At 37.9% G+C, this 72,089-nt stretch overlaps 3 protein-coding genes and 1 long non-coding RNA gene across 8 annotated transcripts; 2 read left to right on the top strand and 2 right to left on the bottom strand.

Annotated features, from left to right (window-relative positions):
* Nucleotides 1-29,766: 29,766 nt before the first annotated feature.
* LOC126610132 (phospholipase D alpha 4-like) lies at nt 29,767-32,990 on the bottom strand. Its single transcript, XM_050278114.1, has 4 exons — nt 32,817-32,990; nt 31,949-32,509; nt 30,674-31,871; nt 29,767-30,330 (listed from the first exon to the last, which is right to left on the bottom strand). Exons 1-4 carry the CDS (start codon nt 32,907-32,909, stop codon nt 29,885-29,887), a joined length of 2,298 nt encoding a protein of 765 aa, XP_050134071.1. The 5' UTR covers nt 32,910-32,990; the 3' UTR covers nt 29,767-29,884.
* Nucleotides 32,991-43,810: 10,820 nt separating this feature from the next.
* Nucleotides 43,811-44,647, top strand: LOC126610136 (PRA1 family protein F3-like). Its single transcript, XM_050278124.1, has one exon. It carries the CDS (start codon nt 43,940-43,942, stop codon nt 44,498-44,500), a length of 561 nt encoding a protein of 186 aa, XP_050134081.1. The 5' UTR covers nt 43,811-43,939; the 3' UTR covers nt 44,501-44,647.
* A 5,557-nt stretch (nt 44,648-50,204) lies between these two features.
* On the bottom strand, nt 50,205-55,611 carry LOC126610133 (inactive protein kinase SELMODRAFT_444075-like). 5 transcript variants are annotated; one of them, XM_050278117.1, is made up of 10 exons: nt 55,506-55,611; nt 53,877-54,255; nt 53,226-53,380; nt 53,044-53,138; nt 51,860-52,899; nt 51,527-51,687; nt 51,347-51,423; nt 51,098-51,245; nt 50,861-51,010; nt 50,205-50,731 (listed from the first exon to the last, which is right to left on the bottom strand). In XM_050278117.1, exons 2-10 carry the CDS (start codon nt 54,055-54,057, stop codon nt 50,459-50,461), a joined length of 2,280 nt encoding a protein of 759 aa, XP_050134074.1. In that variant the 5' UTR covers nt 54,058-54,255; nt 55,506-55,611; the 3' UTR covers nt 50,205-50,458. The 5 variants fall into 5 exon arrangements, with proteins under 5 accessions (XP_050134074.1, XP_050134075.1, XP_050134076.1 ...); XM_050278118.1 differs by having other exon boundaries at nt 55,444-55,567; XM_050278119.1 differs by having other exon boundaries at nt 55,538-55,559.
* A 2,679-nt stretch (nt 55,612-58,290) lies between these two features.
* On the top strand, nt 58,291-61,393 carry LOC126609862 (uncharacterized). Its single transcript, XR_007618308.1, has 3 exons — nt 58,291-58,378; nt 59,078-59,136; nt 60,137-61,393. It is a non-coding gene; the product is annotated as an uncharacterized LOC126609862 (long non-coding RNA).
* Nucleotides 61,394-72,089: the final 10,696 nt, after the last annotated feature.

Genomic DNA, 72,089 nt, shown 5'->3' with positions numbered 1-72,089 from the left:
ACACTAAGTTAGTGATGCGAAAATTACTTAACACACAAATTAAACCCTCTTGTATCAATTGTAGTAAAGAATGTAAGTAGGGATCGTTCTGGACCGAGGATTAGGAGAACTTGCTAATAACCTCTAAACTAACTTAAAAACATAAAATTAAGTTTAAAACACCAAAACTAGACTCAAAAGATGCAATACAAACTAAAAAGACTCAAAACTAGTTTAAAAGACTCAAAACAGCTTAAAACAATGAATTGGACTCTAAACTGACTCTAGGGATGGTTTTGGACGAAATTAGGTTCTAACTTGACTCAAGACACTTAAAAACACAAATCAAACAGATTTTGACTAATAAAACACTTTAAAGTAAAGGGGGATTTGATTTTGACGAATTTGAAAACAAAACAAACAGATTGTAAACTAAAACAGATTTTGGACGAATTTGGGTAAACTATGGATGATGGGCTAGCTAGAGGGTTCTTCTCCACACATGACACACTTGCACATAAACCAATTTTCAGTTGTTCTTTCGATAAATCATGAAACTCAACACCCTAGGTTAATTAAGTCCGCTTAAATTAACCTTCAAGTTCTCCTTAAGTTATTGAATTGGATGGGAAAACGCATACAACAATTCAAGCATTCTTCAAAAGTCATTTTCGTGAACAGCACAATAAAGATACAATCAAAGATCATTAAGCATTATGAAAACTATAAGTATTGACGAGGCATTCGTTACTATGATGAGCATGAAACTCCTGCCAAGAATTCATTTAATGCGATCGTTTATAAGCGACCTCCACTACTTGTGAATATAAGTTTGTAATTATTAGGTGAAACTCCCTTATACTCTAGCATCATATTCATGCATGCAAACTAAGTGTGCGCTCTTAATAAACATACACGAATAAGTTATCAATCAAGCAGTTAAACAAATTGAATTCATAACTTATGAAATCACAATTGAAGGTAATCAATTCATATTGCAAGTATGTTCATGGCTTTGAATTCCCCCCTAGCTAAGGGGGGTTTAGTTTCTCATACTCACAAAGCAAAGATAAACAAATTTAGACATTGAAAACAAAAGAATGAAAACACCTAAAAATGCTCTAACAATCCAACTTGAATGGCAAGCACATCCAAGGGTCCTCCTTCTTCTCTTTGTTGCGGCACAAGGTGTGGTTTGATGGATGCATATGGATATATGGAAGGGAATGGCTGAATGTGTTTATGTTAGATGGAGGTCACATCAAGGAAAGGGAAATGAAGGTGCATGGAATTGTGTTTTTGTTGTGGGAATGTGTAGAATGGTTAAGAAGAAAAGACTCTGCCTTGCGGCAGAATGTGTCTTCCTCCCTTCTCCCTAAACTATCCCCCATGGATGTGTCTTTGGATGGATATATTCATAGGCTAGGGAGAGGATGTAGTGGGTGGTGGTAATGAGTGGATGTAGTGGTAGGTGAATGTGTTGGGTGGTTGTAATGAGTGAATGTGTTGGGTGAAATGGGTGGATGTAGTGTAGGTGAATGTGTTGGGTGGTTGTAATGAGTGGATGTGTTGGGTGAAATGAGTGGATGTAGTGGTAGGTGAATGGATGTGTTGGGTGAAATGAGTGGATATAGTGGTAGGTGAATGTGTTGGGTGGTTGTAATGAGTGGATGTGTTGGGTGAAATGAGTGTGCTAAAATGGTTATTTATAGGGAGAGGATGATGCACAAACTTCAAATTTTGTCCATTCCTTTTGCTCCAAGCATATGTTATCCATTCCATGCCCAAAAATGCTCCAAAATGCACTTCTTTGCCACATTAACCCTTTGGACCTACAAACACACGAAAATAGCTTAAAATACTAAAATAACTACGAACTAACAACATAAATGCCAAGAAACAAGCTAACTAAGTCGCATAAATATGCTCCTATCAAATTCCCCCACACTTAGCTTTTGCTAGTCCTCAAGCAAAACAAAACAAACAAAACAAAACAAAACAAAACACAACCTAGACCTTCCAACAATTGCCTCAGGGATTTTTAATGAAACATGACGTGTTAAAAATCATCATTCCCACAGATTTTGGTCATCCTTACACTTGAGCACATACTTAATCACAGTCACTACTTACTAGTTCACAATTAACCAATTAAAACGATGTTTTGAATTTAGTAATATGCCTTAGAGAATTTGCTCAATTCCTTACAAGATACTCTCTATTTTCACACACAGTTTCTGACCACACACACTACACTAGTATATGTGAGAAGATTGATGTAAACACGAATGACTATGACTCACATATGTTACAACAAAGAAAGCAATTTTTTGGAGTTATTAAGCATGTTTAGATATGATCTCATGAATGGAATTCTACTACTTAGATGCGAGAACCAGTGACACCATATGCTCATACCAATTTCGAACTTCACAAATTGAAACACACAACACTCAAGATTGAAGTCAAGGGTTGTAACAGGGCTTGGGGGTAATTGCTAACAAAGAAAGGATAGGGATAACAAACGTTCTTAAAGCGATAGCAAGCAAAGCAATGAAATAGACACTTGGAAATTACTTTAGAATGCAGAATCAACTTTTAATTACAAAGGGAAGATTTATGCAACACTTAAGGCCGAATTCAATGTTTTGAACCCTTTCTTTATTTAACAAACAACACTTTAGAGCTCTTTTTCATACTTTTTTTTTTACAATTCTTTTTTTTTTCTTTTCTACCCGTGCCTTATTAAGGACTTTGGCACACACACACACACAAGAATCACTTCCCCCACACTTGCTTTCTACAATACATTGATAAAAAAGGAGTTCATTTTAAGTCATGCTTTACTATGCTTCAAGAACAAGGGTATGCATGGTCCTCACACTAGGCTAGGTAAGGATAGTATGGGTTAACAAAGAACATAGGCTTAACAAGGCTCAACGAGGTTAAACTTAAACACATAATGAAATAGGGGCACGGCAATTTGGCTTTGGTGGTCACTACACAACTTCATCTTGAATATGTGTTATGCAAATCAATAGCATGCTTTGAATGAAATAGGCATGAGTTCTAGCATTTGGAACTAAATGATGAAACGTCTTCTAAGTAGCAACCAAGCAAAGAATAATGAGATCATGAAATGACTTTAGAAAACAATGATGCACAGATTATTAACTCTCCAAATAAACGTTTAGGCTCAAGTCTCACAAGGTTGTAGCGTTCATTTGAGTTCCTTCTTTCAAGCATGTCACAAAAACTGATTTTTCCCTTATGATTGCATGTGAATTCAAAATATAACCACAACCAAGCATACACCAAAGAGTAAATCAAATTTTCATCTATGTTTATAACTCTCTTTAACAGTCATGTAATTAAAAACCAAATCCTCATCATTGTGTTGGAAGGTACCCTAAGACACAAACAAACACACAAAAACAACTCTTTTTGGGTTTTTCAAAACAATTTTTCAAAGTTTTATGAGATTTTCGGATTTTTATGTCAAAACACACTAAAACACTCCAAAACAACATAAAAACACTTAAAAACAGCAAGGAACAACACTAGAAGTAATGGGTGATAAACTCCCACGAATTTCATGCAAAACAACTTGGTTACCCCCCCCCCCACACACTTAAATCGAACATTGTCCTCAATGTTTCAAGCATAAACTCACACAAACACAAGCAAACAATCAAACAAACAACGAATAAACATGACAAGTATGGCAAAGTAAAAACCAGACAGAGTAGAGTTTAAGAACGCAAATCTGGTTTTGGAGATAGATGATCTTGTTGTCTTTCCACAGCTTTGATCTCGAACTGGTTCGGAATTCTGAGCGAGAGTTCCTTGGTTTCAAATCAGACTCTTTCTGCTTGGTTGATTTGATTGTGCAGTCTGCATTCTTCTCTGCTTGTTTCTTCTGCACGGCAGGCAGGCATGAGGTAGAGGTGATGGTCTGTTTCTTTCTTCAATATTTCCAAGTGCCCACCTCTTGCTTTCTTTCTCCTTGTCCCTAGCTGAGGATGAATTAGCACATTGTCTCCACATGCTTTGAGGTATCATTTTCACTTCCCTTATCTGTTCCCCAGGCAGATGTGGTAGACGAAGAGGAAGCATAAGATGTTGAAGATGAGTACTCGAGAGCAGGGCTAGGTAAGCAATCAGGAAGGGGTTCCAGGCAGTCGGTTCCAGATTGGAAGATTGATATCAGGTGCTGGCTGATTGCTCTCTTTCTCCTTGTCCCGCAGATGAAAACAACGACAAGGAGAAGGACAGGGAGAAAGCATGATATGAGATACTCTTGCTTTCAACCTTCATGATATGAAATACTTTTGCTTTGGATGAGTTGTTTGCAGAGGTACCCCAAGGAATAAGGAACACCGAGTGACTCGAGAGGCTTCGTTGGGAAGGCATTCTCGAAGATGACGGAAGGTTATGTATGTCTACCTTGCTATGGAAGGTGAAGGTCGACATTTATAGGAAATAATAACCGGTACTATTCTTTCACTCTTGTCTGCAACCGTTGGATGATTGAACAATAAACTTCACATGCTGTCTACTTCACCAGAAATCTTCGACAGATTGCCCGTAATTTCCGCAAGGCTGAGTGTGTATGTGACAAATGCTGACACATTTGGATAAAGCTGATGCCTCTTCGATATCTGGAATCGACGCTTCGACAAATTGCCCGTGATTTCCGCAAAGCTGAGTGTGTATGTGACAGGCGCTGACACGCCTGGAAAAGCAGATGCCTCTCCAATTTCTGAGCTTGCCTCTTCGAGTTCTGAGCTCCCCTCTTCGAGTTCTGAGTTACGTCGAGTGCAGAGGTTGCATGTGACAAGTGCGGACAAATCTGGAAAAGAAAATTGGCCTGTGGTTTCTAAGCAAGCCCAGCTTTTGAGAAAGCTAGCACCTCTTCGATTTTTGAATTGGCCTCTTCGATTTCTGAGCTCGCCTATTCGATCTCTGAAATCCCGTCAAGTGCTGATTTTTATAGAGGTTCGCAGTACGTTTCAAAGCACACTTGAATTTCTACCTGTAGAAACTCCCTTCTTGCACTTCTACGATCTTGACTTGTCCGACCTCTTCTTTCTTCAACACCTTTGAAAATGTCTGGCCCCTCCGACCATCGTTTTGACTTGAACCTTGGTGAAGAGGCAGCCATGCCTTCTCCAGACAACATATGGCGCCCATCCTTCATATCCCGTACTGGTCGTCTTACCATTGGGGATTCGGTGATGAAGAATGATATGACCGTTGCGGTGGTGGCCCGGAACCTTGTCACTCCCAAAGATAACAGACTGCTTTCCAAATGGTCTGATGAGTTGGCTGTTAAGGATTCTCTGGCTCTCAGTGTACAGTGTGCAGGTTCTGTGTCTAATATGGCCCAGCGCCTATTTGCTCAAACCCGTCAAGTTGAATCATTGGCGGCTTAAGTGATGAGTCTCAAATAGGAGATTAGAGGGCTTAAGCATGAGAATAAACAGTTGCACAAGCTCGCACATAACTATGCTACAAACATGAAGAGGAAGATTAACCAGATGCAAGAATCTGATGGTCAGATTATACTTGATCATCAGAGGTTTACGGGTTTGTTCCAATAGCATTTGCCTTCGTCTTCTGGGGCTGTACCGCGTAATGAAGCTCCAAATGATCAACCTCCGATGCCTCATCCTTCTGGGGCTCTGCCGACTACTGAGACTTCTCCTAAGCAGCCTTTGTGAAGGCTTCATTTTGTATTTTCTGCTTAATGTTCTTCTTTTTTTTCATGAAAATGAATGTAAAAATACCTTCCATATCTGTCAATGTTTCAAAAATAAACCCACACCAAAAACAATTAAACAGGCAACAAATAAATATGACAATCATGGCAAAATAAAACTGCAGAAAAGGGAAGGTTTTTAGAAATGCAAAACTGATTGTGGAGCGATTCAAAAATTTTCCTCATTTGAATACATGGGTTGCCTCCCAAGAAGCGCTTGCTTTAACGTCTTCCAACCAGACGAAACTTCCTTCTAAACTTAGATAGGGCCCATAGCATGGAATTGATCATTGAATAGAAGGTGATACTTGACGTGATCCGGCAATTGTTTAAATTCTAGTGTAGGTGCCTGAATCATCAAAATCAGCAAGTTAGTATATAATAAAATTGAAGTTGGAGAAGATGGCTTACTTACTTGGTCCAACACAAACTCAATTACGAACACCACATCAGGGATATGGGACTTGGCCAGATTTGGTGTTTTGAGAGTTATGACTTTTCCTGTGTCATAAAATCCAACTTCTTTGGGAATTTTCGTCTCAAGTGTATCTTTTTTTATGAATTCTAGACATTCCACATCCACTTCTTGCTCTTGATTCTTTGGAAAGGTTTTGAAGATGCCTTTCTCACCCTCTTCTTCCTTGGATTGCATGATCCTGCAAGGAATAAGGACATTTGGTGAAACGGGGTCAGGACAAATTGAATTTAAGCTTACCTTGGTTGTAGTGGATGGCATAGAGGGCATATGGGGCTGCGGCAAGGGTGGTTCTTCCCTTGCCGTGGCCTTGTTATTCTCCTCTTCTTCTTGCAGCAGCTGTTCATCCATGTTTTGGCTTGGTTTGGATGTCTTGGGTTCACCTCCAACCTCCATAGCACTTCCCAAAGTGATAGCATCATGGATTTCAAAATCTTCCTTCAAATTTTCAATAGTTGAGTTGGAGAGTTCACGAATTTGTGCCATGAACTTCATAATCTGCCCAATTTGCTTCTCCAATTCACCCGTCTTCTTGGCTTGATTTTACATCTCTTTGTTTCGATTTTCTACTTCCTAGTTCAAAGAGGTGAGTAACTTATTAAACATATCATTAACCAAAGACGTACCTGAATTGAATTGGGCAGATTGTTGTGGTGGCTGTGATAGTTCATATGGCCAGTGATAGAACTCATCCGATGGTGGCAAATATTCTTCTTGTTATGAGCCCTACGTCAACAAGGTTAGTACATCAAGAATTTCATCATAACTCATAGGCATACTTGAATTTGATTGGAATTGTTGTGGAGGAGATTGTGGTGGCTGCATAGGTCTTGAATAGAACTCCTCTTCTTGCTGCCAATATCCATCTTGTTGGAATTGTTGAGGTTCTCCCCACATGTAATCTGAATAATCTTTCCAATCCGAATTGTAAGCGTTGGAAAACATGTTGTCCCATGATTGGCTATAGCCTTGATAACCCCAAGCATCTTCATTCGCAGCGAATTGAGAACATTGATGAGTTGGATATCCTTGCCCATAGGACACACCATATGTAGGGACACTTTGCATTGTGGTCCTTTCGAGATATTGTGACAATTGAGAAGTAAGTTTCGCCAATTGAGCTTGAATGGTAGCAAAATCCATGTCTTACTTCTCTAGTACCTGAAATCAAGGAAACAAAACTAAATCAAATATCAAAAGTAAAACAAAAAAACACAAACAGAAACAAAGTCAATAACTAAAAACAAAAGACATGAAAAAAGTTGCTAATCCCCAGCAACGGCGCCAAAAATTTGATGCGAAAATTACTTAACACACAAATTAAACCCTCTTGTATCAATTGTAGTAAAGAATGTAAGTAGGGATCGTTCTGGACCGGGGATTAGGAGGACTTGCTAATGACCTCTAAACTAACTTAAAAACATAAAATTAAGTTTAAAACACCAAACTAGACTCAAAAGATGCAATACAAACTAAAAAGACTCAAAACTAGTTTAAAAGACTCAAAACAGCTTAAAACAATGAATTAGACTCTAAATTGACTCTAGGCATGGTTTTGGATGAAATTAGGTTCTAACTTGACTCAAGACACTTAAAAACACAAATCAAAACAGATTTGACTAATAAAACACTTTAAAGTAAAGGGGGATTTGATTTTGACGAATTTGAAAACAAAACAAACAGATTGTAAACTAAAACAGATTTTGGACGAATTTAGGTAAACTATGGATGATGGGCTAGCTAAAGGGTTCTTCTCCACACATGACACACTTGCACATAAACTAATTTTCAGTTGTTCTTTCGATAAATCATGAAACTCAACACCCTAGGTTAATTAAGTCCGCTTAAATTAACCTTCAAGTTCTCCTTAAGTTATTGAATTGGATGGGAAAATGCATACAACAATTCAAGCATTCTTCAAAAGTCCTTTTCGTGAATAGCACAATAAAGATACAATCAAAGATCATTAAGCATTATGAAAACTATAAGTATTGACGAGGCATTCGTTACTATGATGAGCATGAAACGCCTGCCAAGAATTCATTTAACGCGATCGTTTATAAGCGACCTCCACTACTTGTGAATATAAGTTTGTAACTATTAGGTGAAACTCCCTTATACTCTAGCATCATATTCATGCATGCAAACTAAGTGTGCACTCTTAATAAACATACACGAATAAGTTATCAATCAAGCAGTTAAACAAATTGAATTCACAACTTATGAAATCACAACTGAAGGTAATCAATTCATATTGCACGTATGTTCATGGCTTTGAATTCCCCCCTAGCTAAGGGGGGTTTAGTTCCTCATACTCACAAAGCAAAGATAAACAAATTTAGACATTGAAAACAAAAGAATGAAAACACCTAAAAATGCTCCAACAATCCAACTTGAATGGCAAGCACGTCCAAGAGTCCTCCTTCTTCTCTTTGTTGCGGCACAAGGTGTGGTTTGATGGATGCATATGGATATATGGAAGGGAATGGCTGAATGTGTTTAGGTTGGATGGAGGTCACAGCAAGGAAAGGGAAATGAAGGTGCATGGAATTGTGTTTTTGTTGTGGGAATGTGTAGAATGGTTAAGAAGAAAAGACTCTGCCTTGCGGTAAAATGTGTCTTCCTCCCTTCTCCCTAAACTATCCCCCATGGATGTGTCTTTGGATGGATATATTCATAGGCTAGGGAGAGGATGTAGTGGGTGGTGGTAATGAGTGGATGTAGTGGTAGGTGAATGTGTTGGGTGGTTGTAATGAGTGGATGTGTTGGGTGAAATGAGTGGATGTAGTGGTAGGTGAATGGATGTGTTGGGTGAAATGAGTGGATATAGTGGTAGGTGAATGTGTTGGGTGGTTGTAATGAGTGGATGTGTTGGGTGGAATAAGTGTGCTAAAATGGTTATTTATAGGGAGAGGATGATGCACAAACTTCAAATTTCGTCCATTCCTTTTGCTCCAAGCATATGCTATCCATTCCAAGCCCAAAAATGCTCCAAAATGCACTTCTTTGCCACATTAACCCTTTGGACCTACAAACACACAAAAATAGCTTAAAATACTAAAATAACTACGAACTAACAACATAAATGCCAAGAAACAAGCTAACTAAGTCGCATAAATATGCTCCTATCAGTTAGACTCAAAGAATGCAAAACTAAACTATAAAACACTAAAACAACTCAAAAGAATCAAAACAGCACAAAGAAAGCTAAAAGACTCAAATCTGCCACTAAGAGTGAAATTGGATGAAAATAGGTTTTAACTTGGTTCAAAACACTTAAAAACACAAACGAAATCACTTTCTAACTAATGTGACTCAACAAAGTAAAGAGGGATTTGGTTTTGACGAATTTGAAAACAAAACAAGTAAAGTAAAGAACTAGTAAAATCTGGACAAATTTGAGTAAAGTGAATGGATAAAAGGCTAGCTAGGAGGTTCTTCTCCACACATGTCGCACTTCTATACAAAACGATTTCCAATTGCTTTTCAATAAACCATGAATTCCCAATGCCCCAGATTAACCATGAATTGCACTAATTAACCCTCAGATTTTCCTAAAGTTATTGAATTGGATGATTGCATACGACAACCCAAAGTATTCCCCACAAGTTCCCCATATGAATTGCATAATAGAGATACAAGCAAAGATCATTAAGTTCTATGAAAATCATAAGCATTGACAAGGCACTTGGTACTATGAAATGCATGAAACTTATGCCAAGAATTTACTTAACGCGGTTGTGACAAGCAACCTTTACTACTTGTGAATGCAAGTTCATAACGATTAGGTGAAACTCCCTTATATCCTCGCATCAGATTTATGCATGAAAATTAAGCGTGCACTCTCAACCAACATACACAAATCAGTTTTAATTCAAATGGATAAGTAAATTGAATTCACAACTTATGAATCACAACTGAAGGTAATCAAATCATATTGCAAGCATGAACATGGTTTCGAATTCCCCATCCCCCCCCCCAGCTAAGGGGGGTTTAGTTCCTCATACTTACAAAGCAACGATAAACAAATTTAGACATTGAAAACAAAAGAAAGAAGACACCTAAATGCTCCAACGATCCAAGTTGGACAGCATGCACGTCCAAGCACTTTCCTTCCCTTCCTTTGCTATGGCACAAGGTGTTGGTAAGTGTTTGAAGGTTTAGTTGTATGGAGGAATGGATGTGAAGATGAATGGATGTGTTTGGATGAAAGTTGTATTGGAATGGGGATGAATTCTCAAGCAAAAACTGAATGTAATGGCTGCCACACACACTTCCTTTTATAGAGGAAGTGCATGGCATGGAGGGATGGATGGTGGTGTGAGCAATGATTCAAAGGTGAAAGTGAAGTAATGATGCAAAGCATGGGGGTGAAATGGAGTGGTGTTGCAGCTATGAATGCAAGTGGGGAACATGAATGATTGTGCACATGGTAGATAAAGGAAAGGGAGGTGGAATGGTGCAGAAATGAGTCATAGGTGCAGATGGATTCATGATGCACGGCATGGGTAAGGAAAGTGAAGAAGTGGTGCATTAATGAGTGCATGTAGTGGAGGTGAAAGTGAATGAAATCTGATGGGTGAAGGGGACAAAGGATGTGCACCACTTGAGTGCAATGATTAAATGTAATGGTGCATGAAAACAGAAATAATAAAGGGGACAAGGGTGAGTGTTGTGGTAATGAGTGGATGTAATGGGTGTAGTGGGTGAGTGTTGTGGTAATAAGTGAATGTAATGGTGCATTTTCTGCCCATGCCGTGCATTCCTCCTTGTTTTCATGTGTGTTTGCTGTTATCTAATCATCATTTCCACATGTACAAGTTGTTACACTTGCACACACACATGCTCTTCCTCATTTCAACCACAAATCAATACCTTTACTGCCCATGCCGTGCCTTTCTTTCCCGTGTGAGTGTTGTCCATGTACTCATCATTTCCACATGTACAAGTTGTTACACTTGCACACACACATGCTGATTTCTAGCCTTCTAATCTTCAAAAACGTCCATCCTCATGTCTCCATGCTTGCATTATCCAATCTTGGTCCAAAAATGCTCCAAAATGCTCCAAATAGCACTTTGTTGCCAACTTTGTTATTTGAACCTACAAACAAAACACAACTAAGTAAATGCCAAGAAACAAGTTAACTAAGTTGCATAAATATGCTCCTATCAAATTCCCCCACACTTAGCTTTTGCTAGTCCTCGAGCAAAACAAAAGAAACAACACGAAACAAAACAAACAAAATGAAACAAAACAAACAAAACACAACATAGACCTTCCAACATTTGCCTCAGGGATTTTGAATGAAACATGACATGTTAAAAATCATCATTCCCATAGATTTTAGTCATCTTTACCCTTGAGCACATACTTAATCACAGTCACCACTTACTAGTTCACAATTAACCAATTAAAACAATGTTTTGAATGTACTAACATGCCTTAGAGAATTTGCTAAATTTCTTACAAGATACTATCTATTTTCACACACAATGTTTCTGACTACACACCCTACACTAGTATATGTGAGAAGATTAATGTAAGCACGAAAGACTAGGACTCACGTATGTTATAACAAAGAAAGCAATTTTCTGGAGTTATTAAGCATGTTTAGATTTGATCTCATGAATGGAATGCTACTACTTAGATGCGAGAACCAGTGACACCATATGCTCATACCCATTTCGAACTCCACAAATTGAAACACACAACACTCAAGATTGAAGTCAAGGGTTGTAACAGGGCTTGGGGTAATGGCTAATAAAGAAAGGGTAGGAATAACAAACGTTCTTAAAGCAATAGCAAGCAAAGCAATGAAATAGACACTTAGAATTCACTTTAGAATGCAAAATCAATTGTTAAATACAGAGGGAAGATTCATGCAACACTTAGGGCTGAATTCAATGTTTTGGACCATTTTTTAACAAACAACACTTTAGAGCTCTTTTTCAAACTCTTTTCAATTCTTTTTCTTTTCACTCTTTTTTTTTTTTTCTTTTCTACCCGTGCCTTATTAAGGACTTTGGCACACACACACACAAGAATCACTTCCCCCACACTTGCTTTCTGCAATACATTGATAAAAAAGGAGTTCATTTTAAGTCATGCTTTACTATGCTTCAAGAATAAGGGTATGGATGGTCCTAAAACTAGGCTAGGTAAGGATAGTGTGGGTTAACAAAGAACATAGGCTTAACAAGGTTCAACGAGGTTAAACTTAAACACATAATGAAATAGGGGCACGGCAATTTGGCTTTGGTGGTCACTACACAACTTCATCTTGAATATGTGTTATGCAAATCAATAAGTTCCTTGAATGAAATAGGCATGAGTTCTAGCATTTGGAACTAAATGATGAAACGCCTTCTAAGTAGCAACCAAGCAAAGAATAATGAGATCATGCAACGACTTTAGAACACAATGGTGCACAGATTATTAACTCTCCAAATAAATGTTTTAGGCTCAAGTCTCACAAGGTTGTAGCGTTCATTTGAGTTCCTTCCTTCAAGCATGTTACAAAAACTGAATTTCCCTTTATGATTGCAGGTGAATTTAAAAATTATAAACACAACCAAGCATACACCAAAAGTAAATCAAATTTTCATCTATGTTTATAACTCTTTTTAACAGTCATGTACTTAAAAATCAAATCCTCATCATTGTGTTGTTAGGTACCCTAAGACACAAATAAACACACAAAAACAACTCTTTTGGGTTTTTCAAAACAAATTTTCAAATTTTTATGAGATTTTCGGATTTTTATGTCAAAACACATTAAAACACTCCAAAACAGCTTAAAAACACTTAAAAACAACAAGGAACAACACTAGAAGTAATGGGTGATAAACTCCTACGAATTTCATGCAAAACAACTTGGTTACCCCCCCCCCCCACACTTAAATCAAACATTGTCCTCAATGTTTCAAGCATAAAATCACACAAAAACAAGCAAACAAACAAACAACGAATAATCATGACAAGTATGGTAAAGTAAAAACCAGACATAGTAGAGTTTAAGAACGCAAATCTGGTTTTGGAGATAGATGATCTTCGCGACTTTCCACAGCTTTGATCTCGAACTGGTTTGGAATTCTGAGCAAGGAATATCAGAGTTCCTTGGTTTCAAATCAGACTCCTTCTGCTAGGTTAAATTGATTGTGCAGTCTACATTCTTCTCTGCTTGTTTCTTTTGCACGGCAAGCAGGCACGAGGTAGAGGTGATGGTCTGTTTCTTTCTTCAATCTTTCCAAGTGCCCATCTCTTGCTTTCTTTCTCCTTGTCCCTAGCCGATGATGAATTAGCACATTGTCTCCACATGCTTCGAGGTATCATTTTTACTTCCTTTATCTGTTCCCTAAGCAGATGTGGTAGACGAAGATGAAGCATAAGATATTGAAGATGAGTACTCGAGAGCAGGGTTAGGTAAGCAATCAGGAAAGGGTTCTAGGCAGTCGGTTCCAGATTGAAAGATTAATACCAAGTGCTGGCTGATTGCTCTTTTTCTTCTTGTCCCGTAGATGAAAACAACGACAAAGAGAAGGACAGGGAGAAAGCATGATATGAGATACTCTTGCTTTCAGCCTTCATGATATGAAATACTTTTGTTTTGGATGAGTTGTTTGCAGAGGTACCCCAAGGAATAAGGAACACCGAGTGACTCGAGAGGCTTCGTTGGGAAGGCATTCTCGAAGATGAAGAAAGGTTATGTATGTCTACCTTGCAATGGAGGGTGAAGGTTGACATTTCTAGGAATTAATAACCGGTACTATTCTTTCACTCTTGTCGGCAACCGTTGGATGATTTAACAGTAAACTTTACGTGCTTTCTACTTCCCAAGAGATCTTCGACAGATTGCCCGTAATTTTCACAAGGCTGAGTGTGCATGTGACATGTGCTGACACGTCTGGAAAAGCAAGTGCCTCTTCGATATCTGGAATCGACGCTTCGACAAACTGCCCATGATTTCCGCAAGCTGAGTGTGTATGTGACAAATGCTGACACGTCTGGAAAAAAAGATGCCTCCCCGATTTCTGAGCTTGCCTCTTTGAGTTCTGGGCTCCGTCGAGTGCAGAGGTTGCATGTGACAAGTGCGGACAAATCTGGAAAAGAAGATTGGCCTGTGGTTTCTGAGCAAGGCCAGCTTTTGAGAAAGCTAGCGCTTCTTCGAATTTTGAATTGGCCCCTTCGATTTCTGAGCTCGCCTTTTCGATCTCTAAAATCCCGTCGAGTGCTGATTTTTATGAAGGCACGTGGTACGTTTCAAAGCACACTTGAATTTCTGCCTGTAGAAACTCCCTTCTTACACTTCTACGATCTTGACTTGTCTAACCTCTTCTTTCTTCAACACCCTTGAAAATTTCTAGCCCCTCCGACCGTCATTTTGATTTGAACCTTGGTGAAGAGGCAGCCACGCCTTCTCCAGACAACATATGGCGCCCATCCTTCATATCCCCTACTGGTCATCTTACCGTTAGGGATTCGGTGATGAAGAATAATATAACCGCTGTGGTGGTGGCCCGGAACCTTATCACTCCTAAAGATAACATATTGTTTTCCAAACGGTCTGATGAGTTGGCTGTTAAGGATTCTCTGGCTCTCAGTATGCAGTGTGCAGGTTCTGTGTCTAATATGGCCCAACGCCTATTTGCTCGAACCCATCAAGTTGAATCATTGGCGGCTAAAATGATGAGTCTCAAGCAGGAAATTAAAAGGCTTAAGCATGAGAATAAACAGTTGCACAGGCTCGCACATAACTATGCTACAAACATGAAGAGGAAGATTGACCAGATGCAAGAATCTGATGGTCAGATTTTACTTGATCATCAAAGGTTTGTGGGTTTGTTCCAACAGCATTTGCCTTCGTCTTCTGGGGTTGTACCGTGTAGTGAAGCTCCAAATGATCAACCTCTGATACCTCCTCCTTCTGTGGCTCCGCCAACTGCTGAGGCTTCGCCGACTACTGAAACCTCTCCCAAACAGCCTTTGTGAAGGCTCCCTCTTGTATTTTTCTGTCTCTTGTTTATTTTCCACTAATTTTAATGTGAAAATACCTTGCACATCTGTCAATGTCTCAAAAGTAAATCCAAACCCAAAAATAATTAAATAAGCAACAAACAAATATATTTAAAAAAAATGACAATCATGGCAAAATAAAAATGCAGAAAAGGGAAGGTTTTTAGAAACAAAAAACTGCTTGTAGAGAGATTCAAAAATCTTCCTTATTTGAATGCATGGGTTGCCTCCCAAGAAGCGCTTGCTTTAACGTCTTCCAGTCGGATGATACCTCCATTTAAGCTTGAACAGGGCCCACAGCATGGAGGGGTACATTCTTCATGACATGTTTCTCAAAGGCCTCATAATAGGGCTTCAAACGATGCCCATTTACCTTGAATTCTTGTTGCGTCTTCAAACTTTGTATTTGGACTGCACCATAAGGAAAAACATTAGTAACCACAGAAGGACCAATCCATTTGGAACGCAACTTACCAAGAAACAAACGAAGGCGGGAATTAAAGAGTAACATTTTCTGCCCAATGGAGAATGAATTGCCTCGAATCATCTTGTCATGGAAAGCCTTCGTCTTCTCCTTGTAAATTTTGGCGTTTTCATAAGCCTCATGCCTAATCTCTTCAAGTTCATTTAATTGGAGCTTTCTATGAATTCTAGCGGCATCAAGGTCCATGTTGAATGTTTTGACGGCCCAATGCGCCTTGTGCTCCAATTCTACGTGAATATGGCATGGTTTGCCATAGATGAGCCGAAATGGGGACATGCCAATGGGTGTTTTATATGTCGTGCGATATGCCCACAACGTATCCTCCAAATGCAAGCTCCAATCCTTCCTTGTTGGCCCAATGGTCTTTTCTAGAATCTGTTCGATCTCCCTATTAGACACCTCGGCTTGCCCATTGGTATGAGGATGATAAGGTGTTGAAACCTTATGTTTGACATTGTACTTTCTCAATAGCGCCTCAATGGTTCGATTGCAAAAGTGAGAACCTCCATCACTTATGATTACTCCTGACATTCCAAACCTTGCAAATAGGTTAGTTCTAATGAAATCTGCAACCACTCGAGAATCATTAGTTCGGGTGGCTTTTGCTTCCACCCATTTCGACACATAATCCACAGCAAGTAAGATATAAAGGAAGCCATGTGAAGAAGTGAAAGGACCCATAAAATCAATACCCCAAACGTCAAAAATTTCAACATTGAGGATGGAAACCTGCGGCATTTGATCCCTTGCACTTATATTTCCTGTTCTTTGGCATTTATCACATGTTAAGCAAAAAATTCTAGCATCATTAAAGATACTAGGTCAATAGAACCCACATTCTAACACCTTAAGTGCTGTTCTTTATGTGCCAAAGTGACCACCACATGCATATGTATGACAAAAGCTTAAAATGGAATGAAACTCAGAATCATGCACACATCAACGAATAATCTGATCCGAGCAATATTTCCACAAATATGGATCATCCCACACATAAAACCGTGCGTCATTTCTAAGCTTATCACGTTGGTGTCTAGTGAGAGTGCTTGGAATTTGTTTAGACACCCAAAATTTTACCAAATCAGCATACCAAGGTTCACTTACCTTAATGGACATCAATTGTTCATCAAGAAATGTTTCAGCAATGGGTAGGGACTCCTCATTATGCATCATACGGCTTAGGTGGTCAACCACCACTTTTTCACTTCCCTTTTTGTCTCGAATCTCAATATCGAACTCTTGAAGAAGTAATATCTATCGAATTAGCCTTGGCTTGGCTTCCTTCTTGGAGAGCAAGTTCTTTAGAGCTGCATGATCAGTGAAAACAATTACTTTAGTACCAATTAAATATGATCGAAATTTGTCTAAAACAAAGACAACAGCAAGAAGTTCTTTTTTCTATTGTGGAATAGTTTAATTGGGCAACATTCAACGTCCGTGATGCATAGTAGATGACATGCGGCCTCTTATCCTTCCTTTGTCTTAAAACAGCCCCTAAAGCATAGTCGGATGCGTCACACATGAGCTCAAAAGGAAGGCTTCAATCCGGTGGAACAATAATGGGAGCCGAGGTCAGCAACTCCTTGAGTTGTTAGAAGGATGCAGTGCACTCCTTATTGAAGTCAAACGCCACATCTTTTTTAAGGAGACGGCAAAGAGGTTGGGAAACCTTTGAGAAATCTTTGATAAATCTTCGATAGAAACCTGCATGTCCAAGAAAAGAACTAACCTCTCTAACCAAAGTATGAGAGGGTAAGTGACGTACAAGATCGATCTTTGATTTATCAACCTCCATTCCTTTTTCAGAGATGATATGTCCTAAAACTATGCCTTGTTTAACCATGAAATGACATTTTTCCCAATTGAGAACAAGGTTAGTTTCAACACATCGTTTTAAGATTAAACTGAGATTATGCAAACAACCATCAAATGAATCACCAAAAACGCTGAAATCTTCCATAAAAACTTCAATAATTTTCTCAACATAATCAGAAAATATGCTCATCATGCATCTTTGAAATGTGGCAGGTGCATTACATAAACCAAATGGCATGCAACGATAAGCAAATGTACCAAAGGGGCATGTGAAAGTGGATTTTTCTTGGTCCTCGGGTGTTATGACAATTTGATTATAACCAGAATAACCATCAAGAAAACAATAGAAAGCATAACCTGCTAACCTCTCAAGCATTTGATCAATGAATGGCAAAGGGAAGTGGTCCTTCCTAGTGGTAGCGTTGAGCTTCCTATAATCGATACACACACTCCAACCTGTTTGGATTCAAGTAGGCACAAGCTCATTTTCAGCATTTGTCACCACAGTTACTCCGGATTTCTTTGGAACACATTGAACGGGCGAAACCCAACGACTATCAGAAATAGGATAGATCACTCCACAATCTAAAAGCTTGATTATTTCCTTCTTCACAACTTCCATCATCGGAAGGTTGAGTCGGCGTTGAGCCTCTCGAGATGTTTTAGACCCCTTCTCCAAAAGTATGTGATGCATGCAAGTGGTGGGATTGATTCCTTTTATGTCGGCCAATGTCCACCCAATTGCTGTTTTGTATTCCCTTAACACCCTTACCAACTTGTCCTCCTCTTGTGCCGTGAGTATGCTTGAGATGATGATAGGCAATGTCTCATCATCGCCCAAGAAAACGTACTTGAAATGGCTTGGCAATGGCTTAAGTTCAAGTGTATGTGGTTGCACAACTAAGGGAAGTAACTTATTAGCCGAAAATGAAATGGAAATTGGGTCCAAAAACTTACCAGATTATAGTGGCAATGATTCGAGGGCAGTCACCATCTCAATCACGTCTTCATTAGGGGGCACGGCAAAGGAAAAATCATTCGTGCCGTGGGGATGCATGGTTACTGCTTCATTGTTTTGAATGTCCATTCCTCGTGCAAAGACCAATTCAAGTGCATCGTCATTCAATTGTTCAAAATGGTCCTGCGCCAAAGAAGCAAATACATCAATAAAAAAGCATGAGTGATCCTCACTAGGATACTTGATAAAATCAGAAAGATTGAAATTGATAACTTCCCCATCAAATTCCATCGTCAAAGTTCCATTAAACACATCAATCTTAGTACGGGCAATTTTCATGAATAGCCGTCCAAGGAGGATGGGTAATGTAAGGGAGTGGTCCAACTCGTCCATTTCAAGCACGTAGAAATCCGCCGGAAAGATTAAGTGATTGACCTGCACTAAAACATCTTCCAAAACTCCCTTTGGATAGGCATTAGATCTATCGGCCAATTGTATAATCACACCATCCTTTTTCAATTCGCCTAAGTGCATAGATGCATAGATTGAATAAGGCATGACATTTATAGATGCACCTAAGTGTAACATTGCAAATTCAAAACGAGTATTCCCAATTACACAAGGAATGGTAAAACTACCCGTATCCTTGCATTTAGTGGGCAGTTTACGCTGTAAAACAGCAGAGACATTTTCACTTACCTTGACAACCTCCTTGCTCGAAATTCTCTTCCTAGTTGTGCAAAGTTCTTTCAAAAACTTGGCATACCTTGGAACTTGCTTAATTGCATCCAAAAGTGGTATATTGACTTGAACTTTTCTAAACGTTTCCAAAATATCCTTTTCAGCCTCCTCCTTCTTTGATTGCATAAACCTACGAGGAAAGGGTACATTTGGAGGAACAACGTTAGAATTAATCAAAATTGGAACTTCATTACCTTTTTTGGCCGAATTGGATGGTTTATGAGCTTTTGGGGCCTGCGGCAAAGATGTTTCCACCCTTGCCGTGGGGGTACTTTGCTCCTCCTCTTCAATTATCAACTCTTCAACCTCGTTGGAACGTGAATTGGATGGTTGGGGATCAAATCCAACTTGTTTTCCACTTCGCAAACTCATGGCTTTTTCAGATTCGAATCCTCCCTTCGGGTTGACAACAGTCGAACTAGGCAACTTACCTTGCTCTCTAAATTATCCTACAAACTCCGCAATCTGCCCAATTTGCTTCTCCATTTGGTCCACCCTTTTGTCTTGGTTTTGCATTGCTTTAACTTGATTTTCGGAGACAAATTGGTGAGTAACTTAAGAAGTGTGTCATTATCTAAAGATGTACCTGAGGTGTTTTAGGCAGGTTGTTGTGGGGCTTGTGTTGGTGCGTATTGCTTGGTATAGAAGCCCGGAGGTTGCTGCCTAAAGCCTCCTTGTTGGGTTGGTTGGGGCTCCGTCCACTTGAAATTCGGATGGTTTCTCCAACCTGGATTGTACGTATTAGAATATAGATCGTTCCTTGGCTGGTTGTGGCCTTGAAATTCAATTGCATTGGCGCTTTCCCATCCACCATTTTCAATCAATTGAGGGCACTTTTCAGAGGCATGTCCTTAGATAGAACACACACCACATACACTTGGTTCTTTCATCCTCATTCCTTCGGCCATCTGAGACACAATGGAAGTAAGATTAGCTAACTGCGATTGAATGTTGGATGTGGAACTTACCTCATTCACTTGCTGTCGTGGGGTGTCTTTTTGACCAACATCTTCATATTGTTGAGCATTCAATGCTCGGTTAGCAATTAAGGTCTTAGCAGCCATGGGTGTTTTATCCACCAAAGCTCATCCCGCCGAGGCATCTAGCATTTGGCATTCAATTGGTAGAAGCCCTTCGTAGAAATATTGAAGAAGAAGCTCCTCCTTCATCTGTTGTTGTGGACATGAAGCAACAAGGGTTTTAAAACGCTCATAGTAAGTGGGAAAGGATTCACCTTGGTTTTACTGAATGCCACTAATCCTTTTGTGTAGTAGAATGACTTGAGAAGTTGGAAAAAACTTCTGCCCGTTTCATACTCTCCTATGATGTGATAGTTCCGGGGGCTAGCTCATACAACCAATCTTTAGCCTTTTCTAAGAGAGAAAAGGGAAAAGCCTTCATTTTCAGAATGCTCCCATCAACATTCACAGGGGTCATGCTCGAACAAACAACCTCGAACTCCTTCAAATGCTTATTAGGATCTTCCATGGACATCCCGTGGAACTTAGGAATGTGATGCAACAAACTTGATTTCAATTTGAACTCGTCCGTCTTCCCTAGGGCAGCCAGAGGGTATTGGATGCATAGGGGAGCGGCATTGTCCAATCCCGAAGCGGAAAGCTCCTTGATTGTTCGATTATCCGCTGCTATGTTGGGATCTTCCTCTTCTTCTTCAAGTGGATGTTCTTCAAACTCAGGTTCAGGAATAGGTGGGCTACGATCTTGCTGATTCCTATTCCTTCTCAAAGTCCTCTCAAAATTGTCGTCAAAGTCCAAGATATGCTCACGAATCGGATGAGAACTCCGAGTCATAAACTAGTACCTAAAACAAGAAAACAAACAAGGTCAGTAACTAACATAAAAACACACGAAAATAAACAAAAAAGAAATAAAAAGGGATTAGCAATTGCTAATCCCCGGCAACGGCCCCAAAAATTTGGTGCGAAAATTAACTTAACACATAAATTAAACCCTCTTGTATCAATTGTAGTAAAGAATGTAAGTAGGGATCGTTCTGGACCGGGGATTATGAGGGCTTGCTAATAACCTCTAAACTGACACAAAAATGTAAAACAAAGTTTAAAACACTAAGTTAGACTCAAAGAATGCAAAACTAAACTATAAAACACTAAAACAACTCAAAAGAATCAAAACAACACAAAACAAGCTAAAAGACTCAAATCTGCCACTAAGAGTGAAATTGGATGAAAATAGGTTTTAACTTGGTTCAAAACACTTAAAAACACAAACGAAATCACTTTCTAACTAATGTGACTAAACAAAGTAAAGGGGGATTTGGTTTTGATGAATTTGAAAACAAAACAAGTAAAGTAAAGAACTAGTAAAATCTTGACGAATTTGAGTAAAGTGAATGGATAAAAGGCTAGCTAGGAGGTTCTTCTCCACACATGTCACACTTGCATACAAAACGATTTCCAATTGCTTTTCAATAAACCATGAATTCCCAATACCCCAGATTAACCGTGAATTGCACTAATTAACCCTCAGATTTTCCTAAAGTCATTGAATTGGATGATTGCATACAACAACCCAAAGTATTCCCCACAAGTTCCCCATATGAATTGCATAATAGAGATACAAGCAAAGATCATTAAGTTCTATGAAAATCATAAGCATTGACAAGGCACTTGTTACTATGAATTGCATGAAACTTATGCCAAGAATTTACTTAACGCGGTTGTGATAAGCAACCTTTACTACTTGTGAATATAAGTTCATAACGATTAGGTGAAACTCCCTTATATCCTCACATCAGATTTATGCATGAAAATTAAGCGTGCACTCTCAACCAACATACACAAATCAGTTTTAATTCAAATGGATAAGTAAATTGAATTCACAACTTATGAATCACAACTGAAGGTAATCAAATCATATTGCAAGCATGGACATGGTTTCGAATTCCCCCCCCCCCCAACTAAAGGGGGTTTAGTTCCTCATACTTACAAAGCAACGATAAACAAATTTAGACATTGAAAACAAAAGAAAGAAGACACATAAACGCTCCAACGATCCAAGTTGGACAGCATGCACGTCTAAGCACTTTCCTTCCCTTCCTTTGCTACGGCACAAGGTGTTGGTGAGTGTTTGAAGGTTTGGTTGTATGGAGGAATGGATGTGAAGATGAATGGATGTGTTTGGATGAAAGTTGTATTGGAATGGGGATGAATTCTCAAGCAAAAACTGAATGTAATGGCTGCCACACACACTTCCTTTTATAGAGGAAGTGCACGGCATAGAGGGATGGATGGTGGTGTGAGCAATGATTCAAAGGTGAAAGTGAAGTAATGATGCAAAGCATGAGGGGTGAAATTGAGTGGTGTTGCAGCTATGAATGCAAGTGGGGAACATGAATGATTGTGCACATGGTAGATAAAGGAAAGGGAGGTGGAATGGTGCAGAAATGAGTCATAGGTACAGGTGGATTCATGATGCACGGCATGGGTAAGGAAAGTGAAGGAGTGGTGCATCAATGAGTGCATGTAGTGGAGGTGAAAGTGAATGAAATCTGATGGGTGAAGGGGACAAAGGATGTGCACCACTTGAGTGCAATGATTAAATGTAATGGTGCATGAAAACAAAAATAATGAAGGGGACAAGGGTGAGTGATGTGGTAATGAGTGGATGTAATGGGTGTAGTGGGTGAGTGTTATGGTAATGAGTGAATGTAATGGTGCATTTTCTGCCCATGCCGTGCACTCCTTGTTTTCATGTGTGTTTGCTGTCATCTAATCATCATTTCCACATGTACAAGCTGTTACACTTGCACACACACATGCTCTTCCTCATTTCAACCACAAATCAACACATTTACTGCCCATGCCGTGCCTTTCTTTCCCATGTGAGTGTTGTCCATGTACTCATCATTTCCACATGTACAAGTTGTTACACTTGCACACACACATGCTGATTTCTAGCCTTATAATCTTCAAAAACGTTCATCCTCATGTCTCCATGCTTGCACTATCCAATCTTGGTCCAAAAATGCTCCAAAATGCTCCAAATAGCACTTTGTTGCCAACTTTGTTATTTAAACCTATAAACACACGAAAATAGATTAAAGTACTAAAATAACTAGAATTAAACTAAGTAAATGCCAAGAAACAAGCTAACTAAGTTGCATAAATATGCTCCTATCAGCTCAATATCATCACTTAATATGATTTCAGTGGCTACTGCGAATGTGAACATATCGTCGATGATTATTTCATTTTGATCCCACAATTCATTAGTACATGCATAATTTATAGAGATTTCTTTGCTCTCATGTACTGCTATCTCTTGAGGGACATGTGTCTCATCAAGGACATTTTCTTTTTCTGGAAGTCCAGAATCATGAATTGTAGATTTGTCATTCATTCTCTTTTCCTGAATGATTTCATTTGAATTCAGCTATGCCCTTATCTTTTTCTTTCGAAGGGCTGAATCTTTTGAACCCGGGGGTCTACCACGCTTCAGGCGTGCACCAGATGAATCAGTCGCTGCCACTTAATTTTATCCAACAAGGACATCAATCCTTACAGGTGCATTTACAGCTGGTATATGCGATTTTGTCACTTTCATAGCATCATTAAATGCATCTGGCATTTGATTAGCAATGCTTTGAAAATGAACAATCCTTTTCACTTCATTTTCAAATTGAGTGCTACATGGATCAAAATGAGACAATGTGGGAACAACCCATGTCAGTTCTTTTCGTTCTTCTGGAAAGGTCTTTTCTCCCCCTGACGACGGCAAGACTATCTGATCAAAGTGACAATCAACAAAATGAGTTGTAAACATATCACCTGTCAAGGGTTCCAAATATCTGATGATAGATGGTGAATCAAAACCTACAAAAAATCTCAATCTACGATGAGGTCCCATTTTAGTGTGTTGCGGGGGTGCAATAAGCACATAAACAGCACAACTAAAAACTCGTAAATGTGAAATGTTTGGCTAATGTCCAAGCACAAGTTGTACTGAGGAGTATTGGTGGTTGGCTATAGGTCTCAATCGAACCAATGATGCAGCATGTAAGATGGCATATGCAGAAACTGGCAATTTTGTTTTCATGAGCAGAGTGTGGGCTATTAACTGAAGCCGCTTGATCAATGCTTCTGCTAGACCATTTTGAGTATGGACATGAGGAACAGGGTGTTCAACATCAATGCCTAATGTCATGCAGTAATCATCAAAGGTTTGAGACGTAAATTCACCAACATTATCAAGTCGGATTGACTTAATAGGATAATCTGGGAACTGTGCTCGTAACTTAATTATCTGAGAAACAAGTCTCGCATAAGCTACATTTCAAGTAGATAAGAGACAAACATGTGACCATCTGATAGATGCATCAACCAAAACCATAAAATATCGAAATGGTCCATAGGATGGTTGAATAGGTCCACAAATATCACCTTGAATTCTTTGCAGAAATGATGGGGTATCCATTTAAACGTATGTCTTTAAAACTCAACAAATTTTAAGTAAATCGAGTAGCGTACAATGCATTCTATATGGACAATATTGCTCCATTTGGAAACATAATATGGGATTTCCTTGAGCCTTCAATTACATCTGAAGGTCTTGATATTGTTGTTACCCTTACTTTTGTAAGCATCAATCTTGAGAAATACTTTCGATCTCAAATGATTGTATGCGTAGTTGCGCAGTCTGCAAGACAAATATCTTCGCCAATTCTCATGTTTTTAGAATGACCATAGTTTTTATCCATGCTCTCTGAGTAAGGGAATCAGAGTTAAAAGAAAGTTATAACAGGAAATTTACATGCCACTTTTATTGAATCTGAAATGCTAGTTTTAAACTACAAGTTCAGCATAATAAAAGTACATCAAACATAAACGATTCAATCGAACCAGTATACTTCATTTCCTTTTTCCACAACAAAGTCTGAAACATCTAGCTGGGTTATGTTCAACTGCCCTGATAAGTCACGCACTGGATCAGGTATATCCATTGGTTTAGCCTAGTCGAGAAAATTAGTCTCGACACCCTTCTCCTTGAAAGATGCTTGATATAGATCTACCAGATGTTTTGGGGTATGACAAGTACGTGCCCAATGCCCATTGCCACCACACCTATGGCAGGCTCCTTCAGAGTTCCTAGGAGCATTGTTCATGTGAGCTTTGCCTTTGTGGCGATTCACATTTTTAAAGCTCGGGCCTGAATTTTGCCTTGGAACCTGGTTGTGAAACTGACCACCATGGTTTTTGCCTTTCCTATTCCACCAACCTCACTTGTGGTCACGTCTTTGTTTATGATTATCGCCACCAGAGGATATGGCGTTCACTTCGAGGGAAGCAGCATTCACTTTTGGGAATGGTGCAGATCCAGTAGGTCAGGAATGATGATTTTTCATCAGGAGCTCATTGTTCTGTTTAGCTACCAGGAGCACAGATATCAGTTGGTTGTATTCAGTGAAGCCTCGCGCTCTATACTGCTGCTGCAAAAGCACGTTTGAGGCATGAAATGTGCTAAAAGTCTTTTCCAGCAAATCTTCCTCAATAATAGTATCCCTACATAGCTTCATCTGAGATGTAATTTTGAACAATGCAGAATTGTACTCTACCACTGACTTGAAATCCTAGATCCTTAGGTGAGTCCACTCATAGCGAGCCCTTAGAAGAATCATCATTGTCTGGTGTCTATTTCTCAAAGCCTTCCAGAGAACTAACGGATCTTCAACCGTTAAATACTCGCTCTTTAGTCCCTCATCAAGATGGCGACGAATAAAGATCATGACCTTCGCCCGATCTTGAGAGGATGAGTTGTTCTCTTCCCTGATGGTATGTCCAAGATTCCCTGCTTCCAGATGGATCTTGGTATCCAGTACCCAGGTAAGATAGTTCTTCCCAGTAATGTCCAGGGCAGCATAATCAAGCTTTGCCAAGTTCGCCATTTTCTTTTCTGAAAGAAAAATGAGATATGTAAGACCGTACAATAATATGTATTCCTAGAGGAATATAGTGTTAGAACTTATGGTTCTTACAAATTTTTTATCTTCAGGCCAAAATGATAAGCACTCGAAACTTCTAGCTCGAGATTTTTAGGGTGAATGAGGAGGGCGATTGTACCACACCATTCTCATTGAAATAATATAATATTAAATGGGCGATTATTCCGCACCACTCAAGTAGCAGGAAAAATTTAAATACACAGAGCAGGGTGGGCGATTATACCGCACCACCTTAAATTGCAATGAAATTAAACAGTAGGCAAATTTAAATATGCAGGGTAGGATGGGCGATAATACCGCTCCACCTAAAATTGCAGTAAAATTAGATCTGTAGTCCAAGATAGGCGATGATACCGCACCATCTTGGATCGCAGTAAGATTACATTTGCATTTCAAGATAGGCGGTTGTACGGCACCATCTTGGATTGCAGTAAAATTAATATAAATATTGGGTTAGTAATCAAGATCTACACCAAACAAGAAATCAAAGATATATGTAACTGTTAAGTTGAAAACTAAAAGCAAGCATGGAGCAAACAGTTCGTTGCAAGGGTATATCATGCAGTTGAGGCAGAGGAAGAAGATGAACAGTAAAAACCTTAGAGGAAATATTTTTTCTTTCGGCGAAGAGAAATGATTTCTTTTGGCGAAGAGGAATGAGGAATAGTTATATTTAGAGAGTCTAATAACGTGTTATAAATATGTAAAAGTTAGAGAGATAACCTTTTTAGTGAATATAGTGAAGCAGGTGTAAAATGTCACACTAAAACTATAGCACAAGAGGATAACAAATAAAAGACGGAGGAATAGATGATGTTATTGATCTTTCTTTCCTTCTGTTTGTATATATATATATATATATATTGATGCATTAATTATACATTCAAAATTTACAGCACCCTTTTGGAAAATATGATCTTCTGCATCCCCAAAGTCAATTTCAATCGGTATGGGCATTGAAAATGTGTGTGTGTGTGGGCATTCATAACAATGCCAACATTTTCAACAAACTAAGCAATTTTGTATAATATTCTTGGGTGCTTTTTCCTTTTGTTTCTCTAATCAATGATTCGTTGTAATTTGAAAGGCTTAAAACGTTTTTAGATAACTAAAAAACACTTCTAGTAATGTTGTACAACAAATTTTAAAAATACTTCTAAATTTTTTCGCAAAAAATTTGCTTTAAAATGATTTCCAATAAAAAAAAATCTTACTTCAAATGAAAAACTTATGAATAAAAGCGTTTCTAAGTAAGTATTTTCAAAAGCACTTATGTAAATTTGTGAGGGATCATGCATATTTTTTTTTTTTTGGACAAACAATATTATTTACACTAAGTGAGAGGGGTAGGCTAAACCTTACAATGGGTTAGCAATAATGTTGTTCAAATTCATCTTTGGCGAGAATCGAACCTAAGACCTCTCACTTACAAGTAAAGATGAATACAACTATACCTTAGTACTAAGTGACAAGAGAAGTTTGTCCTTGTTCAAAAAATGGGATTACTTATGGGACTCATTCTATACCAAGTTCAATGATTCAAACCATCTATATTGTAATTCTTGATTCATAGATCATTCTTACAAAAATTCAATTCAATCTGAAACTGTTTGTCCACTTAATTATCACAATAAAATATCGATGTTTCCGACACACCCCAACCCAGAATGTCCACTAGGCCGGGGATTAGGAGGGACTGCTAATCGACTCAAATTAAACTCAATTACACTTAACTAGACTTAAAAATACTAAACTAAACTCTTATGACTAAAGACTGACTCAAACTACTCAAAACTACACAAAATAAACAAATTGACTCAAAACTAACATTAAGGATGACTTTGGACGAAATTTGAACTAAAAAGACTCAAAACACTAAAAAGAAACCAGTTTTGGACAGATTCTAACTAAAAACACAAAATATAAAGGGGGAGTTGGTTTTTGACGAATTTAAGACTAAAACTAAATAGATTTAAAACTTTAAATAACTTTGGACGAAATTGATGATTTAAAGGGTGAATGGCTAGCTAGAGGGTCCTTCTCCACACATGACACATATGCATACAAATCGATTTCCAATTATTCTTCCTATAAACCATGAATGACAACGCCCCAGATTAACCGTGAACAACACTAATTAACCCTCAAATTTTCCTAAAGATCATTAAGTTCTATGAAAATCATAAGCATTGACAAGGCATTCGTAACTATGAACAGCATGATACTCCTGCCTGGAATTTTACTTAACACAATCATGACCAGTGACCTCCACTACTTATAAATATAAGTTCATAACTATTAAGTGAAACTCCCTTATATTTTAGCATCAAATTCATGCATGCAAACTAAGTGTGCACCCTTAATCAACATACAAGAATAAGTTCTGAATTAAACAGTTAAGCAATTCGGGAAGATCCATATGTTGGATTCCCAATCCGTAAGTTTCTAATATCCTCAAATATTACGTACTATAATGTATTAAAATTTGGTGACGATCCAACGGTCAAATCGTCAATTCATATAAGGATTAAGTGGCGGTCTCTATCAAAACTATGTTCAAATAATGAGATTTCATCAATCGGACTTCACCTATGGAATTGGGGTATCAAACTTAGCTTAGGAAGGTTAACGGGTGTCTCGACCCACGCGCCACCGCACACGGTGGTCGACCACCCCGACTCGCTGGAAAAATCAAATATTTCTAAAAATTCTCAAATTTCACAGAAATGAAGATTTCAATGAGTAGAGCAAGTTTTATACCTATGGCCAAATCCAATTTGGCTAGAAAAAGCCTCAAATCGCCACGAACCCGTCGGAAACCCTAGAAGGGTAGTTCGTATTTGACTTCTCTGGCGTTCCAACACCCCTATCACTAGTTGGGTCTTGTTCCTAGGTCCAAGGGAAGTTGATTAAGGGTAGTGGTGGGTGATGAAACTCGCTAGATTTGAGGAATCACCGTCGAGCACCTCCGGTGCTCAGGTGAGGTTTTACACGGTTTTGGACCTAAAAACCTTCGAATTTGGGTGGAGATGGTAGAGGGAAGGTTGTAGAAGAGGTTGCAGGTGGAGGATGATGGTGGTTCGACGGGAAGAATGGTGAAAATCACTGGAATGGAGTCGGGTTGGTGCACAGGCGACAGGAAGAGAAGGCTGGGAGCTTTCTCTCCCCTCTCCTAATTGGGTATCTCTCTCTCCTCTAATTTCTGATTGGTCATTCCCCCTTTAATTTGATTGGTTACAATTCCCACATGGTGGGAGTTTAATTAGTTTATAAACTAAAATTTGACTAAACAATTTCAAACGTCTGTAACTATACCGTTACAATCCGGACTTGCAAACGGTTTTCGTTTATGCGTTCGTAGCTTCAAGATCTATTCAGAAACATTAATTATGACTTCGAACGGTCAACAAAAGTCAGACATCCCCGCCTCCAAGGGTATTTTCGTAAAATCACTATTTTAAAATTTATAAAACTTAAAATCAGGGACGGGTTGTCACAGTTTCTCAAACCCTATGGTTCATCAATTTCTGTAAACTCAATTTGATGCCTCAAATTTTGCCAAATGAAAATTTTGTATAGTTTTATATTTTCTGTAAACAATGACTCTGATAAATAACTCTTAAAAGAATTAAAAAATAATATATATATATATATATTAAAAATGGCTAATTAATTGACTATGTAGTAAATATTGGTGGGATCACTTTTGATCTCTTGCCCTTCACCATAGAATTTGTATCTGGAAAATGATCACCACTACCTTCCACAAGGTCCTCAACATATCCTTCCTCTGTTACATTTATGGGGTATGTCACAAGATGAACACCTTCCATGTCGATCACTTCTTCTCCACTGTAAATTTTCCACATCCGATCTCCGATAAAACGCATCGTCTGCACGCAATCTAAGCTTTCAGGATGCTTGAACAATTCTTTGGCACGACCTGTGTGTTCATACCATAATGACATCCGGTATGCCCCAATGTCGCCTCTCGAGCTCCCCATCGTCTTGTTATCGCCATTGTCGGACTGGTAGCATCCAATTGCGATCTCAGTGTCTCGGTGTCCGTCCATGGATCTTTGGTTTATGTTTGCTGATCCTATGATAAGGTATGCATCGTCCACTAGAACATAGTAGGCACCACAACAAATTACCTTAATAATTTAAGTTTCTTAGATCACATTATTATATGTACCATATTATAGATAATATCTCTAATAGAAGTCGGACTATATATAGGATTACTCAACTTTAAGTTGACGAAAAAGTAGAAATTAGAATCAATTAATAAGTATCGGTGCATGTATTATGTTTACTGATCAAATTAATGATTGTGTTTCTCACAAAATTGTAAACTACGTGAATCTAATAGTAGGTTTTCACTTCTATAGGAGATGTGGCCAATTGGTAAATACGATATATATAACTATTTAAAAAATAATAAATATTGAAATTTATATACATACCTATCATGAGCTTGGAGTGAACATAGACCATGAACCTCCTATGCTTTTGTGCATTCCAATATTGTGTTGCATGATAAGGAGATTGAGGGGGAACAAACTCCCCTTGGATCTCAACTTCTCTATTGGCAAGGCAATAGAAGTTCAAATAGTCTCTCGGGTGATGCCCTTCAACCCCACTTTCTTTTATGGCTTCTCCAACCAATTTATACATCATTGACATCGTCTCTCTAGTCCAATGAAGTATATCCTGCACAGATTCACTCTCAGGTAACCCTTCTGGCCACATCGGAATCACAATATACACAGCAAACCTCTCCTTTGCTTTGATCTTATGGACCACTTTTAGTGCAATTTCAACGGGGATCAAGTTTCTACATCCACAATGCTGATCGTTCTCCCACAGATAGCACCCTCCCATGAAATACTGGTTCTCGATGTATAGAAACTTATCGGCGCTCCTAATTGCTTCAACGTAGGCGTCGTGAATGCTATGCTCCACGGTTAGGTTTTGAAACAATTGGCCTGCTGAAACATTGTCAATTGACCTAAGAACTTGAACATTCCAGCCCCGCTCAGAGGGTTTACTTGCATAAGTCTGTTGAAAGAGGTTTGTTAAGGTGATAGAAGGGACCAATAAAGAGGGATCACATTGCTTAGTCCATCGTTGCTCGAAATTTGTTAGTACATCCCAAGCAGCCTCACCGGTTATACAAGCGTGAGCATCATGCCACGGCGTTCTAGGCCCTCCTCTCTGAAGGCTAGCCCCGGAAATGTTGGTCTGGTAGAAATCAGCACAATGTGATTCTGTATTGAGGGTTTGAAACAACGAATGTTGCTCTGTGTCGTAGCGCCCATCGCAAAGATCTAGACCCCCAACAAAGCTCATGATTTCTCTGTCACTTGCACTGGTGCTAGATTTGATGTCTACAGTTATGGTTTTCTGATGGTGAGAGAAGATTGTGGGAAACTTGTGGTGCAATCTAGGGCACAATTTGCATATCACTTTGGTGTGTGCAAAGTAACAAAATGCATCTTCATCATGTGTTCCCATTATTCCTTTGTTCTTGATGATTTTCAAAGAAGTTTCATCATTCCAAAGCATTACTCTCACTGCCACACCTTCCTCAGCCTTCTGCTTTAGTAATTCACCGAGCTTCACCCCTCGCGCACGCAGGTTGTCTGTTTGAAGATCCCTGACCTAATTAAGAGCACAATATTAGGCTCCGGAAAACAAAAGACACAGTAATAATTTATAGCTTTTGAAATTCTACTTACCAGAACCATTTTAGGATTGAAAGACCAGCCCGCAATGTAAATCAAATGTGTTGCCCCCTCAATGGCTGTGTAAACATCTTCCCATAGTCTTCTCGGAGTCCCACAGAACTCCGGTGTAGGGTTGAAAGTTGAGCAATGGTGAGCATCTTGATAAAGAGTGACATGGCTGTTGGATCTTTGTGGAAATGATGCATTCCTCAGCCCCTTGAATCCACCATTATCAGTTATTGTCCCCCAAGTTGGTTCGAACTGCACAGGCTTAAACCATAACATGAACCGGAGCTTGAGTTCTGGATTTGGCTTCCCATTTTCGATTACAAGAGGGAGGAAACCGTTGATAAAACTTGCTTCGTTTAGTATCTCATGTGCCTGAATTTGAAATTTTCCCAAGATGGAGCACTTTGTTTTCATGGTAATGGTAATGGTCGAATCAGGCGGATAAGCACAAGGGATTTGAAAGGTTTGGTTCCACACACGGTCTCGTTCATGGGTCGTCTTTGCTACCTTCTTGTTGTCTATTTTGATGGTCACATATGCAGGCTTCCCAGTGGCAAAAATACACTGCAAAACAAGATTTCCACACAATTTTCCGTTAGAGCAAAAACCCAACTCTTTGAGTTTGAGACAACAAATGGTAAAGGAATGATAAATTAGCCTTCTACCTCTTGCATGTATAATGCATTGGAAACTTATAATAATCAATAGCTACACGGTAAACAACCATATGTAAAACATGACGGTTTTCTCTACCGGTACTACTTTACTAGAGGAGGTGTGTGCTGAGTCAAATCTCATGAACGATAGTTGCTGATAAAATTGTAAACATACAAAAAAATGACAACGATAGCTGGCTTGTGACAATACTTACATTGAAGGGGAATGGTGGTGGTGAGTAAGGTGTGGCATGGAAGATGTTAGCTTCAAGAGTTCCATGGAGAAACTTATGTACTTTTCCCTCCATAGCTTTCGCCTTCAAAACAATCTGGGGTGAGAGAGAGAGAGAGAGAGAGAGAGAGAGAGAGAGAGAGAGAGCTTGTCAATTAGTTTCGTGTGTGTTTGCAGATATAGAAGATCGATGGGAACGAGACTTTAAGTGCAAATGATAAGGTTGGCAGCCGCAACGCGTAGGAAAAACTTGTGAAACTTTGAATGTACAGTCTTAGAGGCAACCCTCAACTCCATCACAAGTTTTTACGTCAAGTTGAAGTATCTTAAACTCAAAAGAACAACACATTAATTAATTGCTTTCCCAAAACAACCCAAAGTGTCCCATTTGTTTAGTCTTCCATTCGATTAATTATTACAAATTAATTAGTTAGAGCCATATCTAAGAGTAAATTTAGATGACATGATGATCACAATACACTAGACAGCCCGACAAGCAAGAGTCTAATGTTAGGATTAACATCCTTAACTTTAGTTCGACTTGCGAAACAAAATTGGCAAACTTTTTATAAGTGTTTTTTTATTTTTGTCATACGATAGATTTTATTAAATTAAATGCTAAATTAGCCACCGATTGAGTTCAAACCATGTCGTCATGCAAAAAAATCAACTCTTTTTCACCAGTGTGATAAAGGGGGTTCCCCAACCCAACAAAATTGGCAAAAAGCCTATTTACCCCCAAAAAAAATATTGGAAAGTTTTTTATTTTTTTATTTTAAGAGGAGTGAAGGTTAACTTTATGTACAAGAAAGTGGTTGGGAGGATGATGAGTGTGAGGTGAGATTAGTGATAATGACTTCAAGGTACGTTAACATGTATGGACGTCAATGTTACAAAGGAGAACCCAAAAGGAGAAAGAAAATGATGAAAAGTTCATACCAAAAATGGAAAATTACAAAACTAACTAATGGGTTGGGACTTGGGAGTCTGAGGACAAATAGGTGATGATGGGTATCGGGGAGGGCTCAGATTGGATTGTAATGGATTACTCCTTAATTTTTAAGGCACATTGAAGATAGAATTGAATGATTTTTTATTTGGACGCAGGGCCGGCCCTAGCCCAGTGCTACCAGGGTGACCGTCCAGGGCCTCAAAAAATCGGGGACACAAAAATTATTAGGGTAGTGTATTTATATATGTTTTTGTAAGCATATAAATTTAAAAAAAACATTGGTTAACTTGTCAAGAAGTGTAGGTAATGGCACTGGTTTCATTGCTTGTCAATAACATTGAGGTCTCGTGCTCGAACTCGGCCCTGTTCTCCTTTTTATTTGTAAATTTTCACTAATTTTTGTTTGATTCTTAATTTCTTTTTACCTTGAATTTTTTACTAATTTTTGGTTTGATTGTTAATTTCTTTTTGCCTTTGATTCTTTCACTAATTTTTGTTTGATTCTTAATTCCTTTTTACCTTTGATTTTTTACTAATTTTTGGTTTGATTGTTAATTTCTTTTTTCCTTTGATTATAAATTATATAATTACCAGTTAAAAGTGGGTTGGAGGTTTTTGACATTCATTCCAATTCAACTTTCAAAAAATTAATATATGTCTTTACCAATTTAATTTGGTAAGAGTGGAGATTATTTAGAAAATGAGATCACCTTCAGGCAATTGAAAAAACTGGAACTTTCTCTTCTACCAAATCACAAGGTTTTTAGTCAGAAAATTGCATTGTCAAAGTCATGTGCTTGAACAATTTAGAGATCAAGTATTGCTCGATTGAGTTTAGGATTTCTCATGATTGATTACTTCTAAGTGATTCAGAACCTTGAATACCACTATTAACAAAGACAGGGGAAGAAGTCAAAGATGCAACGGAAAATAAGAAGTAGAAAAAGAAGAGAACGATGCAAATACTGATCTATTAGATGGCTTGTTTATCATTCGCTGTTGTGTGTTTTGCCTACTTGAATGGTTTGATTTTCCCTTTTTGTGTGAAGGTAGAGAAAGAAAATTTTACTCATTTATATTGCATACACATAAAATAACCTTTGCAAATAATCTTTGTTTATTTATTGTCTTATTCTATATACTTTAATATTAAGGATGAATAATGTAATTTTATTTATACCTTAATTTTAGAAGCATGTAAGGACGATATAAGAAAATAGCCTCTCACACAAACTAACAGAGAGGCTAGTACTTTTTTACCATATGACAATCTTCTTTTCCTTATGATCACTTGACCAAGTTTTACAATGTAACTTTGTATTTTTATGCATGACATACTTATTCTCCAACAAAGAAAAATACTTATTCAAATTATTGAAAATCCTTCAAATACCTAGTCGAAAAAGAGAAAAAAATCACATAAAAAATATAAATTTTCTTGTGCGTAATTGTAAGTTTGGGGCCCCTTTTTTATTTTTGCCCAGGGCCTCCAAAATGTTTGGACCGGCCCTGTTTGGATGGGATTAGAAGAAGATTGGACATGAAGAAAACTCATCTCTTCTAATCCTACAATTTTGAAGAGAATTGGAATGGATAAGTTTTTTTCATGAGTAATTCATCTTTTTACTCTCTAGTTGTTCATAATATTTACATTCCTCACCTTTAATATACCTTTAAATTAAGGATTTATCAATTCGAATTCAATCTTACATACCAAACGAACCCATGAAGATTTGGAAGTGATAAGGATTTAAGTTGTAAGGAATGAATGAGGATTAATAAGAGTTTACTAAAGTTTGTTGGACTTTGCAACTGTGGACGTAACCATATTGGTTAGAACGGATGGGCTCCCTCTTAGGTAGTCGGGTGCGAATTCCTCACATTGCAATCTATATTAGTTTAACTTATTGAAAATAAAATCTAAGGAAACTTTCTCCTACAGAGTTTGATACAATCCATTGTTTTTGGGTTAGAAATAGGGCACAAGGTTGAGACACCAATGTGTCGTCTAAATACAATATTATATGGAGAAAATAAAATATAGTGTTATATTATTGACTTTGACACGTAACGATAATATCTTAATGAATGTATATATGTGTGTGCGCGCGCGTGTGTTGGGTGTGGGGGCATTTAGTTTCTCTCTGTCAATAGTATTAACTTATCCGGACCATCAACAGAAAGGTAAAATAAAATTAATTTCACAACATAAGTTCGTTATTTAAAAATTAAGGAAGTGTACAAATGCCAATTACAGAGATTAATATGAAAAGAATCGTCATTAGTTAAGAGACGACAATTTGTTTAACCTGTAATCAACTCCACTCGACCTGTTAAAACTCATGAAGTATAAGTAAATATTAAACATTTGATACATGTTATGTTTAAGGATGAAGCCAAAGATTTGCATAAGTGGGGGCATCCTCAAAGTCACAATTAAAAGACTCAAGAATTTACTGAAGAAAAAAAACACTTATATATTAATCTATAAAGTTTTTCATACAACTTATTAAAATATCCCTCGATGCATTTTCATGTTTTGAAAGCATTGCATGACAACATCCTTACTAAGTTGTATATCTTCAACCAAAATGAATGGGTGCTTTAATGTCAACAAATACATGTTGTGGCATAATGTTTCATACACAAATTCAAAAATTTGTTATCTGCACAATTTCTTTGCTCTCTCTTCTCTCTCCATCACATTCATACAATTTCTTTCTAGTTATTTCTAGGGGAATACAATTCGGTTTTACTAATCGAATATTTCATACTTTGTTGTATCCTGAAAGTAATTTGCCAACAACCCTTTAGCAAACTCATTCAAGTGAGGGCAAATAATACTTTAAGGAAATGATTCAAGTCGTACCTGTAACGCCCCACCCTCAAAATATTTATTTTCGGAAAATAATTTGGATGATAGGCCCAAATTAAACTCTTGTTTACATTACTACCAATAATCACGCTTCTTTATTTAATGTTCTTATTTCCTCACAAAAACTATAACCATAATTAACTTACAACAACATACAATTAAATTTTAATAATTTATCACCAATTTTTGTATTTACATCCAATTCCCAACTAAAGATTAAATTTCGATTATTAAGGTTGCATCTAACTCTTGTTAGACTGCATACATACCCATTAGCGGGATCAAGCCTTTCGTAGTTCATAATTCCTTTTAAATCCATTCTTATAGCCATTTCCGAAAATATTCTAGAATTGGAAATATTCAACACTAGATTTCACAATCAAAACACATCAAATGATTTCCAATTACAGATTCAAAATATCTAAATTTTGCATAAAATGGCAGCGTTAGCCCACTAACCACGCACCGCTGCACGTGGCGGTTTCCGGTGAACGGAAACCCAGTTTTCCGACAAACTCCAAAAATTACCAAATTTTATAGGAAAGTATATTTCAATGAGAGGAACAACTTTCATACCTGGGCTGAAGTCCAATTCAACCAGGAAACACCCCAAATTTCCCTTGATTCCTCCAGAACCCCAAGAATGGGTGCTCCTTGATTCGTCCTCATTTGAACCTCGACGCCTCAACCAGTGCTTGCGTCTTGTTCCTAAGGTTGAGGGAAGTATATTGGTGATGGAAATCGATGGTAATCATAGTCGGGATCACCGGAAAAGGGAGAAACCCACCGGAACCACCGTGGGTTTATGACTTCGATTTGTAAAATTAGGTAAGAACTTTGGAAATCCAACACCAAGGAAGTTGGGCTCGCCCAGACCTTTCCATAGACACCAAAATCACCTCCAACGGACATCGGAAGGAGGAGATATGACCGGGTCGAGTGGAGAAACCAGGTTAGCCGATTCTCTCCTTTTCCCTTCCCTCTTTCCCCTCTTTTCCTTTTCTTTTGATTGGTCCTCCTTTTCTCCCCCTCCCCGTCTGATTCGTCCACTCCCTCCTTTTCTCTCCTTTACTCTCTCCATCACAACCACACACGTGGCACATCCATTGCTCCAGAAAATCTGGAGCCTTCTAGATGAAGGTTAAAATTACAAAAATATACCTGATTTTAAATGTTAATAACTTCTTCGTTACAACTTCATTTCACGAACGGTTTGCGCCTACGCGTTCATGAGATCGAACTTTATTCAAACATATAAATTGTGAACTCGAAGGGTCTACGGATTTTAGATAATTAATTTCCAAACTTCAAACTTCGTAACTAATTTAATTTAAAACTAAAGTCAAATCAATTACAATAAATTCTCGAAAAATAATATAAAATCTCAATAATACAAATACGTAAATTATAATAATTTCTAGTAACAAAATTTTAAAATTCCTCAATTAATTTTTTATAACCATAAATCGATTATTTTCGATTTTCTCCACATATTCATATACTTAAATTTTCATGGTATTACATTACCTCAAAGTCATCCTTCGGATATCCACTCTAACATGGGGAAGTGAACTAACTTTCACAATGGGTTCGCTATAATATGATTTAAATTCGCTTTTAACTAAAATCGAACCTAAAGCCAATATTGATCGATCCAACAAAATATGCATGGTTTGACTGTGATGCCATTGCCATGGGAGGAATAACTGAAAATAACAAGCCATGCATGCAACTAAGTTCACCATAAATAATGCAATTAAGTATGTGATGGCATCAAAGGGTAAATCTCATATTAATTACCTCCAACTCACAACCCAAGTCCGACCACGCTATCGCTGACTGAGTAATTATCATATGTAAGTATAATTTGATCTTGTATTTGTCATCATGCCTCTTCTCTTGCGTATTTATACACATAATTACCATTATTATCAACTATATCAAAGTTTCAATTCAATACCATCGGATTATAATGTATTAAATTTGTTTATTATCAATCAATATCCCATTTTATTAAAGAAAATTTTACTTTAAAAATGTATTAGATTTACTTTATTAATTTTCATCTAGGTGATAATTAACCACTTTGATTTTAGATGATAAAAGCAACGTAAGTGTTGATTAATGAGGGAAAAAGATGTGATTTAAAAAATACGGAGATAGCAGAACATGGAAAACACGAAACTTCTTTACTTTTCAAATAATAAAGCAATTCATTCAATTACAATATGGTTTATTATGTGATACTTAGCGTTACGATCTAGTGATGTTCTTTCCTATTTGTAAATAGTGGTAGGGATGTTTCTTGAGTTCAATATCAATGGATAGCGAATTCAATATCAGTGGATAGAGAATTCGATGCCAAATTATTATGACTAGTACATTGTGTAGCTTTGTCCAATTTCACGCCCCTTAATTAATGTAAAATAATCTTTGTATATTAAAAAAATTATGTTAACATTTGTCTCTAAAGCGAGAAGTAACGAAATCACATCTAAACATATAATAAGATCATCAAGAAATGTGACTAAAATGAAATCTCATTTTTTTTTAAGAGTCGATCGTGGTCAATAATATAATCAATAAATGCAATTAATCTTAGTATTCCGTGTTTAGATCCTTTGTTTTTTCCTTTTGGTATTTTTGTTTGGCCTAATCGGATAAACAGTCCTCGTGGTGATAAGGTAATCGGAAGATAGCTCTTGTGGTAAAAAAATTAGGATTTAAACCTTTGTGGTAGAGTCCGTTAGCAAATTTGGTCCAAAATTGATTTTCCTGTTACTTGTCTATTAAATACAGGGATAAAAATGTATTTTAACTTGTACGCCTTCTTCTTCCTCCCTTTGCATTTCATCTGTTTATATCTTAAAACAACCCCCTACCAGAAAACCATAGAAAATAAACCATGGTCATTAATCTCTCAGCTTCTCCACCCTCCTCTTCTTTCTCTCTCGTCAAGTTATCCAATTCCAAATCACCCATCTCTGATTTTCCATCAAAACCCAAAACCCACCACCCAAAACCTCCATCTTCTTCCATTTGCTTACATGAATGCCTTGGAGATAAGCTGCAACGAAGTGACCTCATGGACAATAATTATGGCCGTTAACATTGCAGCCGCCTCCAAAACCAACTGAGCACTTTCAAAGTTGCCAGAGTCGAACCCAGGAATCGCACAAGTCTTAAACTTGAACCTTTTCCCATGTGGGCACCTGCCATTTTCAATGAAAAATCGATCCTTGCAGTGAAAACCAAGGTCTAGTGAAGAAAATTAGCAACAAATGGAAGAAGATAGAGGTTTTGGGTTTTGATGGAAAATCACACATGGGCGATTTGGAATTGGATAACTTGATGAGAGAGAAAGACGAGGAGGGTGGAGAAGCTGAGAGATTAATGATCATGGTTTATTTTCTGTGGTTTTCTGGTAGGGGTTGTTTTAAGATATAAACAGATGAAATGTAGAGGGATGAAGAAGAAGGCGTACAGGTTACAATACATTTTTATCCCTATATTTAACAGTCAAGTAATGAAAAAATTAATTTTGAACTAAATTTGCTAACGGACTCTACCCACGAGGGTTTAAATCCTAATTTATTTATCATGAGGGCTATCTTCCAATTATCTTATCACCACAAGGACTGTTTATCCGATTAGGCCTTTTTGTTTTGTTGAAGTTGAAACTTACTATTATATATCCTCCTATAACTTATACGCAGATGATCAATTTGACACATGAAGTTTGGGATTTATCTCCATTAGCCCCGGAGCAAAACCCATAGAGCATGGGTGGGCAACTACCTAAACGAAACTCAAAGATTTCCCTTACTGGCCTACTTTCGCCCATCATGACCATTATAAGTAGTACTAAGTGACTTAGTTCTTTCATTAAAATATATATAAAAGAATGACAATCATTTTTCTTTCCTCGAAACTAGCAACTGTTTTTTATTGTTCTCCTCCATTTCAAACTAATTTCATCCTATTGACTCAAATTTTTCTATCCCAACTTCCTTCCTCAATCCTTCCCGTACTACTACTACTCGGACATGCCCACGAACAAGGCAACTTAGGTAATGTTGGAGTACAATTCTAATTTACTTGTTACATTGACTCTAGTGTTACTGGTTGCAACACTTTTAGTAGATAAAGTTGTTTCCGCTATGAATATCAGTAATGTCTTTAGACCGTAGGCTCATTTAATAAGCATTTAGTGTATTTTGTTTTCATATTTGTACTATATAGATAGAAGATACACATGTGAAGTAAAGGAGGAATGAAGAAGGGTTCATATTGAAATGAATTTTAAGTCAATTTCCTTCCATCCTACTTTTGTCCATCATTGTCCATGCCATACTATAAACTGAAAGCTAAAACTTAAAAAATTTTAACCGATATTTATACGTGAAAAAGTAACATGTTTTTTGGTCGAGCGTGAAAAAATAGGGTAATGTAGAGAGATTAAATTTTTAAATCGAATTTACAAACTAAATAATGTAGTTGTAGATAATTAGGTTATTGATTAAGAGTCGTTCAATGTACTTATTTCTTATTAGTAACAAATCAATTAATGTGTAAATTTAATTTAAAATTTTAATTTCTGTAACATTATCCGGAAGAATAAGAGTGACAACCAACCTGAAACGTAGATTTCTCCACCATCAGCGAGGCGAGGCCCGCACTCGCTGTACAACCCTGGTTTAAATTACCCAATGCGGCAATTTTAAAGTTACAGGATCCTCGACATTATGACGTGGCACCTTATCATTGGCTAACTCTGCCAAAACACCAGATTTCGCCCAATAGAATCCTGCCACGCGTCTGAACAACTGGCTTCCAGTAGTAGAAAGGGGCACCTTGGTCCAAAAGGAAAAGGTTCAACTACTTTTTTGGCTGTGGTTCCAGCAAGCCACGTGGCATTGAGGGCAGGCCTCCACCTCGTTGGTACCCATAGGTCGCTTTCTCATTCTCGTCCCCACGGAGCTTAGTGTGGTCTTGTCGACACAATGCTCCAACCGTTCCCTTCTTGAAGAGTAGTTGAAGATTGGGCCCAAGATTTTGTACAAGGCAACTTTAGAATGTTTGATGTCACATAATAATGCGGTGCACCTGCTTTTATGTCGTCGTCTACCTACGTTATTCGTGTGAAAGTAACATCTTTCTTTGGCTTTGCACAACATAATTGAGTTTAGGGTAGATACTGGATTACTTGATTAGAGTATGGAATAATTAGTTCTATGTATTCTCTTTCACTTCTCTAGGAAAACCATCTCAGTTTCAATTTTTGTTATTAATTTTTTTTTTTTGACAAACAATAAATTTTGTTAAATTAGTCACTAACGAAATTCAAACCCAGCTGTTCACTATGGTAAGTGGCGACTTGCTTTTAAATATAATTTCATTTGGTAACTATTTTTAGTTTTTTAAAACAATGAAAAATTAAAAATGAAATAGTTTTTAAGTATTATAAGGTTCTCATTAAACATCACTCTTAATTATGAGTTCTTTAGGTGCGTGGCATGTGTGGATGGAAATTTGGCCATGGACGAAACAATTTCAACAATTAAGCTAATTGACAAACACCCACGAAAATGGAGGGTATTCGCCAAAGGACTTCCAATGCATAAGTCAGAGAAAAGGGTTGATATAAGCTAAATTAAAAAAGTTATGAGTAGTAAGTAGCGACTATCGATTTTCTTAGTTGACTTGCTAATTATAGGAGAGATTCTTCGTATGCAGCCTAACAATAGAGTTGCAGGCCATGCTAAGCAAACCTTTGTTCTTCTGCTAGGATGGTGCAAACTTTAGTGAGCAGACCTCTTGAGCATATCTCTAGGCAACACAGATGCGGTACCTTGTATGCAACACCAATGTGGAAGTATTCTACAAGGTCGTTGCAGAGGATGCTCCCTAACATACATCTGGAGGACACTTCAGCAATTCCCGTCAAGCACAGGGACAAACTGACAGGCCAATAGTATATCAAGGCTATTCGCTTTTAGGCTGTTTGGCGGGAGATGAGTTTCGGGGCTGATGAATGTGGATTTCTTGGGCGTTCTGCAGAATAGAGGCCCGTAAGCCCATCAAGGTATGGATAATATCTGCATGGTCCATCAAGGGCATGACAATCACATTGAGTTGAGAATACATGTGGCATGCTCTAATAGGTTAGGATATTTTATGTCCCAACAACTTAGTCATCTAATAGTTATTCAATAAAAGACAAACAATATTATTTCAATTAAACATGAAATTTCAACTTTTTTCTTTTAGGTGAAGAGATTGTGAGTTTATTAGAAGACATTATCGAAGCTTACGATCATCGAGAATAGAAATCTAGATTATATCCGGAGGCTCCTTGTATCGACATACATCAAAAGCGGAAAATAAGGCTAACTTGGCCAATCTATAGGCCATCAAATTGGCAAAATAGCGGATGTGACAACTTATAAAGCTGCCCGAACCAATTCTAATATCTTCTGCCACCAATCCTAGTTAGGGACTACTGGTATGAATACCACCAAGAGTTTGAATCACTTGTAGGGCATCACCCTCTCAAATAATTTGAGATCAATTCTTATCCAATGTTAATTGAACAGTTAAACAATTTATGATTTAGTTGATTTGTTGCAAAGAATATTTAATGAATGAATTTGAAACTAGACGATTTTGATCATCTTGTAGCATTCAAAAATCAGATTTGTATTGTTTGCTCTTTGTGTTTAGGGTAATTGTTGGTGGTGTCATGTTGAAGTTAATTTATTGATTTAGTTTGTGCAAATTCCTCTCCATATCAAGCTTGGTTATTGGAGATTATGTACCTAATATGACATCCTCTTGTATTGTTTGGTTCTCTTATACTGTTCGATTTTCATCAATGAAATCACTATATCGTTGTTGTTCCCAAAAAATTGCGAAGATAGCCCAAAAAATTTTGACTGAAAAGGTTAGTAGCATCTTCCCCTATATTGTAGAAACAATCAAACGCAGACAAAACACAAGATGAAATAATGGCCATATGCCCATAAATAATTCACATAACACAAAAGTTGTCCAAACTTTAATCAACATCAACCAATCACAACACACATCAGGCCATGCACATACCATCAAAACAGTGCACCTCACCACCACCCTATAAAAACCCCACTCACACATAATTTAATTCCCTTCACTCTCCCCAATTTCCACTGTCTCTTCGCCTTCCTCTTCTTCTTCGCTCTTCTGTCAACCTTCAACTCCCTCCCAACAGTCAAAAAGTCAAAGCCCAAACCACCGTCCGATGACCACCTACGGCACGATCCCGACCTCCTCCTCGTCCTCCCAAGGCCCCTCCGGCGAGTACATCTCACGCGCCAAGGACCGCATCAGGGCCGGCCTCGGCGCCCGCCGGCCATGGAAGCTGATGTTCAACTTCCGGTCCTTCAACTTCCCCTCCTCCTTCTCCGACGCCTTCGGGCGGGTCCGATCGAACGTCGCCTACTTCCGGATGAACTATGCCATCGTGGTGCTCCTGATCCTGTTCCTCAGCCTGCTCTGGCACCCGATCTCGCTCATCGTCTTCGTCGTCATGATGGCCGCCTGGCTCTTCCTCTACTTCCTCCGCGACGAGCCGCTGTTGCTGTTCGGAAAAACGGTAGACGACCGCGTCGTTTTGATCGTGCTGTCGGTGGTGACGATCGTGCTGCTGTTCTTAACCCACGCGACGGTGAATATTCTGGTGGCGCTGCTGATTGGGGTTGTGTTGGTGATTGCGCACGCGGCGTTGAGGAAGATGGATGACTTGCCGGTGGACGAAGAGAACTCTGCGTTGTTGACTACGCCTGCATCTTCCTCTGCTTAAATACTCCAATTCGATTCTCTGTTTTCTTTTTCTTTTTCTTTTTTTGTAATTTATGGGTTTTGGTGATCGAAGTTGTTGATTGTATCTGCCACTCTGCTGCTGCACCCAATTTGTTGGTTTGTGATGAATCTAGTATTTTTTTGTTAATTTTTTTATGGTGGAAAATTGTTGTGCATTTTTGTTCCCGATTTTGTTTCCTACGTGCTCGTGTGTCTGTGTAATCTGGTTCTGCCTTGTCAAATGGTATTTTTACTTGTCCTCGCTCATGCTGATGAACTAGCCGATGAGCCGACCCTGGAGGAACCAGTCGTCATAACTTGAGTGGCATAGATGTTTCTGCGGAGTTGAACATGCTCAACTGCTCTTTTCTTAGATTGGAGTTGAACACACTTTTCTAAGGAACTACTAAAATTTTGTCTTTGCATTTCAGGATGCACTGCTCCAGAAACGGATCAAGTATAACTTGCAGGATCCCGATCTGCATCATTCTTTCATTATGTGGAGGGGATCTTCTGATTCCGGAGTCATATATATATATATGTTTCAAGTGGAGTCGTGGTTTTGTTGACTCGTGTCATTTGACAATTTTTGCTTCAGGAATGCTCTCCGGTGGGGAAAGAATACCGGTTCAGCTAAAACTAAAGCGTGCTGGTTCAGCAGTTTATAACAGAGCATCTTCACTGGAAGCATTGGTCAGTGTCCTTGGACCTTGTGGTTTCCTTGAACATATTTTGGTTCACTCTCATCTGAATCCAAAAAAGAAACACACGCACACGCATGCTAGTTCGTTTTTTCATAATAATCAAGCATGTTCTTGATGGCACCATACTTGTTGATATTCTACATGCTTATTTGAAATTACAATCCTCTAGGTAACTTATGATTCACTACCCAGTAAACAAGATTATGAGTTGGTAACATAAATTGAATGACATTCTGAGTTGTTAACATAAACTGAACGAGATTTTGAGTTGCTAACATAAACTGAACGGGATTCTGAGTTGTTAACATAAACTGAACGAGATTCTGAGTTGTTAACATAAACTGAACGAGATTCTGAGTTGTTATTATAAACTAAACTAGATTCTGAGTTGTTAACATAAATTGAACGAGATTCTGAGTTGTTATTATAAACTGAACGAGATTCTGAGTTGTTATTATAAACTGAACGAGATTCTGAGTTATTAACATAAACTGACGCTTCATATTATGTAGGTTGGTTATCTTTACCTGAATGATATGGAACGTTTAGAAGTCATGGTAAAGTTGGGATTCTCAACAGATTCTTCTGAGCAGTTAATTTGAGAGGAGCCTGAGGAGGTAAACGGTACGTCAACACAAGCCGTTTTGTGCATTCATGCAGTATACTTATTTATTTTTCTTGATAGATTGTCTTTGGCGGGGGGAAGGCTTTATGTTAATTTGTTTTCTCGTTGGTTTTCGATAGAGTCCTAGTTATGTCAATTTTGCATACATTGTTCGGCAATCTGCTTGTTCTTCTTGGCAGGCAAGCATCCTAGTGAACGAAGTGTTGCTTCTATATAATGGTGGGAGGAGATTTGGATCTTTGATTGTGGGTGGTAGGGGAGGTGCAAGTGGCGTTGCTGGGTGGTTGGGGAAGGGGTGAAGACTAGGCTTGGCATTTTGGACCCAACCCATTAACCCGACTCGACTTAACCCGTTAATATTTGTATTTGGATGGATGCTTAACGGGTCGGGTCGCTAACGGGTGAACCCGTTAAATAACGGATCATTTTGGGTCAACCCGTTAGACCCGTTAACACCCATTATCACCCGATAATTGAGGATATTTTAGTAATTTTAGTAAAGTCTTAATAACAAAAAATAAACTTTATGCAAAAAAAAAAATAATAATAATTGTTAAACGGGTGAAACGGATGACCTGTTAGCTTAACGGATCGGGTTCGGGTAACCCGTTAGCTTAACTGGTTGGGTTCGGATGACCCGTTAACTTAACGGGTCGGGTTGAACCCGATCCAAACTCAACCCGACCCAAACCTAATAAACCCGACCCGTTTACAGGTCTAGTGAAAACCATTGAGTGTGTTTGGGTTTGCGGAGCTTAGGGTGGATGTCTGAGGTGACTTTGGTTGGGTTTCTTTTTTGTTTTCCTTTTTTTCTTTCTAAATCCATTTTATATGTGGGATAAAACAGAGATTTCAAAGTAAATAAAAAATAAGTTCGGTTTAGAAAATTTGGGTCCCGAGTTAAAATTGACTTTAGCTTTGGATACTTCATATGGAGAAGTGATTTCCGAACACTTTTTTCTTTACACTAACAAATCAAAGAAAATTTAAATAACAACTCAGAATTTCGTTCAGTTTATAATAACAACTCAGAATCTTTTTAAACTGAACAAGATTCTGAGTTGTTATTGTTTTACACAACCAAGTCCTTTAATAAATCAAAGAAAATTTAAAGGACTTGGTTGTGTAAAAAATAAATAAATCTTTTTAATAACGAGGGAGATAAGTCATTCAATACTACGATTAACTAGTGTTCTAAAAAGTGTTCTAGGCGGATGCCTAGGTGTTGGGCAGTGGACCGTCACCATGATTTTTCCAAAAACATTCTATAAATCATCAAGGGTATTAGGCGGTGTCTAGGCGGCCGATTGGGTGGGCTAGGTGGCCTCGGCGGCAGACTAGGCGGTTCTGTTAAAAAATAATACGTCGTCGTTTCACTACACCACATAATATTGCAATGAAATCTTAAAGTTTGTGTATGAGATTAAAATGTTGATGTGATATAGAATAACACACAATCCTAAACCTTCTTCTTGATAGTTGTAGTATGTGTAAGTAGGGATCGTTTTAGGCCAGGGATTAGGAGGAATGTTAATCTACACAAATTAAACTCTAAATCACTAAACTAGACTCAAAAACAGAAAACTAAACTTAAACTACTCAAAATAAGCTAAACTGATTCAAAACACACAAACTAAGTTAAATTGACTTGAAACAAGAACTCAAGGGTGATTTGGACGAACTCTAAACTTAACTTGACTCAAAATACTAACAGGGGGTTGTTTTGACGAATTTAAAACTAAAACTAAGTAAGTTGCAGAAAACAAACTATAAACCATGAATGACAATGCTCCAAGTTAACCGTGAACTGGACAAATTAACCATCAGATTTTCCTAAATTCATTGAATTGGACTCAGCGACACAACCAAATTATTCTTATCAAGTTCCTTACATGAACTGTATAATAGAGATACATATCAAAGATCATTAAGTTCTATGAAAATCATAAGCATTGACAAAGCATTCGTAACTATGAACTACATGATACTCCTGTCAGGAATTTACTTAACGCGATCGTGACTAGCAACCTCCACTACTCGTAAATATAAATTCATAACTATTAGGTGAAACTCCCTTATATTTTAGCATCCCTGCATGCAAACTAAGTAAGTCTCCTTAATCAACACACAAGAATAAATTATCAATCAAATAGATAAGTAAATTGCATTCACGATTTATGAAACAATAACTGGATGTAATCAATTCATATCACATATATGTTCAGCTTTGAATTCTCCTCTAGCTAAAACGAAATTAGTTCCACATGTTTGCAATTAAACAAAGACAATTAAAATTAAACATTGAACTAAAACCAAGGATAAAATACACCTAGAAACGTTCCAGCAATCCAAATGTCTTAAATGGCAGGCACGGCTCCAAGCTTCTCCTCCTCCTTCCTTGCAAAGCTGCGACACTCTTAATATTTTTATCTCTGAATTTCTCTATAAAGCTCTACCCCCTCAATTTTGCGGCAAAGGTTGTATTTATATGGTAGATACACGACATTGTTTGTGGAGGAAAAGGATTAGTTGTTAGCATTGTTTTAGGACTCCTAGAAATCAGATAAGAGGTGTTTAATATGAAAAGGAGTCCCCCTTGCAACTAGAAATAAAGTAGGATAAGATAAGATAAGGTTAGTTTTGATAATGTTGGATAAGATAAGGTTGGTTAATATAATGTTCCTTCATTTTAGTTGATTCCTTATCTTCTATGTCTTGAATTAATTTCTCCATTTCTTTAGCACATTCCTAGCCTCTTTAAACTTCAAAAACGTCCATCCATTATACTCCATACGTATGCTATCCATTCCAAGTCCAAAATTGCTCCAAATTGCTCTTTCTTGTCACCTTTGCCAATTGGACCTAAAAACACACAAAAATAGCTTAAATCACTATAATAAACAGAAACTAACTCACTAAATGCAAAGAAACAAGCTAACAAAATCGCATAAATATGCTACTATCAAATGTTTTACATGTGAGGCATGAAATTGTAATTGCACCAAATTTGAGAAGTAAAGTGTAATTTACCCTTCATATATGTTGATTAAAAGATGGGATGGGCTTGCATTTTAATTTAGGCCATAAATTTGGACCTCACCCCCGGCGGCTCCATCCTTTTCTTCATGACGAACGAGTGAGGACCACGTTACCAAAATTTGAAGAGTTAATATTTGTTTAATACAAGCAATATTCTACACTAATTTATATTAAATAAAGTGGAAAAAGTTTAAACTCGGAACTCAATAAGTTGAAGAAAAAGATCTTCGTCACAAAATTAATCCACCACTTGTGTTAAGTAGTTAACTCATCTCACTGAACCCACAAGCCACAACGGCCACTACTAATTGTAAAACTTGGTACGACCAACTTCGCACTTTAGTTAACTTCTCATCTGAATTGACTTACAACCAACTAACATTTTGTCCAAAATTCTAAGAGTTAGTTTGGTATTATTGTGATTTGAAAAAAATAAAAAAAACTGCTCATGTTGTGCTTTGAGAATAAGCAGTTGTAAAATAAAGTACATGTTTGGTAAACTATAGTTGTAAAAGTGCTTTTAGCAAAAACAAGCATTGTTATAATGTTTGGTAAATTTTTATGTAAAACATTGTGATTTTGTAAAATGACAAAAAATTGCATAATAATGGATGTGTTTTTTTTTTTTTTTTTCTAGTACAATAATGGATGTGTTATTAATTTAATTTTTTTGGCAAAAAGGTCAATTATTAAATATACTTTGTTTCAAAAAAAATATTTATATCTTAATTGAAACCTATGTCAAATACTAATTAGTACGACAAATTGTTTTGAAATATTGAAATATTTCAAACAAAATAGCTAGGATTCATTTGCACGACATTATTAATGTACTTGAAATACCATCAATCAATTGATACATACTTCAAATAGAATAATTCAGAAGTTGTTCAATATAAAAGTAGTCTAACTAGATGCGTTCATCAATCTTTCATCTGGATAGTTGCACTATTCTTCATCATCGTCAATATCATTCTCTTCACAAAAGTCATCAGGGTCATCAAAAAGGCGATCACGTTCAAAATGCCTTCGAACGTAAACACCATAATTTGTAGTGAACAACTGTTTTTTTTTTTCTCAACTTGTCTCCTTGTTTAAGATAAAACCACTCACAATAGTAGCTACTTTCAAATCAGCATTGTGACATAGCTTACACAGTGAATTAAGGCAATTGAATTGTCACAAGTATGATAAGTTCAGAGGTGGAAATCTCAGTAGCTTGAATGAGACCTTATTTGCCAACTGTTTCAAGTGAATCACCCAAATTTGGCATCAAAATGAAATCTGTAACTCAAATCACTGATTCTCAATTATCTTTAACAATCCATCTCAGTGAGTAGCTGTTATCCTTCTCATCTCCATATAGGGTTCCGTCGTTTATGGCTAACGGAACACGATTGAAGACTTGAAGTGGTATTTTTCATTAGATTCACCAATAAAAGTTTCCAAAACCTTGCTATTCTTTTTACTATACACAAGTAAAATGCATGTGGCATTAACCAAAATATCAAAGGACTTATGGATTACGTTACAAAAAGGAGATCACATCTTTAGTCCACTAAATATGTGGTAGTTCTAAAAGGCGAGCGCTTCACAAATGGTTTTCGCATGAAGTCCGCCTTGCCCTGTCCCTCTCCCTCTCCCTAAAACCTGGCCTTAAATTCTCAAGAGAGAGCTTCTCGTACCCTTCCATCGCCTCATCTAGTAGCGGGCCGCTATAATGTTCCTTCTGCTGCTGCTGCTCTGACCAAAGTCGGCCACTCCGGCATCCCACATCATGACCATTCCGGCATCCTACATCATACCCGGGCGTTGACATGTAATTCGTGTCCATCATCATGTCACCTTCTAGCATGCGCAGAACCTTAAAGAACATGGACAAACATACATGTCTTTAGATTCAAGATAAGTTGCCTATTAATCCTAAAAGTGAGCTGTAACTGCTAGTCATTAGAACAAGTTGGGATGTCTTTTTTCCGGAGTTCCTCCTTACCTGAGACATGCGAGGCCTAGATTGAGGATCCCGCCGTATACATAGCGAAGCAGCGTGCAGCATGCAGTAAACCTCATGTTCGGAATAGAAGTTTTCAAGTCTGGGGTCAATCAGTTCATCAATGTCAAATTCTTCTAATAACGGGCGCGCCTGTGTTGGATCAAAAGTTATAAGCAATAAAAATCGAGCAACAGACTAGAACAAACATATGTATATTTACAACTTGCTTTATCATACCCATTCAGTGAGACATTGCTGCCCTTTAGGCCGGTTAAGGTCCACAGCTTTTCGCCCTGTAACAAGTTCCACCAAGACCACCCCGAAGGAATAAACATCAGCCTTTTCTGTAATTTGACCACTTTGAGCATATTCAGGAGCCAAATATCTGCAACACAGAACAAATCATCAGATAAATGCGGAGCAGCATATAACAGAGTTGGATGGAAGGTGAAATGGCATCAGCAAGGGCTGTTATTTGAGATTTACCCGAATGTTCCAATTACCCTTGTGTCCACACCCGTGTCCCCATCAGGCTGCCACCTTGCGAGGCCAAAATCCCCAACCTAGCAAGGAAAGTGGATAAAGTCAACAACATTTTTATCTACTAACTAGCTAACAATATACACAACTCATGCATCTGAAAACAGGACTACAAGTTCGCAGTACCAGTGGCTCAAAATCATGGGTGATGAGGATGTTGTTTGGTCGCATGTCACGGTGCACAATGCAACCCACTCTGCATTCTTCATGAAGATATCGTAGCCCTCGAGCTGCCCCTATAGCAATCTTTTGCCGTGCAGACCATTCTAAAGGCTCACGATGTCGCCCTGAAACAGACGTAGAAGATCTTTGTAAGTACGCAATATACACAACAACAACAAAGCCTTTTCCCACTAAGTGGGGTTGGCTATAAGTACGCAATATAGTTTCACAAAAAATTGACAGCAAGTATCATTCAATACAAAATACGTTTACCGCTGTCGGAAAAAGAAATATTACCGTATAGATGAGAATCCAATGACCCATTGCATATATACTCATAGACCAGCAATCTTCTTTTATCCTCGATACAGAATCCAATCAACATGACAACATTTCGGTGCTGAGCACAGCTCAGGACTTCTACTTCTGAACAGAACTCCTGATCACCCTGAGAACTAGCCAATTTGTGTTGCTTGACAGCAACAGCCTGGCCATCCGGTAGCACCCCTCTGTGAACGGAACCAAAACCTCCTTCGGCCAAAAAATTGGCTTGTGAAAATCCTCCGGTAGCAAGCTCGAGCTCTGCATAGCTGAACCACCTTGGAGGCTTTCCAAATACAGGTGCCTTGTGTTGACATATTGAACATAATGGAGGGGGGCCTGGAGGAGCATTTCTGGACAGTGAAATTGCTTCTCTCAGATTTCCACTGAACTCCATGTCAGCTCTATAATTGGGCATTCCAATTCCAGCATCTCTATCAATTTTTGAAAATTTCGCTAAAAAGGCCTTGGAAGTAGATGCTTTCGAGTTATCGTTACTTCTGTGTGAGCTTTCTTCCATGTGTTGCGAGGATGGATGATGAGAATCAAGAAATTCAGCTATCCATGGTTGGAACCTCATACTACCTGAAGATGATAAATGTTCACTATCTGTGTCTGAACTACTGTCATCAAGTACTTTGTTTTCTTTACTAACTAATGATTCCACTTTCTTCAGATCTTCAATTTTTTCTGGAATGAAAAAAGGTGAAGTTCCTGGATCTGAACTTGACACCGATGAGGTACCAGCCTCAGTTGCTGTGAATGGTGTCCCAAGCTCTGGACTACTAGTTGGAGTCACAACCGGCCCTCGAATGGAACTCAAAGAATTATTCTTCTGGTTGGGATGTTTATCAGACCCTGCACCATGCTCAGACGGCAAGGAACTGGCCAATTCAGGTTCCTTTTTAGATGATCCATTCAAATTCAAGCGAAGAACCTTTGGCTGGGAACGCTTCATAACCACAATGTTGCACTGCAGCTCTTCCATGCAGTGTTTTTCCTCATGTTTTAGATGTCTGTAAAAATCACAAACCCATTAATGTTTAGGCAAAGGTATATAGTTTCAACGCAAGACATGGTGATCCAGAATCCTGTTAATAAAGTAGTAAACTACAAGTAATAATCCTATTTGTGGAAAAGATAAACAAATTGAGCATTACTTGTCTAAAACAACCCAACTGGCTTGAGCTTTTTTAGCCTCTACCGCCACAGAACCAGAAGGTGATCCAGAAATAATTTTTATCTTGACATTTATCTGCAAAATAGTCAAACAAGGCGTCAATATACATGGAAATGTACGTTTTGAATACTAATAGGTATTATTAAATATCATTGAACTTACCTTATTTGGATCATAAACTTCATGGAGCTGAAGGATCATCTGAGAGCAGGAATCTGATATATCGCATTTCAGCTCAGAGGTTGTTCCTGTATGAGACTTCCGGTGACCATTGGCACAATCCCCTGCAAATCTTGGGAAGCCCCATAACTTTTTACCTGAAAATTGGGGAACATGAATAAGTTGTCAGCATCAAAATTTGTAACATGTAAACAAATTGCGAAAATGGAAAGAGTTGCTGGATTTAGAGCTTAAAGACTAAGGTTCGACTTCAGAATTTTACTAAAACTTGAGTGCAAGTCTTTTTTCACAGCAATTAGTAGAGTTGTGTACTTGAACAATTCAATCAAACATCCTGATAACCTCCTCAAATAACTCAAATAAATTCAAATTGCATCGTAAGCTGTAGTCAGAGTCGATGAGAAACATACAGGCAACCTCACCAACGAAGAAAACATTAAAAGTTAATCAATGAAAAAGAATGAGCTACTACACAGTCCTAATGGCAATAAACAGAGAGTACCAACCCCTTTTGAAAGTAGGATGGTAAAATTAAAAAGAGAACTATTAGGATCTATGCATTGAAGTAAAACGCACCTATTACATATTCCTTAAACACGAAAATAGGCAAAAATTAGAAAAGTGTAAAGATACCTGAACTTTGAGAGGGCACAACCACAAGTAGTGTTATACAGTCACCAGGTTGAACAACATGAGTCAAGGCCCAGACCAGAGCAGTCTTAGGAACTTCTTTGGAGGCCTTAACCGTGACAACAACCTTCTCAGCGTCATCGGAGCCCTTCTCCTGCCTCCCCCGCTTCGGTTCTCGACTCATTACCAAATTTTACACCACACTATTGCAAAATCACCTTCCTTTAAACGTTCAATCTCAAATGCCCTCAAAACCACAAGCAAAGATACACATCCAAACGAATATTTCCATAATTAGATTGCCCCCCACTGTTCTAGATTCCGAACATATACCATCAGACATGCACCACCATTCCCTCTAGCAACCTAGCTGCTGTAGAACCTGCATTGAAAAGACCCTTTTACCCAAGTCACCTAAATTCCCAAGAACCTAACTTAGAAACCCAATTGGGATCCTCACTTTCTCAAACAGTAAAAAAATTTGTATGAACACTCCCAGATTGGTATCAATATTTTCCAGTTCTGGACACCCTTTTGGCTCTGAAAGCAAGATATTGATTCTCTACTTCAAAAAAACAAAAACAAAACAGTGCTTTGATTTTACACTTTCTGACGCCTAGCAACGATGAGAGAATCAATGCAGAATATGCAAAGCGACACAGAAGTATCAGACTGCTTTCGATCCTTCAAATAATTGAGGGGTGAAACAAGTGGGGCAAAAAGTAAAAACGGCCAAATCAAGTTCCTCAAAGAAAAAGCTTCAGATTTTCCGAGCCCACAGCATGATGTACCCAGAAAGAACAATCAAATCACCAGCAGCAACAAATATGTAGCAGATTCTGTTCAAAATCAAATAATTATGGACTGCAAAATGGTTGAATGGGGTAAAAATTAACAAATGTAAACTCAAGGTCCCGATCCAAAAAATTTCTACTGGCTTTCCTCAGTTTTCTCAGCAACCAAACAAATATCAACAAAAATCGAAGTATAAAATATTAAATTTGTACCAGTTAACATAAAATATTTTAAACCCAAATCAGCAGATTACAATATGCCTGAAATCTTCCCCAACCCACCACCCCAAAAATTCAGAAAAACCAATACAAAATCAACAATTTTTTAGAAAGCCCCATAAACACCAAGACTAAACTGGAAGAAAATACGGCATTTTACAACCAGCCCCACTTCACCCACTACGTGAAAACCATTAAAAATCCAGAAAATATTAAATAAAAAAAAAAAAAAAAGGATAGCTTCTATAGGGACAATATGTCTATTCTATATATGGATTAAAGCCTGAAAAAGCGATCAAGATTAAACCCAGCAGCAAAAAATTACCAAACAAAAAAAACCATTACCAAATTCAACTCTTGAATTTTACTCTTCCTTCACGGCAGAGAAGAACAGAGAACAAGGGAAAGTGAAAGTAAATCTTTAGGGTTTGTGGGGATTGAAGAAATGATAGATATGTCATAAATGGTAATGCAGGGAAAGTTCCTGTGAAGGTAATAAAATGTAAAATCAAAATCAATGAGACAGAGACTGAAGAGAGAGAGAGAGAGAGAATCACCGAATACAAATATTTACTGCATTGTTGTACAAGCTCAGAAACAATAAAACTCAAAGACTCACACACAAAGATGAGAGAGAGACAGACAGCTCACAGGTCAGAGACTCAGAGACCGAGAGAGAGGTGTCACTGTAATTTTCCGCAGTGGATCGCCGTCGAGGAGTGAGCTGTGAAAAATACACCTAGTTCTTGGTTTTATTACTGATTTGACCTTTTTTATATTGTTGTTTGGAGACTAGGAGACCGACTATGTCCAACCGAAAGCTAGCTATAAAGCTCGTTTTAACCCTCTAGTCTTCTAAAAAATTAATTTTTTAATGAACAATATAAGGTCATATTTCTTATCATCTCCAACCGAATGTCATAGGGCTCGTTTTAGCCTTGTCATAAAAAATAGTCTTTAATCGAAGGTCAAAGGATCATAGGACCAAACATAATTTATTATTTAAAAATTACAAAAAAAATTTAAATCCAATGGCTAACTGACGTCACTTAGCCGTTGGATTTGAATTTTTTTTAGCTATAAATAGGGTGGATATTGGGTTATAATTCACACAACTTTGAATTCAATTTATTTCAATTCAATCTCTTTTAATTCAAGTTTGCAATGAATTCCAACTTTGGATCCTCTTCGGATTCCAACTGTGGGTCTTCATCCAATTCCAAATTGGAAGAAAAATAGGCATAGATGAGATGAGAAGATGAGGAGTCTAATGAAGAAGATGAAGCATGACGCAACGCACAAAACATATCAGCAGCCATAGCTGCGGCCATGGTGTGTCAGGCAACTGCGCAACAACCTCAATGGTGTGGCTCTATTGCTGGTCACTCTTACAAACCACGAAACAGAGCGATGGCGCATGCCAATCTGATGAACAACTACTTCAACCCCAACTTGGTGTACATAGAAGATGATTTCAGACGTCTCTTCTAGATGAGGTGTCATGTCTTCGAGCGTATACTTCGTGATGTCCGGCAGGTCAATCCATACTTTCGACAGAAGCAGGACAGAGCAGGCTGCCCTGGTTTCTCACCTCATCAGAAGGTTACTGTTGTACTCCAAATGATGGCTTATAGCTCCCCAACTGATTCGATGGATGAAACCCATGGTATATCTAAGTCTACATGCCTTGATACTCTTGAATAATTATGTGTCACAATTGTTCTGGTTTACAAAGACGAGTACCTCCCCAAACCAAATCAAGAAGATCTGGATCAGCTCATTCGCAAAGCTGGAGATCGTGAGTTTCCAAGCATGATAGGGTCATTAGACTGCATGCATTAGGATTGGAAGAACTATCCCACAGGATGGCAATGAGACTTATGCGGAAGGTCGAGAAAGCCAAATGTTGTATTAGAGGCGGTTGCTTCATATGACACATGGATTTGGCATGCTTTCTTTAGAGTCCCTAGATCCTAAAATGACATTACAGTTCTTGGTCATTCACCTCTCTTCAATAGCCTGACGAAAGGTAAAACACCTCAACTTGACTACTATATCAATGGTCATCAATACAATATGGGGTATTACTTGGCAGATGGCATCTACCCAAAGTGGGTGACACTTGTCCAAGCAATTCCAAACCCTAGGAATGACGCCGAAAAGTTGTTTACGTTACACCAAGAGGCATACCGGAAAGATGTTGAGAGAGCTTTCGGTATTTTACAAGCATAGTGGAAGATCATTAGAGAACTAGCAAGAAAGTTGAGTCGAGAAAATTTGGACTCCATAATTATGTTTTGCATCATATTACACAATATGATAGTGGAGGATAAACGAGATGAGTATATTGATGGAGAGTCCGATGACGACCAAGACGATCCAAATAGGTCAAGAATGGCTCGTGCAAAAATATATGATGGGCCTAATTTGTCTTTCAATCCAAGAACTGGTAGTAACTCTATAAATGAGTACATGAGACGCTATAGAATGATACGTTCCCGTGCCACAAACAAGTACCTAGAACAAGATCTTGTTGCACATCTTTGGGGCAAAAATAACATGGAGTAAGCGTTTAAGTTTTATGTTGTTAAATGTTTTTAAAAATGTTGTTTAAGTTTCATTTTGTTAAATGTTTTTTTTATGTTGTATAATTTTTATGTTGTTTAATGTTATTTAATGTTATTTAATGTTGTTTAATATTGTTTAATGTTGTTTCATGTTATTTAATGTTATGTAATGTTTAATGGTTTAGAAGTTATAGGAAAAAAAAAGAATTTTTACAAAGTTTAAAACATATTTTGTAAAAAAAAATATAAAAAATAAAACTATATAAAAATAAATAAAAATAACAACTAACAGTCATCAACTAGCTGTTACAAATTTGAATTGGAGCCCGGCCCAGGGCCAGCTGGCTGGCTGGCTAGTTTGGGCCGGCTAGTTGGCCATATGGCCATTTTTTGTCCAGTGGGGCCCACGAGCCCTCTGCCCTGGCCCTCGGGCTATTTTCGGCCCTCTGGCCTTCTAGATCATTCGATTTGAGATGGCCTTACGGGATCGTTTTTGTATCTAAATTATTTATTAATAAAACTCTGATTATCAACCAAAGTAATTATATAAACATAAATTTTGCTTTTTTTATAACAACCTCACAGCTAAATTAGTATAAAATGCTTTTTTTGTTTTTAATAAAAAATATTATTTACACTAACTTCATAACGAATCGAAGTAGCAATAATATTTTTTTTTTAAACTAATCACACATTATAATTAAAAAAATTAAATAAAATAAGATTTTTTGTCACAGCCCGTTCCAAAATATTACATTCGTGGCTGTGAATGGACGAAATTGCCCTTAAGAAATACTAAGTATGTGAAGCTCAAATTGTTAATTATCTAGGTTCCTAAGTTTTGAAAAATACCCAGTTTCCGGCGACCTCCGAGGCTTTCGAGGCAGTTTCCGGCCAAACCACGGCGAACTAGGTGTTGTGCAAGGTACCATTCTCTTTGTATCTTCAAGGGCTACAACTTTAGTTTTTGAATCACTTGATTTCGTTGAGAAATGACAAAGTTATGGCAATTTGAAAAACTGCCCGGAAAACGGCCGCCGGAAAAACCAGTCCGGCGACCCAAGGAAGAAGAAGGTGCTACAGTAAAAATAAAAAATAAAACTAAAATTATTTTAAAAATATGTCGACGTCCGTGACGTCGAGTAGATCACTGTGTTATATTCATATACCTAAATTGAACACCGTATGAGAAAGTTATTGAGGAATTGTTGGTTAGGTGTTCAAATAACGTTTTATAGTTTTCACATTTAGGTGAAAATGTGAATTGATGATCCGACCGTTGGATCGTCACCAAACTTTGATACGTTGTAATACGTAATATTTGAGGATTATTGGAACTTACGGATTGGGAATCCGAGTTACGGATCTTCCGGAATTGGAATTGTAAGTCCATAATATAAAATGTTAACCGTCACTTAGTTTTGGAAATTGACGGAAATCCGACCGTTGGATGGTAATGAAATTTTAGGATGTTGTCCTAGAGGTATATTGTGGACCTCTGGAAGTTATGGATTTAAAATCTGAGTGGCAGATCTTTCGGATCGAACTACGTAGTGACGTATTTTATATAAGTTAAATATTCTATCGATATGAATTCTGAGGTTGGATTTGATTACTATTCTAGGCGGCGATCGTCGTGACGCCTTGATGTGTGGTGCTAGGGAGTTGTTGGATGAACTCCAGGTAAGTGGGCAGTTTTGTTTTCCGTATATATATATACTTGACGTTTCCCAGAAATTGAATTGAAATGAAAATATGTTTAAAATGAAATGCATATGAGTTATGTGGAAAAACGGGAAGTGAAATACCATGCTTAGAATTGATATGAAAAGTATATAGAAATGTGAGTTGAAATGCCATGCATGAATTAATATATGATGCATATGTATGAATTGGTGCGGTGGACGCACATGTAAGAATTAATATATGATGCATATGTATGAATTGGTGCGGTGGACGCACATGTAAGAATTGATTTATGATGCATATGTATGAAATGGTGCGGTGGACGCACAGGTGAGTATCAGGTGATTATTTAAATACTGTTATGATGATGTTGATATATATTGAGCTCAAATCCTGCACCATGGTTTAGTGCTTATAGTATTCACCGCATCGCACGCTCGCCTTGGATCCAAGTAGATGCTAGTCGTACAGTCCACGCGGAGTGGGTACGACAGACCAGTCGCGAGAGTGTTAGTGAGATTCCGACTGGTGGGTGACCTTAGATTATGTGCACAGATGATTTATGAGAAGCACTAGAGCGTAACTTGTGTGCAGAAGGCCGGACGGGTCACAGAGGTGACTCCGGTAGAGTGATAATGATAGATTTTGAGCTCTAGGTTCAACCGTATAGGGCTATTAGAGGGCCTACGGTTGATTACTTTCTTGCACCTGATATGATTATGTTGATGCATTCATACCTTATTACTGTTGAGATGATGTGGCATGGCATAATTAATATGAGAAATGTTGAGATGACATGGCATGGCATGATTGATAAAGAGATAATGTTGAGATAGTAAAAATGAAGTTTTGAGAATATATATGTATATTTATATTTTACATTTCTGGGAAAGTATACAGGTTTTACGGAGAGGGGTTACAACGTTTTGAGAAATGTTTGGATTTGGAAAAGAATTGTTTTACTGACCCACTCAATTTTGGTTTTGCGCCCCTCCAGGTTCAGGAATCACAAAGGTGTGGTGACTACGAGGAATTCGACGGTGTTCTGACAGATTGGACAAAATTAGGACTCACCTTCGGGTGTATCAACTTAGAAATTGTATATTTAAAGCTTCCGTACTGTGTAAATGGTTACGTCACTCTCACGTGACGGCCAGCATGCCCTCCTTCGGGACGGGGTGTGTGAGTTGGTATCAGAGCATGGTTGCAATCTTGGACATCTTGAGAAGTTTCTAGTGAATTCTGTCAGAACTACACCGCCTCGTAGCAAACCACGTAGTTAGAGGAATTTAGTCTCCCTGATTTAGCGGTTTGGGGGAAACTATTATTATGGTGATTCAGTATATTATCAAAATGGACATTTTAAGACGGGTTATGAGTTGAATTTGAATCACCTTATGAAATGATGAACCTGAGGGAGCGAAGTGACGGTTTAACCAATTGGAAAAGATGTTTCGGAATATGCAAGTCAAAGGAATCTTCCTTCTGACAAGGGGTCGAGACGACTACCTGGTTTTGGTTATGAATTTGTATCCTGGTGGAAACAGGAGTATGAATTGTTGTCACCAGAGGAATCAGTCGATTGAGAATTGTTTAAGGACTTGTTTAAGGAAAAGTTTATCCCTCCGACATTTATCGATGGTAGTAAGCAAGAGTTTGCAAATGTGAATCAAGGAAGGTGATGATCGAGGGATATTATAGAAAGTTTTCAGACTTGCCTCGTTCTATCCAGATATTGTTGTTAATTTGGTGGAGGTGTTATGTTGTTTTAAGCTGGGTGGCAAAAAGGGAAGTGGTATTTTGGGTGACCACTATCCATTATACTTCTTACCAGGAATATACGAGATGTTGTTGAGCCTTGAGGACTCTGAGAACATGATCAACGAGAGTAAAGAGGAATAAGAAAAGAATGGGAATTAAAAGAAGACAATAAAGTTAATGATTCGTCATATCAAGAATATCGAAGGATTCAGAGCTTCGAAAGAAGTGAAGCTAGAGTTAATTCTTCCAGCTGAGGTTTTAATGTCGCTGGTCAGAATAAAAGTGATGGATATACTGGTAATCCCCGATATTTGAGACAAGGTGTCTCGAGTAAAGGAAATGTACCTTGTGCAGCAGGTACAAAATTAACACTTTGGGAAGTGTGAAATTAATGAATGTGTTTATGTGAACAGAAGGGACACAGAGTTGTGAATCGTCCCTAGAATCAGTTGTACTCAACAATTTTCCATGAAATCATAGTGTCGATTCAGCAGAGTTATGGATTTAGTAGTTTGGTCGGATTGACCGTGAGTACAGAGATATTTGATGAGTTATATGTTCAGCCGTACGGACCATGAGAAATGGATTTGACTGACACATGAGAAATTGGTGAGTTATAGGCTCGGCCGTGCCGACCACGCGGAGTGGATCCGGCCGACGTATTATTGAGATAAGAGTTGAATCAACCGTATTGGTCATTCTAGTTGACTTCGGCTGATATATTTCTTATTATGTATGTTATTACCTTGAGAGTAGTAAATAAATGTAGTTGAGATGAGTGTATGTATTTTGCATTGAGTGACAAAATAGTAATGTTATATCTTTGTGAGTGGTTGCCTACTTATCGAGACAACGATGATTTATCAGTATTGCGGGCTGCAGACCGTAATATTAATAACTCATTCGTGGATTCGTTAAGCAAGCAAACCGGTAGGTTATTTTATGTTAATGTTGTACTTATTTAGAATGTTCAGTATTAATAAAGTATATATTGTATCAGTTAATTCTGTTCCATTAGATTGGTTGGTTATAATTGTGACAAGACGAAATGTTATGGGAAACCAGTACTTTCCATCGATCTGGATGAACAGAGATTACTTTTGTAAGTATGCAAAGTGGATTGAGTTCAGCCATTATTTATGCTGTGAAAGCAAAGAGATTGTTTTCGAAAAGCTGTCAAAAATACTTAGCTCATGTGGTGCTAAATGATGTTGTTTGGAGTAGTGTGAATAATGTCGAAAGAGTTAGACTTTTCTTGATGTCTTCTCTGAAAGTATACCTGGATTGTCTTCAGGCAGAGATATGAGGTTCATTATTGATTTGTTGCCAGGTATAAATTTATGTTAAAGTTTGGTGTTTGGAGATTGGAATAAGGACCATGTGGGATCCCCACATCCCTCAAAACCCTCCTCATTTCCCGTTCACTGTCTTTCTCTCTCCTCCCTCACGAAACTCTCAGTTCTCTCTCCCTCTCCTTCGAACTCACGGACCAACCACCAAAACCACCCTAAATCTATACCAACGTCAAGTTTGAGACCACCATTGGAATCCTGAGGACTTCACGATCACGTTGGTATCCATTTCAGGTAAGTTTTACTTCGGAAAACCTAGATTCTAAACTCCCCATGAAAGTGTACTGTTCATGAGCTTTGAATTGGTTGATTTTTAGGACAATCCAAGCTCATAGTGAGCTTAGTGAGGTCCCAAGGAAGCTCGGGGTGTGTCATTTTTCACATACAGTGTTCGTGGGTATCTGCTAATATGTATGGCCTGAAGCATTGTTTGGTTGCTCTTTTTGCCTTTATAAATACGACTTGAAGCGGTTGTCTAGGGGCAATTAATTTAGATTTCAAAAATGTGGTTGCCCGCTTAAATTTTCCTTTTTTCATTTTTTTACACAGCAATATATATATATATATATATATAGATATGCATGAGAAAGTGACATGTTTTAAAGTGAGCCATATTATAAAACAATCCGAGTGAATCGGTACAGAAATTTTCATTTTTTTACTGTCGAATATATCAAGTAAGAGCATCTCCAAATGAGATGTCAAAATATACACATCAACTATAATAGTAAAAAAAGACCACACTAATATTCTACAACCGAAGTGCCAAATCCTATATGACGATGATATGGATTGACATCAAAAGAGGTTGCTGTCAAATTTGATAGCAGCTTCAAATGTTTTTTTTATTAATTATTAAATGTATTTTATTAATTTTTAATTAGTTTAAACATTTATTATAATTAATGTTGAGTTGACCGATGCAATTATCCTACTTTTTTCTTCTTTTCAATCAAGGAATGTGAACTAATTACTGATTACTTTATATGTCTTTTATTAAATTTTAATAAGTTTAATATTTATTTTATAAAGTAATAATTTAATTTGACATATTGGTTGGAGAATAAAACTTTAAAAGATGTCAAAGTGTCATATAAGCTGTCAAAATTTAAATTTTATGTTCAAAATTTGATATCTCATTTGAAAATGGTCTAATACAATTAAAACACATTACTAATTGGTTTTGTAATTTTTTTTTTTGAACAAACGATATTATCTAAGTAAGGGAGTGAGAGAGTGAATCAAGCCTCATAATAGACTTGCAATAATGTGGTTCAAAATCGCATTTGGTGAGATTCGAACTTAAGACCTTTCATTTACAACATAGCCGGCCCTGATGGTGTGCAAAAGGTGCCACCGCACAGGGCCTCCGATTTGGAAGGGCCCCCAAAGTTTCTTTACATGTAAACAGATACCTATTATATACTTAAATATGCAAGAAAATAATAATCACCACATTAGCGCTAGTGGTGTAGGCCTTTTAATCTTCTTGCACATGGCCCGGGTTCGAGTCCTTGTAGAACTATTTTGCTATTTTTAAGTTTTGCAAATTTATTAACTTAAAAAGTTGATAAGTTTTACACAAAAAATCATGCAACATATTTCGAACTGAAGACCTTTCAAGACAGGAAACACTCTTGTCCACTCAAAGTGGTGCTCTAATTTGTAGTATTTAAATTTTATAGATACAAATTGAAAAAAAAAATAACAAAGAAAATATAGTATTAAAAAATGAAGAGCCTCCATCTAAATCTTGAAGCAAACCCTTAAATTCTCAGGGACAGCCCTGATTTACAAGTGGAGAAGAATACAAGTAGACAATAATACTAAGTGGTGTAATATTTGTTTAAATTAAAGGTTATTCAAGGAAATTAGTTTGATTTAAGGGGAATTTAATTTGAATAAAAGGTTCTTAAAAGGAAGTGAGGGAGAAGGTGGAAGAGTGAATTAGCCGAAAAGTTGTATAACTTGATCATTTCAATGTCCTAAAGTTATGCTAATTATTTGAGCTATATTTAGCTAAAATTAAAATTGATTGAGGTTTAAATAAGAGGAAATTGTAGAAATAGTCCCTCAACTTTAACTCAATTGGAGCAATGGTCCCTCAACTTTATTTCCATGACTATTGGTCCCTCAACTCGTCAAAATATGTAGCTATGGTCCTTTTTCTTAACACCATCAATAACTCAGTTAAATTCAGTCATGTGCGTGGCACATGACACTGACTATAAGGGTAATTTAGGAAACAAATTATTTCCCAGATAAAAGCATCCTCATGACCAGGTTGCATTCGATGCCCATCCCCAGGTTGAATTCAATATTCATCCCTAGGTTGAAGTTGATACCCATAGCTGTCTGCAATATTACCCAGTCTTAATCATGATAATTGATGTTAACTTATGACAACATGGTAGAAGGTAGTGGACAATTGGTAAAAAAATGATCGTTGTCGTTGGACTCAAAAAGCTGTGTGTACCGTATACAAACTTAAGAACTGCAGGTTCTGCATATTCGACAAGAAGGTTGTTTCACGTCAACTTTGCATACCTAGAAAGACTTGGGTTGCATATATTTATAGCCAATATACATATTACATCATCTATTCCAGGCCTCCATGGTCTATCCACATCAAAAAACAAGCATCAACATCATCTATTTCAAAACCACCATGGTCTTCACATCCTCCATCAAAAAACAAGTAGTAACATCAACTAATCGAGGCCTCCTTGGTCCATAAACATCAAAAAACAAGCAGCAATATTATCTATTTCAAAGCCTGCATGGTCTTGCTTGGTTCCCCATCCCTTTGTATCCACCCCTTCTCACCTAAATCAAAGAATTGATTCAGTAAATCAAATCCAATTGGCATATAATGTATGAGAAAATAATCAAAGATAAACTTACAGGTTGTTTTCCCTTTCCTTGTTGCCCTGCTTGAGAACTGACATGTTGCTTTTTCTTTCCTTGAGAGTTAATTGGAGCTCGTGTTTCGGTGTTCCCTTGAGACATTTGTGTCCCTGAAGTTTGAGAGTTTGCTTGGGCATTTTGAGTTGTTGCTTGAGTGTTTACTTGTTGAGTCTCCTGCATTAACCCAAGAATGAATTAAACTGCAATTCACTTGCTAGTTTGGTTTTTTAGGATTTACTAAAGCATAAATATGTACCTGATTCTTATTTGTTGCATTCGTGTGTTGTGATTTTCCACATCCTACTTTATTGTGCCCCAACTTTCCGCATTTACCGCAAGCTATCTCTACAAACCATTTTCTAAGTCTCTGAGGTTGCGGTGTGTCATTGTGCTCACCCAATAAATTAGTTGGTGGTGGAGGATAGTGTGCTTGTGGCTCAACTTCACCTACAGACACAATTCTCTTTCTTTTTGGCCTGCCAGGTTGCTTCTTGCATGTTGGAGGTTTCAGTGGAGTTAAATCTGTCCTATCCCATAAGTCCATTCCAGGAACGGGGTGGATCATAGGATCATAGGAGTTCAAGTAAGCTTCCTTCTTGTAACAGTCATGGACATAGGTGTAAACACTCTCATCTCTAGCGAATATACAAGCAATTGCATGTGAGCATGGGATCCCACATAAATCCCATCTCCTACATGAGGAAGTAGACTCCTTCAACTTCACTACAAACTGTCTACCGCTTAAGTGTTGTACTAGGTACTCCTTCTCACCAGCCATCTTAGGAATACAATAAGTACTTTCCACTTTGCTTTTCTCAATTATCTTGAAAATCCTTGGACCAACTGGATGCTTCCAATTCCTCCCAGCAGCTCTCCTATTGGCCATCCTAAGCATGATATACATGTTGATGTTATCTAGAAGTCCTAAGATAGGCTTATTCCTTGCCACAACAATAGCAGAATTAAAACTCTCACATAAGTTGTTAAGTAGAACATCACACTTATAGTGAGTATTAAAGCGAGATCTACTCCAATTATTAGCAGGCCTATCATTAAGCCATTCCCATGCTTTTTCATGTAGATTTTTCATCTTTTCCATCTCTTCCTTCCACCACGGTATTGTTGTTGCCCTTGCTGCTGCCCATAAAATATTTTTCATTTCCAACCCTTGAAAACCAGAAGCTTTGAAGTTTTGATGTAAGTGCCTAACACACATCCTGTGCTCAGCAGTTGGGAGCAATTTTTTTATTGCTGATTCCAAACCCTTTTGCTTGTCACTTACAAAAGCCCATGCTAGGCCATTCTCAATTTTCAAATCAGCAATCAAAAGCTCCAAAAACCAAACCCAAGTGCTTTTGTTTTCTATCTCAACAATTGCATAAGCTATTGGGAATAGACCATTGTTGCCGTCAATCCCAACAGCCGTTAAAATCTGTCCAGAATGAGGGCCTTTAATAAAACAACCGTCAACTCCTATGACAGGCCTACAACCTTCCAAAAAGCCTTGTTTGCACCCTGCCAAACACACATAAATCCTTTGAAAAAGAATATCATCACCGTCCATTTGAGTCTTCACCTTGATTGTGCTACCTTCGTTGGCCTTCTTAAGCTCTTCCACATAGTCCCATAATCGTGCATATTGCTCCACATAACTACCTTCAATCACTTCTCTAGCAAGCCTTTTAGCTCTGAAAACTTGGTTTCTAGTAACCACCAAGTTGAACTCTCTTCTAACCTCAGCCATGATGTCATCGACATCCCAATTTGGGTTTGTTCTAAGTCTGTCTATATAGTGCTCTGAAAGCCACCTTGAATCTGCATATAAAACTTTGTCTACCCTCCCACATTGGTGCTCTAACTGCAGGGTTTTTATAACAAAGGTATCAGACCTTGGATTCTTCCTCGCGGCTAAAATCACAAATGGGCAAGTTTCTGACCCTTCACATATAGCCCTCAGCCTCGTCTTGTCATTTTTTTTGAATCTAATAGCTCTACCAGTCCTCATAGAATGATGCTCCATAGCCTCCTTAGCTTCTTTTTTGTTGGCAAACATCATGCCAATTCTAAATTGAGGATTTTTAAGGTCCACTTGCCTTTTCCATGTTTTAAATTTCGGCTTTCGTTTCTTCCTCTTCTTATTTAACTCAATTTCTTCAATATTATCTTCACCTTCATCAAGGCTGTCAAAATCCTCAGAGTTTGCTTCATCCGATGATATATTTCCAGTATGTTCAAAAAGCGGCTCTGCCTCAAAATTCTCTAGCCCTTCTTCAACATTTATCTCATACAATTTATCATCATCTTCACTGTACTCGTACTCACTATCAACAAAGTCGTCATCATTTTCTTCATTTTGCTCACCTTTGTCAGTCTCAGTTTCTTGATTAATACCAATCTCGCCAAAACCATCCAAGTTAAACTCATCATCATCCAAGGTAGGCCACTCCAAAAAAAATTGACTACCAAACTCCTTGCTTGCATCAGGACCCACATAGAAGATCTCAACAAACCTATTTGGTGGTATTTTACCAATAAGGGTGACAATTGTACTGTCAGCCACAATCTCTTCAAATGTCCCTGGCACCCTGTAGTGTATTTGAACTTTCCCTGAGAAAAGATCATTCTCATCATAACCTACATACTTCCCAATTTTTCTAAACTCTAACAATGACAGATAATCAGCTGTCACATGGTCCAAATAGCACACTTGGCCACCAATATAAGCACCATCCATCAAGTAACCACCATGATTCAGTGCAAGAGTACACTTTTCAGGGTTAGCTGCACAAAAAAAAATATAAAAAATAAAAAACAAGATTGAGTGATTAAAGGCAAGAAGCAACAGGTAGAGTAAATGTGCACACCTGCCTAAATAGGCTTAGTAATTGTGAGCATCTGCCTCAATGCCAACATAGACAATACAAGTTCCAAACAAATGCGAAAACAAGTGATGACAAACCGACAACATTGGGACCCCAATGTAGGACCACAAACACTATAATATCAACAAAAGTTGCAGACATAAGAATCTCAAAAGAAAGCATGACAAAGATGCATAAATCAGCTAATAAAAGGTACATCTTCTCCTTGAAAACACCCATATCGAATAACAAAGTATAAAAAGGTTCAAGTTTTCCGGAAAACCTTACAATATTTCGGAGGATCTCCGGTCCACCTCATGACATCCGACAACTCCATCGTCATCGGCTAAACTATCCTTGAAATTAGCTATGGGTATCAACTTCAACCTGGGGATGGGTATTGAATTCAACCTGGGGATGGGCATCGACTGCAACCTGGGGATGAGGATGCTTTTATCTGGGAAAAAAATTTGTTTCCTAAATTATCCTTACAGTCAGTGTCATGTGCCACGCACATGACTGAATTTAACGGAATTATTGACGGTGTTAAGGAAAAGGACCATAGCTACACATTTTTACGAGTTGAAGGACCAATGGTCATGAAAATAAAGTTGAGGGACCATTGCTCCAATTGGATTAAAGTTGAGGGACTATTTCTACAATTTCCTCTTTAAATAATGTTGTGGCAAACGTCTTTTTATTCTGCCAACCTAATTGGGTAGTGTCCTTAAATTTTGAAAAAATTAATAGTAATAAATACAATGATAATGTAAGATTTATTAACAATTAAATGATAATGTAAGATTTATTAACAATTAACTCTATTTTGATATTTGCATATCCGATCATAAATAAGCTCCCTTCGTGTATGGATCAATTTTGTTCGAGGTATTGAAAGCAAAAGGTGGCGGGTATCATTAACCAAATGGCCCGTCGGAAAAGTATCATCGGCTGCATGGCTGTTAAGAGTCTCAAGAACCATCGTAGCATCCCCCTTGAATTCGTTGCTTCTGTACTAATTTCTCGTGCCAATAAAACCCTTGCACACGCTGCTTCTAGTTCTACCTACCATGGCGAGGAGATGCCTTCGAACTTTATCGTCATAGCCGTCACGAATGGACCTGCCTCATCTCACAACACCACACCTACGCCCCCTACTTCATGTTGCTCCTCTCATGCTCCGTCAAAGTTACACTTCAACCATCCATTCCCTGGTTTATTCCATGTCACCACGGCAACAACATTGCTGCTGCACTTAGTCTTTCTATGCCATTTTTGATACTCCTGAAGCCACTTCTGATTTTTGCAATGAACCTCCATTTGGTGTAGAAATGTTCCCTTCCATACAAATTCATTATGTTCCTTCCAAATGCTCCATACCAACACAAGCACAGGATCAAAACTTTCCTGCGCCAAAGAAGATGCTAGGATCATAAACTGTTGATTTTAAAGTGTAACTTTGTATATTGATTCATAGAAAACCTTTACAGAGATACAAGATATATATACACCAAAAGAGAGAGAACCACACATGGTAACTCTTCCTTGATTTACTCCCTTAATCTTAGGAGCTTAGGGAACCTAAAAAGGGCTCCTTAAATTAAGGAGTTGACTTTGTGTACACTACATCCATATTGCTAAGCACAAGAAGGGTTGGCAACTGATTAGCAGCTATCAGTAATACCCAATGGAAATACAACTGACGGTTGACAAAACCCTATTTACCCAATGACCCTAATTATCCAGTGAACACTTCCAATACTCCCCCTCAAGCTAGTCCAGAAGATTGATGGAACCAAGCTTGGATAGCAACCTTTGGAACTGAATTGTAGGTAAGGATTTGGTTAGGAGATCTGCTAGTTGGTCAGTGTTTCTGATATAGTGAGTTTGAATGACTTAGGACTGAACTTGAGCATGAACATAATGACAATCTACCTCGATGTGCTTTGTCATCTCATGAAACATTGGGTTTTATGCAATATGCATAGCTGCCTGGTTGTCATAGAAGAGGGACATGGGTTGATTTGAATGAAACTCTAAGTCATCCAAGAGTCTTTTAAGCCATAATAACTCATATGTAGTGGATGCCATTGATAGATACTCAGCTTCGGCATTGGACCTTGCAATAACATGTTTCTTACTCTTCCAAGACTAAATTCCCCCAACAAATGTGTAATATCCTATGATCTAAGTATTTTCATTTTTCTTTATAATGATTCCACACCCAACTGAACCCTTGAGATAACACATGACTCTTTTGACAATGTTAAAGTGATCTAATGTAGGAGAATACATGAATTGGCTAACTAAGCTCACATCAAGTGTTATGTCGGGTCTTGTGCTGGTAAGATAGATTAATTTACCAACTAACCTCTAATAATAGCTAATATTTGGCAGTGGCTTGCCTTCCAAGCTAAGTGTAAGCTTACTTTCAAGAAAAAGTGGGGACTAGTTTGGCATCGCAGATGTTGGCCTCCTTGAGAAGATCCATAATATACTTTCTTTGATTCAAAAAACAACCCTTTGGTGGATGTTTCAATCTCTATTCCAAGGAAATATTTGAGAACTCCAAGATCCTTGATTGCAAATTTTTGCTGAAGAGAATGCTTGAGCATGTTGATCTCATAATCATTGTCCCATGTGATGATGATATCATCGACATATATTAACACCACTTGTAGTTCCACTACGAACAAACATAGATGAATCAACATTGCTCCTTGTGAATCCAGACCCTTCAAGCATATAACTAAGCTTGGCATACCAAGCCCTTGGTGATTGCTTCAACCCATAGATATATTTGTGTAGTTTGCACACTAAATTAGGTTCATGACTTTGAGGGTGTCCTGGTTGCAGCTTCATATACACTTCCTCCTTGAGATCACCATGCAAAAAAATATTTTTCACATCCATTTGATACATGGACCAACCACTATTGACCGCCACTGACAATTGTGTTCATTTTCGCCACTAGTGCAAATGTTTCTTTATAATCCACTGCAATTGTTTAAGTGAATCCTCGACCAACCAATCTTGCCTTATGTCTCTCAATGGAGCCATCAGAATGACACTTAATTTTGTAGACCCACTTGCTGCCAACAACTTTCTTTCCTTTTGGGAGTTTAACAACACTCTATGTTTGGTGTTTGGTGAGAGCCTTAAGTTCATATCTCATTGTTGCCTTCCATACATCATGACAATTTCCTTCTTGAAAGGTTTGAGGCTCACAGTAGCTGCTGATAGTGCTTGGGAAAGCATCACGTGAGGGTGAAACCTTCTCATATGACATGTAGCTAGAGAAGGGATGGCGTGCATTGTAAGTGACATAGTCTTGGAGCTTCATGGGAGGATTTCTGACTCGAGGAAGATTGCGTTTGATAGTTGGTTGAACTTCAATGAACATGTCTTATTACTCATCATGTGACATGTAAGACTCTTCGTAATTGCTTGAATCAGTACTTTCACTTTCAATAAGCTGAGCTTCTTTTCCGTCAACAGTTCTAGGAGTTTCCATTTCTTGTATGGACTCTTCAGCCTTTGGCAAAGGATAAAACTCAAGAAACAACTTCCCCTGATTGGAGGCATCAGTGTGTTTGGTAAAGTAATGACTTGTTTCATGAAACTTTACATCTTTTGACACGACAAGTTTCTGTAATTTTGGGTTATAACACTTGTATCCTTTTTGTGATGAGTAACCAAGAAAGATACATTTGCTCGCCCTAGGATCCAATTTGTCTCTGTGATGAGACTGTATGTGAACAAAACTTGTGCAACCAAACACCCTAAGGTGAGATAGTTCAATTTTTCTCCCTTTCAACACTTCCATTGGAGATTTAAAATCTTACTAGGTAGTCGATTTATGAGATATGCATTAGTCATAACCCATTTTTTGGTAAATTCATTTAGATCATTAGAACCCTAGTCTTCTCAAGTAAATCACGGTTCTTCCTTTCGGATATGCCATTTTGTTATGGAGTGCCTACACAACTTGTTTGGTGCATGATTCCATGAATGCTCAAGTAATGTTTCATGTTATGGGACATATATTTAGAACCATTGTCAGACCTCA

The sequence above is a fragment of the Malus sylvestris genome, chromosome 17, assembly GCF_916048215.2.
Source record: "Malus sylvestris chromosome 17, drMalSylv7.2, whole genome shotgun sequence".
NCBI classification, from domain to species: Eukaryota; Viridiplantae; Streptophyta; class Magnoliopsida; order Rosales; family Rosaceae; genus Malus; species Malus sylvestris.
This window is presented reverse-complemented; position numbering and strand designations above follow the sequence as displayed.

Coding starts and splice junctions, on each gene's coding strand:
- LOC126610132 (XM_050278114.1), bottom strand. CDS start 32,909: ATGGAGGGAAAAGTACATAAGTTTCTCCATGGAACTCTTGAAGCTAAC. Junction 31,872..31,948: donor TCAATCCTAAAATGGTTCTG/GTAAGTAGAATT, acceptor GCTCTTAATTAG/GTCAGGGATCTTCAAACAGA. Junction 30,331..30,673: donor TCACTCCAAGCTCATGATAG/GTATGTATATAA, acceptor ACTATGTTCTAG/TGGACGATGCATACCTTATC.
- LOC126610136 (XM_050278124.1), top strand. CDS start 43,940: ATGACCACCTACGGCACGATCCCGACCTCCTCCTCGTCCTCCCAAGGC.
- LOC126610133 (XM_050278117.1), bottom strand. CDS start 54,057: ATGAGTCGAGAACCGAAGCGGGGGAGGCAGGAGAAGGGCTCCGATGAC. Junction 53,381..53,876: donor TGTGCCCTCTCAAAGTTCAG/GTATCTTTACAC, acceptor CCCAATTTTCAG/GTAAAAAGTTATGGGGCTTC. Junction 53,139..53,225: donor AAGTTTATGATCCAAATAAG/GTAAGTTCAATG, acceptor ACTATTTTGCAG/ATAAATGTCAAGATAAAAAT.